This window comes from Carya illinoinensis, chromosome 13 (genome assembly GCF_018687715.1).
Source record: "Carya illinoinensis cultivar Pawnee chromosome 13, C.illinoinensisPawnee_v1, whole genome shotgun sequence".
Taxonomy (NCBI): domain Eukaryota; kingdom Viridiplantae; phylum Streptophyta; class Magnoliopsida; order Fagales; family Juglandaceae; genus Carya; species Carya illinoinensis.
Window position 1 is genome coordinate 22,759,525 of NC_056764.1, and position 72,089 is coordinate 22,831,613.

At 36.7% G+C, this 72,089-nt stretch overlaps 2 protein-coding genes across 4 annotated transcripts; one reads left to right on the top strand and one right to left on the bottom strand.

The window, feature by feature from the left end:
- Window positions 1-2,028: 2,028 nt before the first annotated feature.
- LOC122291856 (molybdopterin biosynthesis protein CNX1) lies at window positions 2,029-34,675 on the bottom strand. 2 transcript variants are annotated; one of them, XM_043099875.1, is made up of 14 exons: window positions 34,439-34,675; window positions 33,210-33,416; window positions 32,987-33,113; window positions 31,104-31,234; window positions 22,032-22,133; window positions 21,807-21,890; window positions 21,303-21,530; window positions 20,930-21,120; window positions 20,727-20,831; window positions 20,254-20,562; window positions 7,016-7,173; window positions 6,792-6,898; window positions 3,217-3,273; window positions 2,029-2,460 (listed from the first exon to the last, which is right to left on the bottom strand). In XM_043099875.1, exons 2-14 carry the CDS (start codon window positions 33,402-33,404, stop codon window positions 2,245-2,247), a joined length of 2,010 nt encoding a protein of 669 aa, XP_042955809.1. In that variant the 5' UTR covers window positions 33,405-33,416; window positions 34,439-34,675; the 3' UTR covers window positions 2,029-2,244. The 2 variants fall into 2 exon arrangements, with proteins under 2 accessions (XP_042955809.1, XP_042955810.1); XM_043099876.1 differs by having other exon boundaries at window positions 33,210-33,419.
- A 15,420-nt stretch (window positions 34,676-50,095) lies between these two features.
- Window positions 50,096-55,324, top strand: LOC122292851. 2 transcript variants are annotated; one of them, XM_043101394.1, is made up of 5 exons: window positions 50,101-50,432; window positions 51,773-51,837; window positions 51,906-51,966; window positions 52,389-52,535; window positions 55,050-55,324. In XM_043101394.1, exons 1-5 carry the CDS (start codon window positions 50,159-50,161, stop codon window positions 55,172-55,174), a joined length of 672 nt encoding a protein of 223 aa, XP_042957328.1. In that variant the 5' UTR covers window positions 50,101-50,158; the 3' UTR covers window positions 55,175-55,324. The 2 variants fall into 2 exon arrangements, with proteins under 2 accessions (XP_042957329.1, XP_042957328.1); XM_043101395.1 differs by lacking the exon at window positions 51,906-51,966 and having other exon boundaries at window positions 50,096-50,432; window positions 52,415-52,535.
- Window positions 55,325-72,089: the final 16,765 nt, after the last annotated feature.

Consider the following 72,089-nt stretch of genomic DNA (forward strand, 5'->3'; position numbering starts at 1 on the left):
GTTGATATGGCATTTAGTATGAAAAATTTTCTCTCTGCTACTTTGTGTCTTTTATCTTAATTTATGTATTGAGAGCATGCCTGATAATAAGAGACTCACTATACTCTTCATTTTTATACTCATGTTCAATACTAGGCTCACGTCTCTTCCTATCTCTCACACTTTGTAGATTTCTAATCACTGCACTTCGTTAATTCATCCTATCTATCATTTCCCCTAACACCAAATTTAACCTTTCAAACTTTTGTTATATGGACTGCAACACAAAAAATGAATTGTCTGCCACCCCCTTTGGTGTTGAGTTATTATTATGAGACATTGTAATGTGCTACATAAAAAGAATATTTGTAGTATAAATCTCACACACTCCCTTACGTGTTTACGCTCGAATAATGATACTCCACTCATGTTTCACTCTTAATTGATTTTTTCCCGATAATGATCTCATACTCTCTTGCATTTTACCTCGAGTTTTCTCATTCAAGTTTTTTAAGAACTAATAGAATCAGACCTGATTGGAAACTTTGTTTTGAATATCAAATGATATGAACCTCAATCGACTCGCTTTGAGACCCAACAACAATATTGAAAAAGCAAATCCAAGAAAGCCAAACTCAAGTCTATGGGTGGAGAATCTAGACCGGTTGACAATTCGTTTCAAAAACCTAGATTATATTAAAATCTAGACCAATTAAAAAACTCGTCTCGAGAACCTGGATTATAAGGAGGAACGCCACAAAAGTTGTGATTTACTTTTGATAAATTCAAAAGTTCAATTAAGAACAAGAGGAGTAAATTCAACTCACCAATAAAATTCAATAATGTCTAACCTCAAATGAGACTACAAGTGGTTTAAATAAACAATCCCCAAAAATTCTAAGTGAATAGTGCCGCTGGTACTGTAGCGTGAACAGTGCCCCCTACAGTACTTCTAAAACCCTAGTTGACATAAAATAATAACTTTTCAAATATACCCTTGGCCAAAATACAAGACCTCCCAAAAACCCTAGTTCATTAGAAATAAGACATATGTGAGCTAAGTATCCTCAAGCCCACTTATTCTAAACTAATAAAATAAGTTATTTTAATAAAATAAATAAGTCCAAGACCTTAAATACTAATAGGCCCAATTTGTGTCTTCTATAGCGTATCATATAGATGAAAACTGGATTTCCTCCTCTCAAGCCCATCTTGAATGTTAGGCCCTTGCTAAACACGTCTCAAGTGAATTTCACCCATCATTACATAGCTTTCTTAATCTTGTAATTGTCCCATTTGAAACTTGCAAAGAATCTTTACAACTTGGTCCACATTGGGGCCCATCAATAAATGGATAATTTAATGTGGAGATTGAATTTAAACGGAATAGATAAATGCAAAGAATGATCTTCCTAACTCTTGATCTTGTAATTGCCAAATTTGAAATTTGCAAAGGATCTTTACGACTTAATACACATTGGGGCCCATCAGTAAATGGATAATTTAATGTGGAGATTGAATTTAAATAGAATAGATAAATGCAAAGAAGTGTGATATTGACTAAATTTTGAAGATGTATTTGACGAAGAAAAATTCTAAACATAAGTCCATTCATACACCACACTTTTTTTTTTTTCTCTTTCTTTTACCAAATGTTTGGTATATGGATAATAAGTAGAATAATTTAATTAGTTTAAGAAGAATAAACTCAAACAAAAAAAATTAAAAAATCTATATATATATATATATTTATATGGTGTGTGTTGTGTGGTGTGTGGATTATGTGTAACAAAACTCTTCGACGAAACCAATGAGAATGCCATAAAAGGAGACTGAGGACAGAAACAACCCAATAAAAAGAGACCGTACAAGTTTCCTCTACCCCTACTAGCTCACACATCTACGAGTTTTATTTGATTGATTGGGGGCAATCTCTCGACCATAGTATGATAAAACAATAGAGGAAATTACTTCTAATTTGCATGCCTCAAGAAATATTTTTATTATAAATTAAGAATGTAAATAGAAAAATTGTACCACAGCAAGTAATTGAACAACGTGCAGTTAGATAGATAGGAAAATGCAAAAGTAGATAGTTTAAGCAAATCACAGTGCTTGTAAACCATATGAAGCTTTACATTTGTAATGACTCGGATTTTGTAGGCATTTCATTTCTTATTATTCCGTGTTTAACAGACCAGCACAACCAGGTTTCTGCTCCTTTACTATACTTACAAATTATAATTGGAACAAGTACAACCATGTTCAGCAAGAACAACCATGTTCTTTGCCTCCTCCTCCAGAGGCTAACTTATAACTGTTCTCCCACAAATCAGCAGGTGCAGCTTGTGCATGAGGGACATGACGGGGATGCTTCTCTCTCTTGTCCCCCTTTATCTGCTTTAATGCGTGCTTAAGGACAGGCAACAAAGCCGCCATGCATTCAGCAACAGCATTTGGATTCCCAGGCATGTTAATGATCTGAACACAACAATCCCATATCAAGGGAATTGAACAACCATAGATTGACTGAAATATGGTGAAGGCATAATCATATATGGATTCAGGTGGTACTCATGTGGACCCCCAACTTAGGAAATCTGACCCACCAACCAGAAATCAAGAATTTTTTGATAGGCAAATAATTGTTTTTGATAAGTAATAGGCAAATATAAATAACACATTAAACCCCGTAACTTCACTTTCCACCCCTTGTATCGGGAGATGGGAAATAGCATTTACCCAGAGATCATTGGGGAAACAATAAATTTTAGCTGAAGATATCGATTAGGTTTGAAATGAATTGTCAAATACAAATCCTATTAAGAATATTGGGGACAATTACGAGTCCTCATATAAAATTATTCGCATTTTGAGATTACTGTCATAAAACAGTAAACATTTCTTTATTTGGGATAATTTATAGTAAACTTATCTTCCACTTGTTATAGGAAGAAAGAACTGAAACTTTTCATTCTATGAAAGGTTCAAAAGTGCCTTCTGAAGGCTTTCATGACATGGCTCCTTCTGATCTCTCTAATAAACTTAATTTTCTCTTTATTTGCTCGTTCACGTTACCGCTAAAGTTGATCTTATCATCAACAAGAAATTTAAAATTTGTAATTCCTTCCTATGTTAATATATCTATATAATTTTAACAGCAAAGAACCTAACTTGATGACAAAAAGCACCAATGACAATGAACCAGGAAAATAGTTAAATGAATTGTGGCCTTACCAATGATGAACCCCGTATTCCAGCGGCAGAGCGTGAAAGCATACCAAATGGTGTCACCTGTTTTAGAAAAGGAAAGGGGAATTGCAAAACAGAGATAAATTAACCTGCAGTTTTGGTGCCAGAGAATGGGGAAGTGGTAAAGGTAACAGCTGGTAAAAGAAGGATAAAACCAATCCTAACATCTTAGACCACAGGCTTGATTAATAGGAAGCCTAACTGCAGCTATTTGAACTACCACATATATTCATACTTCCCAGTAAAATTAACAACTTATAGATTACTAGACAAAGTAATCTTGAGCCCTCGGTATTAATCTCTCTCCTGCACCATGTGTCTTGCATGGTATATTTAGGCTAGGTTTAGATAGCAAGAGCCTCTCATCCCCATCTCATTTCAATATCCAAACATCACAAATACAAACACTTTTCAGTTTTAAATTTTCAACTTTTTCATCTAATTATTACCTAATCATTACAACTTTTTTGAGAAAAGTAAGAAATGTAATCATTACAACTTTTCCAAACTTCCAAACAAAACACAAAAAACAATTCAATTTTTTCAAATCTCAAGACAAAAATTATATTCTAACAATATTTTAACTTTAAAATATTTTTATTCAACTTTTTCTCTCTCCTTTCCCAAAACTCCATAAAACTTATTAACTCAAATTATTTTACTACTATTTACAAACTATTTCACTACTATTCACAGATAATCTCATCTCATCTCATTATCCAAACAAGGGGCCTTAGTCAAAAGTTACTGCACGTGTTGTGATATGGGATATGGGGATTATCTGTAGGATGTGTTTTTTTAGTAAGCGGCTTGGTCAAAAGGGTTATTGGTATTATTGTGTCTAAAAATGGGTGGGTTGGTTAGTTACAATCATGTTACACGTGAGTCATGGGCTATGCTAATTTTTGAGGATTAACATGTGCACATGACGGGTCATGGTTATGGTTGAAGGGTCAATACAGGTCTTAGCTAATAAGAATAAGAAAATCACATAATGCGTGGTAATCAAAATTTGGGTTTACATATCTTTGGTTTTGATAGAGATGTTGCGGAGAAATCTTTTTAGGGATTGATTATTTTATGATGATCTGTTTGATGATAAACTGAGAGAATTAGATTTTTTGGGTGTAGTAATATTTTAGTGTTTACCCGTATAATGATTTGGAGAAGTTATGCGGATATTAATTAGTTGGGTGAAATGGTATTTCGGGTGACACGTGGATATTAGATTTTAAGGAAAAAATAAATGTTATCTATGGATTTTTTCCAAACTTGTTGGGAAGTGACCAAAGATATTTCTCGCATAAATTTCATGAAAATGGAAGGTTTGCAAAAAACCTCAAAGCAACATTTAGTGCACTTATTCCAAAAAAACCCAGCATTGGGGAGGTATAAAAGACATCCCATTAGCTTGGAGAGTGGGATGTACTAGACCCTCTCAAAAGTTTTGGTGAATAGATTGAGCATGGTGATGAAATTAATATCAAAGCCCCAAATGCCATTTGTCAAAGGTAGGCAAAGTCTTGACTTAATGCTTATTGCCAATGGAATGCTTGGATAGTAGATTCAAGTCAGGAGAGCTAGGACTTTTGTGCAAGCTTGATATGGAAAAGGCCTATGACCGAGTCAATTAGAGATTCTTGCTTTACATGCTTGAGAGATGTGGCTTTGGTACAAAATGGTGTTCATGGATCAAACATTCTATCTCTACTGTTTGTTCCTCTATCTTGGTGAATGGCACGCCAAGGGCTCCTTTAAAACCTCACAAGGCTTGAGACAGGGTAATCCTCTATCTCCACTTTTGTTTTGTAATGGAAGCTGTTAGCAAGATGATTTTAGGTGTTGTGTAGAGTGGGTTTGTATTTGGATTCTTAGTTGGGGAGACAAATACAAGATCACTTAACATATCCCATCTATTATTTACCACTAATACCTAATATTTTGTGGGGCTAGCTATCATCAAATTCAAGCTATGAGGGCTCTCCTTCTATGCTTTGAAGCAACTTCAGGGCTGTAGGTGAACTTGGCTAAATCAAAGTAATCCAGTAGGAAAAATGTGGAGAGTATGGTTTCCATTTTGGGATGTAAGGTATCTTAACAGCCTATGAAGTATCTTGGCCTCCTTTTGGGTTCCCCGTTCAAATTGAAATCGATTTGGGATAATGTACTAGAAAAAATGGAGAGGAAATTGGTTAGTTGGAAGTGAATGTATTTATCCAAGGGTGATAGGGTCAACTTAATCAAAAGTACCCTTCCCAACTTACTTCCTATCACTATTTCTGCTCCTTATCAAGGTGGCTCATCGCATGGAGAAACTTCAAAGAGATTTTTTATTGGGGGATGAATGACCAGTTTGAATTTCACTTGGTAAAATGGGCCACAGTATACTCCCCTATTTCAGAAGGAGGATTGGGTAATTAGAACTTGCAGCCTTTTAACAAAGCCTTGTTTGGCAAATGGCTTTGGAGATACCACAATGAACAGGAACCTTCTGGAGAATCGTCATAGAATTGGAGCACAGTGAACCATGGGGAGGATAGTGTTTGAATGAGGTGAATGGGGCATATGGGGTGGGGCTATGGAAGCACATAAGAAGAGGATGGGACACATTTTAAGAAATATCCGTGTTGAGGTGGGTGATGGACCTAAAATATACTAAATCGCTACGGTACCACAGTAACACCTACAGTACCAATGAACAATCTTTTCTTCCTACAGATATTGTCCTTCCACCTTGTACGGGTTCACTCATTTTGTAGATTTAATAGATTCCAAAGTATACATTTTAATTCTTCAAGGGAAACTTTTGTTGTAGTGAGACTTTGCTTGAGATCTTGTGAGCTTAGCTTATAAATATGGGGATCAAAATTTCAATGTAGGGGAGCATGTAGTTAATAGAACTGAATGCCATGCCCTTAAAAAGGACGGTTGTGTTGGGAGAATAGGTAGACCTTGTTAGCATCAAATAATCAGGAATGGATTCAATCAACAAATTTCCATTTGACTCTAGGATCCATTGGACAGGTGGAAGATATTGAGATAGTCTTGTGGCTTGGTTTCACAAACATTTCTACAGCACCCACAGGAATGTGTATCCAACAAAAATGTGAGCGTATCCAACCAATGTAGCACAATGACACCATGAACATGAGCAATTTTACCTAGGATTAATGAGTAGAAAGACACTACAATCTAATTGGTATGATTGGCCCGGCTCAGTTCATCAGCATTGAAACCTCACAATAGGAAAGCTCTACTCTACCTCTTAGCCAAGAAAGGCCAGCAATCTAGAAAAGAAACATCTCCAGTTGACCATGTTTCAAGGCGCAATTACTAGTTCAATAACTACCAAGTCCATGACTACCCAAACGACAATAAAGGTTTAACATGGACAGCAACAATTCAGCTCTCCAATTAGCACAATCTCCTCATAAAATTTTAAATTCCTTTCAGATAGTAAAAGTACAATAAAGAAACAGAAAGTAGACAAGTACTTATTTGTTTTGTACACAAACAGATAACTTACTGTATGAGTACTAATGCATGTAAACCAGTCGTACCTTTAAGCTCTCTTGCATCATTACATGCAGAAGACCAGGTGTTTCTTTCTCCAGCAACCCTTTTGTTGCTTCAGGGGTTACATCTCTTGGGGTGAAGCCAGTGCCACCTTCATTGAGAATATTTATCACAAAAAGGAAGAAGAAATTTCGAGGAAAAGACACGTAGATACTATGTCATATTCATCCATATAAATGACAAGAAGGATTGTAAGAAGAAATCATACCAAGGGTAAGAATCAGATCCATTTTGTCAATGTCACTCCATCTCTTTAGAACATCCTTAATTTTGCTCACATCATCTTCGACTACAGCCGTTGCGACTACCCTTGCTCCTCCTAACCTTTCTGACGAAGAATTTACAACAGAAACTGCCCTGGGACCACTGTCAATAAACTATCTACATTACCCACATAACTACAACCATAGTTTCAGTGTAATTTGTGCTTCCAAAGAGGCCTCACATACTGGAGTTGACAGCCTAAGTCATCAAGTAGCGAGTGAGGGTACTAACAAATTGCCAATTGGCCATATAAACATACAAATACTTACATCCTAAGTTGTGACATATACTTTTTGGGAAGGGGATGCAGGACATTTTGTCAAGAACATATTACGCTGAACTGTTGAGCTATTTCAAACATATTGTTGCAAAGAATGTACTTTCAATACTCCACTTCTAGCAAGCAGTATCAACTTTGCTCTTTCTTTGGCATCAATTCAGTGACCTTTCTGAAACAATCATTCAAAAAGGAGTATCTGGATGCAGTTAAAGTTTTGATACTCGCCTTCCTATTTCAAGCAGGGCATCATTAGAAAGCAGGGCATCAGTTTTTGGTACCAGCTGCTTAGCAGTGTTTAGATTTCATGATTTGAGTCTGAGACTCATGGCATTCATATTTTCATAACTGCTATTTGTTCTGTATAAAACAACTATCAGAAGATTATTCTTTGATCAACTGATAGCATGATTTTGGCAACTTTTATTTGAACCAAGGCTCGAAAAATCAAAATTGGGTAAAGACCGACTCAATGAATTAGGTGATTCAACAAATAGAATCGGACGATTCATAACAATCTTGAATTGGTTATTTCAGTGTTAATAAAAATTATTAAAAATCATATATAATGCAATTCAAGCATTTAATATAATGTATAAAATAGTATAAAATATAAATTCATTGACTAGTTTCAATAAAAATATGATATGAATACAAATACAAATGTAGTATTTTATGCACAACCACAATATAATACAAAATACTCATTCATCTCCTAATTTTTTTGTTTGATTAAAGAAAATAAAGAACTACATGTTTTGTCTTTCACTTTTTCTGCGATTCTTATTGAATACAATAATGAAAAAAAAAAAAAAATCAGTTGTTACTTAAAAATAAATACAGTTTTGAATCGGTTGGAATCAATCGATTGAAACAGTTCAGTGAACGATTCAACAAGTTCACTAAAATTGGTTCCTTTTCTAACCAATTCAGTTTGAATTGGCTTGAATTGAATCATTTTTTCGAGCCTTGATTTAAACCCAAACAATGGAGGCTGAAGAGAGGAGGTTGCACATTATGGTTTACAAGCAGTGCTTTGTATGTAAAACAGAAAGCCTATAGTCTAACTTGTAGCACTTGACCTACTCATGGTGAGAACTAAAGTTTATGGCAAATCTTACACTAACATTTTTCACCGTCACCTTCTTCACCAAATTTAGATGTTGTGCCTCATACCAAGGATGTAGAATCTGAGGTGCCAATAATTCAGGAATGGCCGGAATCACTGATACCGTTATAGTCACTTGAATGGCTGGAATTATCTATACCATGAGTCACTGGTATAATTGCCCCTTTGTTTCTTTTCGCTCTCAATTTCAGGTTGTTCCTGGTATTTCACAAACTTTGGCAATTCCAGGTCGGTATTTTCATTTGAGTCTGGAATGTGTTCTAGCACAGATTGTCTTCATTTGCAAGTATTTATTCGCAAATCACATCTATGGTAATCTAGATTACTAAAAGTAACATCACCCAACTACAAAATGTTTTTATACCTCATTTTTTGTTAACAACACCAACAATTCTATTGATTGATTCAAAACCGTACAACAAATTATATCGAAAACCAAGTCGGATTTGAAATGAAGTTTATTAGAGTTCAAAAAAGAAGAAGATATAATTCCATAAAATTGCGAGTTCTATGTAACTTATTTTTTTGATTTCATTAGGATAAACAATTTTACTCCGTAGATGAGGTGGATTCTTCTGTGGGGACACCGCCACTGAGTCCTGTTTTAATTTTCTTACTATTATGCATTGATACATTACATTGAAAAAAATTTAGACTTATGGTGTATTGCTTTAATTAGTCGTAGTAAAGTATATTTTGTTTGAGACTAGGAAGTATCATAGAAGATTTACATTTTCTCATTTTTTATCAAAACATGTGAGAAAATGAGATTGTATAAGGCATGATTTTCATATATTTATTTAATGGTGAGTTATGAAGTATGAACTTATATAGATTGTATAAGGCATGATTTTCATATATTTATTTTCATCACACACTACAGATCTGGAAGCTAGTTGCTACCATGCATCCACTTTCCACCCCATCTTTCAGTCCAGTCACACCCCCATTTTTGTCACTAAGAACCAATTTCTCATTTTATCTCTACCTATTCATCATCTCCTTTCAACACTTTAGATCCCAACTTTCTGTCATCTCTATTCCCAAGACAGTTTAACAATGCCCCATCTAACCAAGGTTGAAGGAAAGCAATGCAAATGGCAAATGCTGCTACATCATAATGATCCTTGGGATCTTGTCCCATTTTCTCTTGAGAAGCAAATGGTTAGTTGCAAGTGTGTTGTTAAATTAATCCAGATAGACCTATTGAACATTGGGAAGACACGATTGGATGTTAAGGGTTATACATAGACCTACCCTATTGATTATGAAGAGACTTTCTCTGGTTGCCAAGATCTTTTCTATTTGGTTCCTTTGCTGCTAACTGTAATTGGTATTTGTTTCAGTTGGAATGTGACTTATCGGAGGAGGTTAACATGGAGTAATTACCTGGGTTTGTCGCTCAACGGTAGCATTGCGGTTGGTTTGTGTACAAAGAGATATGACAAAAATTAACTTTATTCACTGTGTACAAAAATATATATATATACCCTAAATACAAGGGACCCATGTACCCCCATACACTTCTGCTAATTACAAACATATATTCTAACACTCCCCCTCAAGTTGGGGCATATATATCATATAAACCCAACTTGAAACAAATAGGTTTTAATTGACTCCAACACAAAGATTTAGTGAACACATCTGCGAGTTGATTGGCAAACTTCACAAAAGGTGTAACAATGTCACCACTTAGTATCTTATCTCGAATGAAGTGACAATCAATCTCTATATGTTTAGTCCTCTCATGAAACACAAGGTTAGAGGCAATATGCAGTGCAGCTTGATTATCACAAAATAGCTGGAGAGAGATAGGAGCTGGAAACCCAATCTCTTGGCAACCATGTCAGCTCACTAGTAGTATGAGCCATTGCCCTGTATTCAGCTTCCGCACTAGACCGAGCTACAACTGTTTGTTTCTTACTCTTCCATGTAACCAAGTTACCTCCTACAAAGGTACAATATCCAGTAGTAGATCCTCTATCTGAAGGGAATCCTGCCCAATCAGAATCTGAAAAGGCTTCAATCCTAAGATGTCCATTTGGTCGATATAGTACTCCAAGGCCAGGTGCTTACTTGAGATAACGAAGAATATGAATTAAAGCATCCCAATGTGAGATCCTAGGTGTTTGTAAAAACTGACTTAGTACACTCACTGCATAAGAGATGTCTGGTCTAGTGATAGTGAGATAGTTTAATTTCCCAACAAATCTTTAATACATACCTGGATCTTCAAACAACTCCCATTCCTCTTTCAAGAATTTACGATTTGGATCCATAGGGGTGTTGATAGGTTGTGCATCCAACATGCCGGTTTCTTATAGAAGATCAAATACATATTTCCTTTGAGATATGTTGATGCCCTCTTTAGATCTACTGACTTCAATTCCAAGGAAATATCTAAGCTTGCCCAAGTCTTTCGTTTGAAACTGATCATGTAAAAATTATTTTAGTCTAGTAATTCCAGCAGAATCACTCCTAGTAATTACAATATCATCCACATAGACAACCAACAAAATTTGACCTACATCACTATGTAAGTGAAATACCGAGTGATCTGTTTGGCATCTGTGAAGACCAAACGTCAATACAATACCTTGCATACAGTACCTCGATACTCCCCCTGAGCAACAAACTCAGGTGGTTGCTCCATATAAACTTCCTCATGCAAGTCGCCATGTAGGAATGCATTTTTAACATCCCACTGAAATAAGGGTCAGTCTAAATTAGCAGCAAGAGAGATTAACACTCGAACAGAAGAGATTTTGGCAACTGGGGAGAATGTCTCTTCATAGTCAATGCCATAGATTTGAGTGTAACCCATTGCAACCAAGCGGGTTTTCAGATGTTCCATAGAACCATCAGGATGAAATTTGATAGTATATACTCATTTCAAGCCAACAACTTGTTTACCAGGTGGTAGTGGAACAAGATCCTATGTGCCGTTATGGTGAATGGCATCCATTTCATTTTCCATAGATGTCCTCCATCTCGGATCAGATACTGCATCTTGAAGTAAATGCCGTAGATTTGAGTGTAACCCATTGCAACCAAGTGGGCTTTCAGACTTTCCATAGAACCATCAGGATGAAATTTGATAGTATATACCCATTTCCAGCCAACAACTTGTTTACTAGGTGGTAGTGGAACAAGATCCTATGTGCCGTTATGGTGAATGGCATCCATTTCATTTTCTATAGCTGTCCTCCATTTCGGATCAGATAATGCATCCTGAAGTGTCTTAGGAATAGAAAGTTTTGAAAGTTGAGATGTAAAACATGAGAATGAAGGGGATAAGGCGTGATATGAAACAAATTGACTAATATGATATTGAGTAACACAAGAAAGATTATCTTTGCGAAGAGCAATAGGTAGAGAGTCTGAAGTACTGGGCAACTAAGGATCTGAAGATGGAGACATGACTGGTTGGGGCATGGGAGCTGGTGGCTGCAAGCGATGTGAGTAAACCTGTAAAGGAAGTAGGGAAGGGGGTGAGGAGGGTTGGGTAAGGTTGGGTGAGTGTGAGGGAGATAGTGTAAGAGTAGGTAATGGTAGAGGATCACACTCAACACTTGAAAATGTATTCGAAAAATAGGGTATGGACTCAAAAAAGGTAACATCAGCACTCGTGAAGTACAGTCTAAGAACAAGACTATAGCAACAATATCCTTTTTGAGTCCAGGAATAATCAACAAAGAGACACTTGGTAGAACAGGGGTCAAGTTTATCAAAGCCTGAACCAAGGTTATGAACAAAGCAAACACACCCAAAGATGGAGGCATACAATTAATAAGATGACAAAGCAGTAAGAAGACCATCACTCCATAAATGTTGGAACATGCATATGTAGCAACAGTGCTTGGGTTACATCTAATAAATGCCGATTTTTGCGTTCAACCATCCCATTCTGTTGGGGTGTGTATGAACATGATGTTTGATGAACAATTCCTTTATCACTTAAGTAGCAAAGGCACTAGATGGATATTCTCTAGCATTATTAGAACGCAAAACTCGAACCTTTTTGTTAAATTGAGTTTTAATTTCTTTCCAGAACACTTGGAATATGGAAAGAAATTCAGATTTGGCCTTCATAAAAAACAACCATGTCACACGAGAGTAGTCATCAACAAATGTAACAAATATTGAAACTTGTTTGATTTTATTAGAATATATGTTTGTAATTAGCTTGTATGAGGATCTATGGATAATTTGTGTTTAAGGTATATCTATGTGTGTACACAGTGAATAAAGTAAGAATTTTTCCTCATCTATTTGTACTTAGTATCAGAGCGTGATTCTCACGAATCTGAGTTTTGTATGGTTTGAAAATGTTTTTCGGTGTAGTTTTTGAGCTGACCATCATCCTTCGTGTGGTTTCCGTGTGTTTTTGTTGCTCGTCGGCTGCCCGTGGTGGGTTGAAGCTTTTTTCCGGTGTCATCTCCGGTACTGGACACCAGGGGTGAACTCGCCGGAAATTTCTGTGGGTATTGAGGCTGTTTGCTGTAGTCATCAGCCACCGGAAGGTGTCTCTGTCGTCAGTCTAGAGATGTTTGGTTGTAGGTATAACCTTATTCCAATATTGAGTAGGGATAACCCAATTGGAATAAAACTTGTTTGGTAACATGGATAAGCTTAATCATATCCTGGGTTAGGATAAGCTTATCCGCATTCTGAAGGGGGTTAGAACCCGATTCCGAGACAGACCTGATTTCGGTCGATACCGACCCAATTTTAGCCAACACAGGTTGGTTCCGGCCAATTCCAAGCTGATAGGTACCGATTCCGAATCGGTACATCCTTTTTTTGACCAATACAGACCCATTTTGTCCGATATAGAGCCGAAATTGGGGTTTTCAAGGCTCTTCAGGTACTTGGGTTGGGTTCTCTTATTGTGTGTGAATTTTCTATTTCCAAGTGGAATTGTAATATTTTGCTGCACATATGGCAACTAAGTTTGAGTCAACGCTTACATCAAACTTTAATATGCCTATGACTTCAATAAAATTGGATGGGAAGAACTATATGTTATGGTCAAGATCTGTTACAATATTTTTAAAAGGTAAGGGACTTTCTAGCCACCTGGTTAATCCAAAACCCGACTCAAATAACCCTACATTTGCTCAATGGGAGCAAGAGGATGCTCAAATCTTGTCCTTGATGTTGACCAGTATTGAGTCTAACATTTGCATTAATTTGATTCATTTTGACACTGCCCAAGAAGTGTGGATCCATCTCAAGCATATGTATTCGGGTGATGGGAACACAACCCGCATTTATGAGCTATGCAAGCAGTTTTTTGCATTGGAACAGGGTACTTTGAGTTTGGAAGAATATTATTCTTAAGTGATGAGCATATGTGAAGAACTCAAGATGTATCAACCTATCACTTTTGATGTTTTACGTATGCTACAACAATGTGAAAAGTTTAAGGTTGTTTGGTTTCTTGTTGGTTTAAAACCTGAATACGAGTCGGTGAGGTCTCAAATTTTGGCAAGTCCACAACTCCCTTCATTTCCTAATGTGTTCTCCCGACTTCAGCGTGCCATGTTATCTGGGCACGGATCTCAGTTGTCTTCTGATCTAATTAGTGAGAGATCCACTCTGGTTGCCTCTTATGTTGCTCCTGGTGGGCGTGGAGGCTGAGGTGGTAGAAGTGCACATGGAGGACCTGATGCCAAAGGTAATCGAAATCGAGAGCCTTGTAAGTGCACCCATTGTGGTCGCACTAACCATTTAGTGGACTCTTGTTGGGACCTACATGGTAGGCCATCTGAGACTGCTAATCAGGCCATTTGCCAAGATGCTACATCACAGTCAACGAGCTCCAACCCACCTTCAGATATGATTAGTATATCGAAAGATGAGTATGAGCGGTTTTTGGGTCGCACAGGGGCCTCATCTTCCACAGCTACTCTTACCCACTCAGGTATAGCATCCTCATGTCTTGTCTCATCCACTCAAGGTCCATGGATCATTGATTTAGGAGCTAATGAACATCTGACCGGTTTGTCTTCTGCCTTGTCTAAGTTAAGTACTGTACCATCTTTAAAAAGTGTCACTCTTGCTAATGGTTTTCTTTATAAAGTTACAGGTATTGGATCTACTAAGCTCACTTACTCCATATCCTTATCATTTGTCCTATATGCTCCTAGTTTTCCTTTTAGTTTGTTGTCTATTAGTAAGATTACTCAAAATCTACAATGTTTAGTGACTTTTTATCCCTCTTCATATATTTTTCAGGATCTCAAGATGGGGAACAAAATTGATATGTGGCATGAAGCTGGTGGTCTGTATTACCTTAATGTTCAACAGTCAACCACTCGAGCCCTTACATCCCCCTCATCGTCTGCTTTTGAATGGTACTATCGCCTTGGTCACCCCCCCTTTCACTTTTGAAGTGTCAAATTAGGAATTTGGAAAGTGTCTCCCTTCTCTTGTGAAGCGTGTCAACTTAGTAAACACCATCGTGTGTCTTTTGTTCCTCGTATTGATAAACAAGCATTGAGTCCTTTTGAATTGGTTCACTCTGATATTTGGAGACCAATCAACATTGAATCAAACAAGTTTCAATATTTTGTTACATTTGTTGATGACTACTCTCGTGTGACATGATTGTTTTTTATGAAGGCCAGATTTGAACTTCTTTCCATATTCCAAGTGTTCTGGAAAGAAATTAAAACTCAGTTTAACAAAAAGGTTCAATTTTTGCATTCTGATAATGCTAGAGAATATCTATCTAGTGTCTTTGCTATTTACTTAAGTGACAAAGAAATTGTTCATCAAACATATATTCTAACAGATTCAATGTTGATTGGTCCCCATATATTAGAGTGAACCAATTCAAAAGGACTCGATGCTCGTTTATTAATATGAGGAACAAAAGACACACGATGGTGTTTACTAATTTGACAAGCTTCACAAGAGAAGGGAGATACATTTTCCAAATTCCTAATTTGATACTTAAAAAGATAAAGGGGGGGTGACTAAGGCGATAGTGCCATTCAAAAGTAGACGATAAGGAAGATGTAAGGGATCGAGTGGGTGATTGTTAAACATCAAGGTAATATAAACCACCAGCTTCATGCCCTGTACCAATCTTGTTCCCCGTCTTGAGATCCTAAAAAAACATGAAGAAGGATAAAAAGTCACTGAACATTGTAGATTTTGAGTAATCTTATTAATAGACAACAAACTAAAAGGAAAACTAAGAGCATATAGGACAAATGACAAGGATATGGTATCAGTGAGCTTAATGGATCCAATGCCTGTAACTTTAGCAAGAGAACCCTTAGCAAGAGTGACACTTTTTAAAAATGGTACAACATTTAACTTAGACAAGGTAGAAGACAAACCGGTCAGATGTTCATTAGCTCTTGAATCAATAATCCAAAGACCTTGAGTGGATGGGACAAGACATGCGGATGCTATACCTGAGTGGATAAGAGTAGCTATCGAAGATGAAGCCCCTGTGCGACCCAAAAATCACTCATACTCATCCTTCGATAAACTAATCATATCTGAAGGTGGGTTGGAGCTCATTGACTATGATGTAGTATATTGGAAAATGGCCTGATTAGCAGACCCAGATGGCCTACCGTGTAGGTCCTAACAATAGTCCACTGAATGGTTAGTACGTCCACAATAGGTGTACTTACGAGGCTCTTGACTTCAATTGTGATTACCTTTGGCATCACGTCCCCCATGTGCACTTCTACCACCTCAGCCTCCACGCCCACCGAGAGCAACATAAGAGGCAACCAAAGCGGATCTCTCACTAATTGGATCAGAAGACAATTGAGATCCATGCCCAGATAACATGGCACGCTAAAGTCTGGAGAACACATTAGGAAATGAAGGGAGTTGTGGACTCGCCAAAATTTGAGACCTCACCGACTCATTCAGGTTTTAAACCAACAAGAAACCGAACAATATTAAACTCTTCACGTTGTTGTAGCATACGTGAAACATCAGAAGTGATAGGTTGATACATCTTGAGTTCTTCACATATGCTCATCACTTGAGAATAATACTCTTCCAAACCCAAAGTACCTTGTTCTAATACAAAAAACTGCTTGCATAGCTCATAAATGTGGGTTGTGTTCCCATCACCCGAATACATATGCTTGATTTAGATCCACACTTCTTGGGTAGTGTCAAAATGAATCAAACTAGAGCAAATGTTAGACTCAATACTGGTCATAATCAAGGACAAGATTTGAGCATCCTCTTGCTCCCATTGAGAAAATGTAGGGTTATTTGAGTCGGGTTTTGGATTAACCAGGTGGCTAGAAAGTCCCTTACCTTTCAAAAATATTGTAACAGATCTTGACCATAACATAGAGTGCTTCCCAATCCAATTTTACTAAAGTCATAGGCATATTAAAGTTTGACATAAGCGGTGACTCAAACTTAGTTGCCATATGTGTAGCAAAACATCACAATTCCACTTGGAAATAGAAAATTCATACACAATATGAGAACCCAACCCACGTACCTGAAAAAAGACGCCTTAAAAACCCCAATTTCAGCTCTGTATCGGATTAAATGGGTCTGTATCAGACAAAATAAGCATGTACCGGTTCAGAACTGGTATGTCTTGGCCTAGAATTGGCTGAAACCTGCCTGTATCGGCCGAAATTGAGTCTGTATCGGCCGAAATTGAGTCTGTATCGGCCAAAATCAGGTCTGTATCGGCCGGTATCGACCTGTATCGGGTCTATCTTAGTATCAGGTTCCAACTATTCAGAATACGGATTAGGTATCCTAACCCAGAACATTTTTAAGCTTATCCGTGTTACCAAACAGGTTTTATGCCAGATTGGAATAAAATCCTATCCAGGTTTTTGGTTATCCCCACTCAAGATTGGAATAAGCTTATACCTGCAACCAAATGTCCCTAAACTAACAACGGAAACACTTTCCGACCGCTGATGACGACGGAAATCAGGCCCGATACCCACAGAAACTTCCGGTGAGTTCACCCCTGGTGTCCAGTACAGAAGATGATGTCGGAAACAAGACGGAAAATGCTTCAACCCACCAAAGGCTGCCAACGAGCAACAGAAATGCACGAAAGAACACGGTGAGCTCGAATTCTACACCAAAAAAACTCCCAAACAATAGAGATCTCAGATTTGTGAGGATCACGCTCTGATACCATGTACAAAGAGAGATGACAAAAATTAACCTTTATTCACTGTGTACAAACATATATATATATACACCCTAAATACAAGTGACCCATATACCCTCATACACTTTTGCTAATTACAAACATATATTCTAATAGTTTGTACGCTTGAGATGGCAATGAAGGACAAGAATAAAGATAAGGGAAGTTTTCTGATGCAAAAGTTGATCCCCACAAATTCAAAAGAAGTAAAAAATAAATAAAAATAAAAACTCAGCAAATGTTGGGCAGATCATTCAATATTTCGGTTACATACTTGTGTATGGATTACATTCTTCTCATAATGTATGCACTATGCAGATGATATTGTTATTATAAGAAATGAGTCTGAAGTTATAATCAGATTGGAAGACTTTTTGCAGTACTGATTTCGAACTAAAGACTTGCACAAACTACATACTTTCATCGTATTGAAGTTGCTAAGTTGAAAAAGGTACAAGTTTGTCTCAGAGGAACTATACACTTGATTTGTGCAAAGAAACTAGTTCGTGGGTTGAATGACCATTGATGTCCTTACAGATTCAATCACACTATTGCAGGATGAGGGACAGTTATTTGGACATTCTTTTTTTTTTTTTTTTTTCTTCTTTTTTGATTGGCACCAGGTGTCCAGGAGTTATTTGGACATTCTTTTAGGTATCATTTCTTGGTCGGAAGATCAAAGTATCCTAACATCATTAGACCAAATATCTCAGATGCTATTGGAGTAGTGAGTCAGTCTTTTGGACCTCCTAAATTCCACTTTGGGATGTTTCTTTTTCATATTTATGTGATTACACATTGGGATGGTATCACTCGTATTATTCATTATTTGAAAAAAGCTCCAGGTTTCGGATTGCTTTATAATTCAAATGAGTGTCCTAGACTAGAAAGCTTCACTGATGTTGATTGGACAGGTACTCCATCAACATTAGAGATCTGTTACAGGGTGTTGAACCTATTTTGGAGGTAATTTGCTAACATAGAAGTGAGTGAAACAGATGGTGACTGTTGGATCCAATGCACATTTTCTTGAAGTGATTGGGTTTCCAGCCCTAACTACTATTGAACTATATTGTGATAACTAAGCCACACTTCGTATTAGGTTGACCGTAACTACATTAGAGAGAAGATAATGAGTGTAGTTATTCTATAACATTTTTTTTTTTAATAAGTAAACAAGATTTTATTGATCAAAAGAATAGGTAAAAGCCCAAGTATATGGGACATATACAAGAGCAACGCCTAGGCATGCTTAGTTTGGAGATAGAAGGAATTCATGAAATGACAAGCCATGAAAATCAATTACAATCGACCAATGGAGTGAATTATTGAAAAGTAGACTTCTAAGCTCATCCATTGACCATGCTTGATCTTCAAAACTTCTTTCATTCCTCTCCCTCCAAATACACCACCATAAACATATTGGAACCATCTTCCAAATAGAGGCAATTTGAGAATTACCCTGAATGGCTTTCCAAGAAGCTAGGAGGTCCACTACCGATCTCGGTATCACCCAAGCTAATCCCACCTAAGCAAAAACTTCATTCCACAATGTCTTGGCAATCTCACAATGTAGTAGATGGTCAACCGACTCTCCACTCTTTTTACACATTCAACACCAATCCATGACTATGATCCAATGTTTCCTTAGATTGTGTAGAGTGAAGATCTTCCCCAAGGAAGCCATTCATACAAAAACTTTTGCCTTTAGGGGCACATTTGTCTTCCAAACACTCTTCCATGGGAATGAAATTGTACTGTGCATTGTCATGGTTTTGTAGAAGGAGCAGATTGAGAACTTCCCAAAGTCTTTTGAAGTCTGAAGATCAACTTGCATATATGTTTACAAAGTCTTTGGGTCGTAATCGGTTGAAATTTACTTGTTCAAACCTGAGCTTATATGATATATGCGTTCCAACTTGAGGGTGAGTGTTAGATAGTATTCTTGTAGTCACATTCTGTTGATCTGACTTTGTACCATTCAGCAACTTGATCGGTGGGGGAGGTAGAGGATGGTTGGAGTTCTCTACCCTCTCATTTTGTTGACTCTAATGCTTGACAGTAATGAAGGGAATTCTGAATGGGAGAACATACTTTGTATTCCACAGTTCTCTTATATATGATTTTCAATGTCACAATTTGAAAGAAGAGTGGAATGTGCTGTGCACATAGAAAGGAGCTGTATGTATAAGATAGTGATTTAAGCTTTTAATTTCTTTCTTTTATTTCATTTTATTTAAGCTAATCCAGAAAGAAAAATATTACAATAGGCGGAAAGACAGTTGAGAAAGTTGCAAAATCTAAGAGGGACTGGTGCGCATTGAAATTCACATGAAAGTTGATAGGAGAAAAAAAGGCAGTACTTTAATGGGGTCTTGTCACAAACTGATGCTCATGGCGTAAGAGTTTCAGGCTCAATCAACCAGCATGGGGGAGTTATGAGAGTGACAAAGAGAGAGGCAAAGAGAAATATCTTTAAGATTCAACAATTGAAATTATGAATATAAGGTTCTACGTTCAAGAAGTTACAGATTATTGCAGATGAATCAAGAATCAAACACAGCAAAGGTTTTGACATAGAAAAAACATGTAGAACAGTACCTTCGATCAGGCCCAGCACATAATGCAACGGTATCACTCACTGTAAGAACAGCTACTCTGATCTCAGCACTCTGAGAGTCATCTGCAGTTATTTCTTTTGATGTACTTCCCTTGAAAGCCAAAGTCGAATCTGACAATAGCGAACTACTGAGAATGGCAGTACTTCTTAAGTCAGAAATGATGATGGCTGGAACAGCAGTCCCAGTAGATATGACACTGCCTGTTGCTGGCAATTCCAACAAAGCATTGGCTGACTTCATACTTAATAGTCTGCTGCTCTGCAGATGACCAGTGCTCTCTGCTACAAAACTGACAAACAAAAAAGTGATCCATTATCTTGATGCAATTAGAAGTAAACAAATCGAACAAGTTTGGTAGGAAATCATGCCCAGCAGAGGATCAATGGGGAACCTCATTCCTAAAAACCCGTAGTCACGTTTAACCTAAAAGGACAACATATCTAGAGAACTTACCCAGGATTGCCTGACCCATCATTGACCTCCCACCTAATAATGGCATGATGGAATTCTGGTCGAATGGGATCTGTTTTTATGGGATGGTGAAGACGAGCCTGTACTCTGCTCATGTTATTAAAAAAATGCAAACAATCACTTTACAGTACTAACAAACATGGAAGATGAGAGAGAGACAGCAGTCTTTTTGAAGCTTTATCAACCTGAAAAGATGTGGGTTTGCCCATCCAGCAAGATGACGAATGGTTGGGACCACAAAAAGATTGAAAGTGACTAAACAGCTCACTGGATTTCCGGGCAATCCAAATGCAAGAATTTTGTTCTGCCTTGTACTTTCAACTGATTTTAAATTGATCACGGCAAATGTCAAAGGCTTTCCCGGTTTCATAAAAACCTGAAACAGCAATCAAATTTTAAACGGAGATAATATAATTCTTTTTCATCAAACTCCCCATATTTTGATTGTCTGAAACCTCATCATGCTCGGTAGTTTGTTCCAACTACAAACATGAATTTGCATCAAACAACTTCCTGAAAGAAATCGTTAATGTGATAAAGAATGGGTCATTGATAGACCTTGCTAAAATACACCGTCCCTCTGTTTGCAAGCAATGGCTTGACAAAATCCTTATCTCCCATTGAAACCCCTCCAGAAGTCAAAAGAATATTAATCCCAGAACATAAAGCAGCATCCAAGATCCTCTCAAGTTCTTCTTCATCATCTCTAGCAATACCAAGGTCAACAACTTTGCACTCCTGCTGTGCAGCTGCGGCTAGTATCATAGCACGGTTAGAGTCCCTAATCTGCAGTAAAGAAATCCGCTTCTTTTCCCAGATTAAACTTATAAAGCACATGGATGATATAAGCTAATCTTGATGAAAACACAATGCATGTTTAGACAACCTCCAAATAAATTATAGTATTTTGGACAGTGAAAATGAAATGATGAGAAAAATACTGCTATTTTAATTAGCAAAGAAGATATTCTGATCCTTTATGAATAAAAGGGGCTGATAAAATATGAGAGAGAGAGAGAGCCCAAATTATGCAGTTCATAGTTTTCCAATAGAATATATTACCTGGCCACGACCTAGAAGCTTGGTAGTTGGCTCTGATAGTTCATCACCTGTAGAAAGCACACCAATCTTTGGCGTAGGATATACCTACATGACAATATCAGGCCTTAGTGTTTTGAAACTTTTCCATCTGACTGAACAAATAAACAAGTACGCAGGGGATGTTCCCTATTTCCTCCCCAGGGTCAGAGTTAGACGACATTTTTAAGCACATGGTAAGTTATACACCTTCACCATCATTACACCCATGGTAGCAAGTAAGCCAATTTCTGCAGTACCAACTCTTTCTCCAGACTTCAATACTACAGCATCTTTCTCAATGTCACATCCCTGGCAAACATGTGCTTGAGTGAGCTAAAAGATCCAATAGCTCAAAAGAAAGTGACACCATGAAACAGGCAAATTAAGTTTTTATTAGAGTACATTATATAAAGACAAATTCCAAGTGGAAGACTCAATTGTACCACTGCATTAGACTTCATAAAGCAAGCACTTTGAATACAACCTTTCCTACTCAAAAGTGGGTTTTAAGTAATGTAACTGACGTGACACTTGCATGGAGGTGATGGATTAAATGGTGAATAGTGATGCGGTGCAACTTTAAAAGTTCTCTGTGCCACACAATAATTTTTGCATGATGGTACTCAAAATTTATTTACTATCACTGATCCATCAAGTTGGAGTTTCCTTGAGCAAATAAACACAAGTAATTATTAAAGTTTACATTCATCATTGCCTTTTATATATTTTTAATCAAAATGACTTTTCAAAAAATCAATCATGACTAGTTGAAATCTGCATGTATACAAAGTGATCGGAATGATTTGCAAAGCCAGATTCAAATTCATTTTTGCTTCATGTTTGAATGGCCATGAAGGGAATAAGTTAAATGGGTGAATAAAATTAACGTCCACCAGCCAGGAGGGTATATTTTGGCTGGTGGACGTTAATTTTATTTTTCTCTATCACAAGGGAAAAAAGTGAAATATATAGATTTGGGTGTGTTCACATTATGGACATGCACGCCAAATTCTGAATTCAACCGATGCACTGAAGTGAGTCAGCCAAAGAATATTAGCAGTTTTCATTCAATATTATGTGACCCAAGTTAAACATAAGTTTGAAGATCATAAATCTTGGTTGAACATTTTTTTATGAACAAGAAATGAGACAAGTAGCAAGGCAAAGCCAGGTACACATGAAGTATACAAAAACTGAACCTAGTTATAAGTTAGGAACTAGAAAAAACAAGGAAACCATGAACACTAGTTCCATTAAACACAATAGCCGAAGCCCATTGAAATAAGGTATTAAAGAAAAAAAATCTAAGTTCATCCACTAAGCGTTCCTTATCTTCAAAGTATCGACCATTCCTCTCATCCCAAATACACCACACAAGGCATAAACTATAAAGGGATCATATTCCAAACATCAGCAATTTATAAGTTACCCCTTAAACCTCTCCAGCAAACAAAAAGATCCACCACCCTCCTAGGCATCACCCAAGTCATTCCACTTCTATTAAACACTTCATACCATAACACCCCAATCATCTCACAATGTAATAATAAATGATCCACCGACTCATCAGTTTTCTTACATAAGAAGCACCACTCCAAAACAATTAATCCAAGCTTCCTTAGATTGTCCAATGTCAAAATCTTCCCCAAAGCAGTAGACCAGCCAAAGAACGCTACCTTTGAAGGCACCTTACTCTTCAAAACACTTGCAAGAAAAGGAGTGTACCCATTTGGCCTAGACAGCAACTTGTACAAAGAACGGACTGAAAACTTCTTATTACCAGTGTGCCTCCAGACCATCTTATCACTTGCATCCCGCCCAAGCTGTGTAGCATACAGTAAGCCAAACAATTCAGAAACAGCCTCTATTTCCCAGTCGTTAACTGCTCCTGAAAATATAACATTCCAAAGGGAAGAACCACTAGAAGAGTCCAAAATCTCAGCCACTGAAGCATCCGGATATTGAGAAATATGAAAGAGATCAGGAAAAACAGCGCTAAGAACTACCACCACACCTTGGATCATGCCAAAAACAAATTCTGGAAACATCACCGACCACAAAAAAAAAAAAAAAAAAAAAAAAAAACGGTTTTCCAAAATCATCCCAACCACTCCTAATACACTTCCACACCCCCACACTATGAGTACCTTTTACCTCATTAGAACTCCATACCCCCAGGCACTCCCATATTTTGAGTCAATCACGGCCCTCCACAAGGATTTGCAATCTTGATGATACCTCCATAACCACTTCCCAAGTAATGCTTTATTGAAGATGCCCAGTTTTCTAAACCCCAAACCACCACACCGCAAAGGAGTACAAATCTTATCCTAGCCAACCAAATGAAATTTAGCTTCCTCTCCTAAACCTCCCTACAAGAAGTCTCAAAATAACTTCTCCAACCTATTTGCCACACCAACAGGAGGAATAGAAAATTAAGATAGAAAATAAGTAGGAAGATTAGACAAAGTAATTTTAAACAGAGTCATTCTATCCCCTTTTGACAAATAGAACCTCTTCCACCTTGCCAACCTTCTCTCTACTTTCTCCAACACTCCATCCCATACCGTATTGGCTTAAATGTAGCCCTCAAAGGAAGTTTGAGGTATCTAATCGGCCATGAGGAAACCTGACAATCCAAAATACTTGCCAATCTTCACATATTTCTCACCTAGCCCATCGGTACCATCTCATACTTACCCAAATTAACCTTAATGCTAAACACAGCCTCAAGACAAAGCAAAAATGCTCTCAAAGATTGCATATGACCAAGATTCACATCACAAAACAACAAAGTATCATCTACAAATAAAAGATGAGAAACTGTAGTCAAACCATCTTGATGCCCACCCACTGTAAAACATAATGTTTTATCCATCCACACCACCTCCCCCCAAATCCACATCTCCCCAAAAGATCAAACAAAAAATTCCAATTAACATGATCATAAGCCTTCTCCATATCAAGCTTACATAAAATACCCAGCTCACCCAATTTCATTCTACTATCCAAGCATTCATTTGCTATTAACATAGAATCCAAAATTTGTCTCCCTTTAACAATCGCATTCTGAGATTTCAGAAAAATCATCTCCATAACATTACTCAAATGATTGGCCAAGACTTTAGAAATGATTTATAGACCCCCATTAACTAGACTAATGGGACAAAAACCCTTCACATCAAAAGCTCCTGCCCTTTTTGGGATAAGTGCAATAGAAGTTGAGTATCAAAAGCTCCCGCCCTTTTTGGGATAAGTGCAGTAGAAGTTGAGCTTAGACTCTTTTCAAACTTACCAAAAGAGTACAATTCATGAAACACATTCATCACATCCTCCCTCACAATGTCCCAACAATACTGGAAAAAAGCCATGGTAAAACCATCCAGACTAGAAGCCTTATCTTTGATCATACCTCTTACCACATAACGAACTTCATTATCTTCAAAAGGACGTTCAAGCCATTGAGAACTCAAAGATCAATGACATTGAATGTTAAGCCATCCAGTTTAGGTCTCCAACCATGATGGTCCTTGATAAGCTTCTCATAGAAAAGGCAAATGCTCCTTAATATCGGACAGATTAGATAAAACAGCACCATGAACCTCAATACACTCAATAGCATTTTTTCTCTGATGAGAGTTCAGCCCCAACATTTCTTTTTCTCAAAATCTCGTCCTCCGAAAGAATACTACCCTCAGCCTGGCTCTCCAATCCCTCCAATTCCTCAATAAGAGTCTCCTTATGTCTATCCACGTTCCCAATACTTGCTCATTCCATTGCTTCAAATCCTTTTCAAAGTTTTTAAATTTCCAGCCATAATGAAACTAGGGGCACCAAACAATTGATAGGAAGACCAACACTGTTTGACCATATCTTTGAAACCACCAGCCTTCATGTTTTCAAACTTAAAATATCTACCACAGTCCAAGAAAATAGGAAAATGATTCGGGCAAATACAAGACAAACACTTCTGACACCTAAGGAAAGTGAGAATCCCAAGAAGGAGAAACCAAAAACTTATCCAAAATCAACAAAATGGTAAAGCTAGAATCCGTCCACTTCTCACTCGGAAATCGAATGACATTAAAATCCCTACCAACACACCAAGGCACATCCCGCCAACTAATTAAATCAGAAAGCTCATCCCACAACAAACTTCTACTGCTGTCCACATTAGGGTTATAAATTCCAGCAAAGGCCCACTTGAAACCTTCGGCTACACTTCTAAAATGACAAGCCATTGAAAATTCTCCCATACAATCCTCCAAATTCTCCACTACCCTCCTATTTCACATTACCAACACACCAACCAAAGTCCCATTAGAAGGGAGAAAAGTCCATCCCGCATAGGAACAACCCCATAAACTTTTGATAAGGCTTATATCCACCCAACACAGCTTGGTTTCCTCCATAGATCTTTCTCGAAAGCATGACATTCACAACAAACACCCAAGAGAAACAGCAGAATGGTGAAGAATCCAATTGCAACTTGGAATATCCTAGATCCAGAGAAAGCTGGGTATGACTGAACATGGTAAGCCTTGGGCCCATTAAGTGTGAAAGTAGTAAGAAACCTTTTTCAACAATTCTGCATAATCAACCGATAGCAGATCTATAAAGGATGGACTTCCAAATGGCATCCATTAAAGAATGTGCAGATTTCAGTCAAGGTCCTTGCAACCACCAAGTCCACGCACTTTATTTTGGGTCAAATCGCATCTTGCTCCTCCAAGTTAAGGCTTGTTATCAATTTGGTCATTAAATCTCTAAATTAAACAATTACATACGTGGAATAATTATATTTCCTCCTACATCACTCCAGTGTCACTTTTTCTTAATCTTTGAGTTGGGACAACTTGAACCCTAGATTGAATTCTCATTATTAGTTACCCACATAAATTAAAAATCACTGTTAACTTTGAAATATATATAAAGACAAAGATACCCTTGATACTATCCTTTCACTGAAATGGAGGGTAATTTCGTATTTAATATATATTTCATCCTCTAAATGTGATGATAAATTGACAATGAAACTTCAAATTAAGTTTCGAGCTGCACTGAGGTTAAGTCTAGGGAGGCATGTGACAATGAGGTAGTAGTTCATAGTTTTGTTTTTTGTTAGGTAAAAGTAAATATTATTGATATAAGAGGCATAGCCTGAGTACACAAGTGGTATACAAAGAACATACCGGATTATAACTAAGTGCTAGAAAGAGTTACAAGCAAAGTATAAAGGTTATCTGTGTTACAAATAATGGCTGAAGCCCAATAAAGAAGTGTACTGTAGAAAACTCGTTTCAGTTCAGCCATGGAATGCCCCATATCTTCAAAGCACCTCCTGTTTCGCTCCAACCACATGCACCACATAATGCAGTGAGGGATCATTCTCCACACAGCAGCGATTTGGGCATTTTTCTGGATACCTTTCCAGCAGCACGTATGATCCCAAACACTTCTAGGCATGACCCATGCCACTCCTATCCTATTAAAGACCTCATTCCGTAAACACCAGGCCACTTTGCAGTGTAATAAGAGATGATCAACTGATACCCCATCACTCTTACATATATAACACCAATTTGAAATAATGAACCCACGTTTTCTCAGATTATCAAAGTGAGAATCTGCCCAAAAGATGCTGTCCAGACAAAGAAAGCAATTCTGGAGGTACCTTGCACTTCCAAATAGCCTTCCAAGGATAGTTATGAACGTTAGAAAATCCCAAGAGAGCCGAATAAAAAGAGGGCACTGAGAATTTTTTATTACCACTTGGATTCCACAACAGCCTATCCCTCGTCTCATTGCCAATTGACACAGCATATAACTAATCAAAGAAACTAGAAAACATGTCCAACTCCCAATCTTGAGCCGCTGTTGAAAATTTCACATTCCAATGGACAGCACCATTTGAATGTACCAACAAATCAGATACAACAGCCTCTTTATCACAAGCGATTTGGTAAAGCAGAGGAAACACCTGCTTAAGAGCCATGTACCCCCACACCACACATCGTGCCAAAAGTAAACATTGTTGCCACTTCCAATTGCGACTCTGAAAAATTGAGAACATCTGTCCCAACCAGCTCCTTTGTTTTTCCACAATCCCACTCCATGTGCCCCCTAACTTTGTTAGAACACCAACCCCCCCAAATGCTCCCATACTTAGACTCTATCACTTCTCTCCACAATCCCTCTCCTTCACTATGATACCTCCACAACCATTTCCCCACTGTTGAAAACCTTACATTATGCACCCCCAACCCTCCACATCTGATTGGGAAGCAAACGTTATCCCAACCCACAAGATGGACTTTAGCTTCATTCCCCATTCCTCCCCAAAGAAATTTACAGAAAGTTTTCTCAATACAAGAAGCCACACTTGCGGGTATCCGAAATAATGATAGGAAATAAGTGGGGAGATTAGATAAAGTGCTCTTAATGAGAGTCCATCTACCACCCTTGGACAGATATAACTGTTTCCATCCGGCCAATTTTCTTTCAATTTTTTCTACCACTCCATCCCAAATAAATTTTGTCTTGAACGCTGCCCCCAATGGAAGACCGAGATATTGTGAAGGCAATGAAGTAGTCTTGCAGCCCAAGATAGATGCCAAGCCTTGATTATTGTTCAATCCACCCACAGGAACCATTTCAGATTTCGAGAGATTTACTTTCAGCCCTGAAACCACTTCAAAACAAAGCAAAACAGCTCTAAGATACTGCATATGAACACTGTTTGGCTCACAAAACAGCAATGTGTCTCAGCAAATAAAAAGTGAGAAATAGAAATCCCTCCCACCGAAAATCCAGCAATAAAACCTCTACTAACAGCTGCGCTCAACATGCGACTCAATGCATTCATAACAATGACAAACAACAAAGGGGAGAGGGGATCCCCTTGTCTTAATCCCCTAGAGCTGTTAAAAAATCCTTCCGGTGCTCCATTCACCAAAACCGAGTAATGAACCATAGTCATACAATGCCGAATCCATGAAATCCATCTCTCTCCACAGCCACATCTCTCGAGTAGATAGCACAAAAAATCCCATATGGTCATAAGCCTTCTCCATATCCAACTTACACAAAAGACCAGGTTTACCCTCCTTGAGTCTACAATCCAAGCATTCATTGGCAATCAACACCAAATCCAAAAATTGTCTCCCCTTCACAAACGCATTTTGGGATTTAGATATAATACTACTCAAAACCTTACTCATGCGATTGGCAAGCACCTTTGAAATAATCTTGTACACCCCATTAATGAGGCTTATAGGCCGAAGATCTTTCACCTCCACTGCCCCAACTTTCTTGGGGATGAGAGCAATGAATGACGCGTTAAGACTTTTTTCAAATTTACCAAAATTGTATAGCTCCTGGAAAACCTTCATAGTTATCATGTAATTGCCCTATATCCAATATTGTTGCCAATGTTTCTATTCAGTTCCATTAAATAACTGGTGTACAGTGCACATGAGTTGCATGTGACACTAAAACGATGTAGTTTTGATGAAAAATGTTAAAGAACAAATAAACTCACTAGAAACGGAAAAAAAAAAAAAAAAATGTTTTCTAAGTAAGGTGAAAAGAAGAAAGTGGCAGAAAATGAATAGAAGAAAAGGAAAAATTCATAAAAAGTTTGATGAAACATAAAGAGATGTTAGAAAAATATCCAATCAATTGTGATGAATGTTCTAGATGGCTTGAATACGATTTTGGAGTTTGCTTGCTTATGGAATGTGTGCCACGAGGATGGAATCTTTGCTTTAGGTGGAAAGGAAGAAGTTTTTTTTTTTTTTTTTGGAGGGGGGGGGGGGGGGGGGGGGGGGGTTGTTGTAGGGAAGGCAAAAGGCATATGTTAGTTGTCCCTCATCATGAGAAAACCAACAATACAAAGGTTTTTGATACACATCTTCATTATTGTTCTTCATTCGATTTCCTTTTTTTGTTTAATTTGCACTGGGTGTCCTAAAAAAGTCCCAACTAATCCCAAGAGTTCAAATGACCTCGGCAAAGAGTTTCCCGCTAGTGCACATCAAACCAGGGGTGGCAATTCGTGTTCATGTCGTGTCAAGCCATGGGTATTTAGACTACATGGATCAACCCAAACTTGACCCGTTTAATGAAACGGGTCAGACCTAAAACCCAAACCTGACCCATTTAATTAACGAGTGACACGATATGACCCATTTAACTCACTTCAACCCGTTTCATAAAAATGGGTTGAGCTAAACCGTATGTTTATTTTTTAACCCAATTAATATAATTTCATATATAATACAATGATAACTATATAAATAATTCACAATTACAACTGGATTCATTATAAAATACTTTATTATCAATATCCAAATCAATACCATATAAGAAAACTAGTATTTTCATAAAATATGATCCCATCCACAGCTGAGTTCACAATTTGACCAAGCCTTTTGAAGATTTTAAGTATGAACCATTATTTTCCTTTGTATTTTGTGCATCCTGGCACATTTTGGTTACCATGTCTTTTTATTGGAAAACAAATCCTGCTACTTTATTTATATATAACAAAATCAACCAAGGTGCAATGCAGGTGGCCAAGAAACTACCAACCTAACAACCACATACATGAGAACTTCTGGTTAGCAAAAGGCCAAAAGCTATTGTTGTAGTATGTGACTCATATCGACTGGAACACATGTACAGAGAAAGCAAGTTGATGTAACTCTACTTTTATATGGTGAAATTCAGCCGTTGCTCACTCCTGTGGACGTAGGCATACTGCCGAACCGCGTTAAATCTATGTGTTTCTATTGCTTTCTCTTTTTCTTTGTTTTTCATACTATTCATCATAATTGCTGCACGTTTCACAACAGCTATGAATCTTAGGTACTGTTTGGCCACAAAGAATTTTCATCTCAAATACAAAATTCTCATCTCATCATTACAACTTTCCCAAATCCCTATACAAAATATAATAAACAATTTAACTTTTTTCCTACTTTTTCAAATCCCAAAATAATAATAATATTAAAATATAATATTTTAATATTTAATCTTAAAACTCAAAATTCTCATCTGAGAAATCTCAGTGGCCAAGCAGAACCTTAATGTGTCTTTGGAGTTGGCATTGTGGCAAAGATCAACATACACTTAGAAAAAATTACTCATGTTACAATTACATCGTTGACAAAGTTATGTTCCAATGTAAGAATAAGAATATTCATGTCACATACATGTCCTGAACAATTAATATCAATAAATCCATTAGCATAATTCTAAAGAAGTAATAAATCATACCACTGGGCGAATATCAACACCTTTGCTAGTTTGTACCAAAATTTTGACTCGCTTTGATTCACCTGAAGTGTTTTCAATTCCCTCGGTGTCCTCAACTTGAACAACTGCATCAGCACCATCAGGTATTGGACCTAAGAGAGGAAAAGCAATACAAAAGGTGAGGGAGGGATCAAATATCAAATTGAAAAATGAAATTCAACTTTGCAAACAAACACTTGGACATTTCTGAAACTTAAACAGGTCTGCATAGCTATATCAATTTTCTTTGACAACTTAAATTTTCTTTTTATATCCAAATTTTGTTTTTTTGAGCGAACTCAACTGACAAATTTGAAACATATTTTCAATTTTCCCATACCCCATGTGGCAGCAATAAGCCACAGTTAAAATTCAATGCAGTACATCTCAACAATAAAAGTTCAAGTTGATTCACCTCCCAGATTTTACCTTCGGAGTTTGTCTTATTACTTATAAAAATAAAAATAAAACTTTGAGTAAATTTTTTTTTGTACATGCAGAAGTAGAAAGAGAAGGTGACTGTCAAAATTTCAGCATTCTAGCATGTGGGGCCCTGCATGCAACATCCAACAGACACAAATCTTGAATAGTTTCAAATATCACATTATAAGTTGTTTTGATTTTAAGAGACTTGAGTGATTCTCATGATAGTTATGGTCCTTTTAACTAAGCTTGAAAACTTCATGCAGAAATTTAACTCAAGCCAGAACACGAATACTTTTGTAATTGCGTTATGTTGGGAATTTCCCAAAAGAAACTTGCATTCCAATGTCTTCCTTCATTCTGATCCAGTCCGGTGGATAGTTGCTAGAAAGCTTCCATCTTGGTGAAACATTTTGACCTTTCTCGCTAATGTCCCAAGTAATGTCATTCTCGAGTGGATTAGTGAGTTCAAGACCTTAGACGGTGTTTATTGGCTAGCAGTCATACGCAAGAATCCCAAATGCCCTAATTAATTGCATATTGATATCCGACTGCTGTTTGATATTCTCTTCTTTGGTATCAATTGGTCTTTGTTTAAATGCTGAATGGTTTTATTTATCCAAAATTGTAACACCCAAATGGAAGGCTCAAACCACATGGCCTATACTCTAAAAAGACTAATCAATGATACAATTGAAGCTCCATTGGAATCTTATAAAGAGCAAGAACTTCTTATTTTCAAGCATTGTAGAATCTCATACACCACCTACCCTTATTCTTATCATATAGGGTATCACAAAACTCGACCCAAATAAACAAACAAGTCAAACAGGTTGTGCCGGGTCAACTTGTGAAATGGGCATATCGGGTTCAGATTGAGGTATTTGACCCGTTTAATATTCGTATCGGGTTTGGGATTGACTAAAAAATGACCCAAATCAACTCGATTGACAACCCTAGCGCACGCCGACAAGGCCAGCTCGAACTCACACACGTAGCCCAGCTTCACCTCCACCACAAAGACACGCTGACCAGTCATCCCTGATCACCAACCTCGCTTTGCTGAAGCCCACAATCATCTCGCTCTCATGTTCAATTCACTGCACCACCGAGAACCAACTCACGGTCCACCCTCTGTCACACGTCTGTTGCCTCTACACTGCTAATGACAATAGCAAGCTTAAACACGTTGTCTCTTCCTCTATCTCTCTAAGTTTTCTCTCGATTATCCTCTATCACTACTTTGTTAATGATATTTTTAATGATATTTGAAGTAATTACAACTTGCAGTTGCTATGTCGACAAACATCAAGTTTTTTTTTCCATCAGGAATCCCATGAGATGCCCAAACACAACTAACAGCTGCTTCAGAGGAGGGGGGGGGGGGGGGGGGGGTGGGGAAGATCATGCATTATGAATTCAATATAATCAAAGGAACCAACCTCCAGTTGTAACATATGCAACTGCTCCAGAAGTCAAAGTCACTCCAGCTCCATCGTTCCCAGCTCTTACTTCAGCAATTACAGGATATTCACCAGGCCCATCTGAAGCAATTACAGCATAACCATCCTACCCATGAAATTATCAATACCATGAGTGTCTCCAAAATTAAAGCCTAAAATGGACAATATGGCAACCAATTTCTCTTCAATTATTAACAATTACCTTAATAGAAGCTCGGTATGGGGGCAAAGGGTCAGGAGCATGAATATCCTCAGCCAAGACCTTGCCAAGAGCATCATATAGTGGAACAGTGACAGATTGCAGTCGCTGAGCCACACTCAGTATTGTTTGGAGAGCCTCATTTGCTGAAATCATCAATGCTTGGGTTCTACCATTGCTAATATTGTGTGTGTCCATTCTGATTCTCCCCTACTTGACGACAATCAATAAGAGAAAAATGAGAGTTAGAAAGGCCATTGTAGCAGGGAGCAAAAATTTATAGATCAAAAGGGAAACCATCAAGACAAGTACATAAAGTCACATAACACTGCCCGCGCCCTTGGGGCCATATCTTATTTTTCTCCGCAAAATTGTAATCAGAAATTAAAGTACAGGAAAACTGTTAAGACCCAACCATTGCTCCAAAAGCCCTAAAATTGTTAGATATTAATTTGGTTAAACCTTCAAGATCATAACATTCCATTACATTTCTAAATCCAACGTCCACGATAGCTCACTCTATCAACAATGACCTGGTGGTAGCCTTTCCCTTTTGGCGGATTCACTCATCTATCAATATTCAATGACTTAACACTATGCAGCTATGCTCATACACAGTACCAAGCATTTTAATCCGGCCTATAGATCACTCCCTCCGCAACTTGATACCAATTGTTAAAGAACCAGTCATTACTCTAAAAGCCTTAAAGATTATTAGATACTAATTTGGTTAAACATTTAATCATTAGGATTATAACAAAAACTTGGGACTTTCATTTTTTTTTTTCATATGTTTAACTCCATACGAATGGCCTACTTAGCCTCTGTTCTCCAAGGATGAGGTGTCGTGGTTAGGTCACGCCATGAGAAGGTAGGAAGAAACCACGAATCTCCAGCAAGATTGACATTCTACCAAGTAGACAAAGGCAATGAAATGTCCAGTTAATTATTTTTTTTTAATGGACAGAGGTCATTACCGTTAAGATTCATCCCAGTCGAATCATACAAACATGATCAGTTTTCCGATTTATTGACTCGAAAGAAAAATACTCTTTTCTTGTTATTAACTCGACCATGTTGACTTGTCCATTTCTGAACACTTCAGGGTTTGTGTTCTTTTTGTTTTTTACAACGTTCGCATGAAAATCAAATTTCAGCAACTTTCACATCCACCCAAAAATCAACGCATCCGATCAAACTAAAAAGTATTCGAGTGACTTGAATAGCTTTACCCCAAAACTTCAATCAGTCGTCGCAGTGGCGCTGGGTTCGTAGCTGACAGCGTTTACCGGTATGGAAAGGCGGTGCAGCGACGTTTTACAGTAGATGGATAGATATGGTCGCTGAACCTATGGGATGATTCGGTGGCGGAGGTGACGGAGACTTCTTGTCATATGTCTAAAAGGGTGGAAACGCAAGGTCGAATTTGTGGGCTCGTCAGTTATTCGACAAGACGTTCGTTTTATAAATGCCGACAGTAAGGCCATTCTTAGAAGGAATAACGTCAGATACTGAATAGTTTCTGCAGGTACAGCCTCTTTCTTTTTTGTCTTTTTTTTTTTTTTAGAGATTATTTTTAAAAAATTAATTTTTTATATAAATCTTATATTTATTTTATTTTTAAAAGATAAATATCTTATAACTGTAAATATTTCTTTTTTGTTTTTTGAAAAAATGTGAACATTTTATTTCATTTCAATATTTCTTCTAATTTTTTTTAAATATTAATTAAATACAAAATAATTTTAAATTTCTCTATCTAATCATTAACTAATTATTAAAATTTTCTAAACTTAAAGAAAGCCATTCAAGGTTTTTAAATTTTAAGATAAAAATTATATTCAAATAATAAACAATTTTTTAATTTTTTAATATTTTTAATCAATTTTTTCTCTTTTATTTTTTAAAACTCAATAAAATATCTTAACTCAAATTATTTCATTATTATTTATAAATCATTTTACTATTATTCACAAAATTTTCATCTCACTTCTCAAACATGCTCTTAAATTTTGTTTTAAAAAATAAATTCATTTAGAAGGTTAATACAAAATAGACTCTTGATTTTTTCTCCTCTAAGGTCTTCTTTCAATCTGGCCAAATCTCATACATTTCTCAGAGCATTGGCATTGGCTTCATCAAAGCCAATGCCAAATGCAAAATTAGATGATTTTACAAAAAATATGCTGCATTGGATTAGTCAAACCCAGAAATGGGTAACTTTGATCTACAGTAAATGTATCGGGTCTTTCATATATGAAGTGATACTGTGCACTCATCTTCACATTATTTTAGTGTATTTTATTTATCTACCGGTCACTTTTCGTTTCCCTCTCTCCCCGTTTCCTCCCCGCGTTTTCTCTCCCCATTTCTCTCATTTTCATTTCTCCCAATCACTTCGGCTCTACACTTCGAATCTTCGCAGCCATTCGATTCTTCAACGGCAAGAACAAAGTGGCTCTACATGATCTTCTTCTCCAAGGGAAGCCGGTTTGTTTTCTCTCCCACTTTCTCTCTTTCTCTCGTTTTTAAGGTTTTTTTTATTCTTCCTTGGATTCTTGGTGCAGAATCATTGGGGGGTTTCTTCTACCGGTTTCAAGTAGATCAGATTCGTGCGGAAGGCATCCGATTTCAGGTTCAGCCGATTGCTTTTCTTTTTGAACCCTAATCTTGGATCTGTTTTTTATTTCCATTCAGCCCCGATTGGGGCTTTTGCTTTCGGTTGTTTGGGTGGAAAAAATAAATGGTTACTGAGCATTCGACTGAAGTTGGGTCATTGATTTTGTGAATTTCTTGTAGATTTTCTTCACCAGTCAGTCCCTTCGGCTCAAGCAACCACACTCATTCTGGTATTGTAGTTACTAAAACTGTAATGTATTGTTGCCTATAGGAAGATTTGTGTGGCTGTGTGTGAATTGGTTTTGTATGCACTCGGTTATATGGAGTTCTTCCCTAGCAATTGATGAATATCGTTATGTGTATGGTGGTATATTTGCTTCGGGATGATGAGCAAGTGATACTGTTGAGCCTGTTGTTCATAAATTTTTATTTTTCCCATTGATGAATATTTTGGAGTCTGTTGTTCTTGTGTGTGAGTGGGTAGATTTGACTATCATCTTTAGTTTGTTACTATTGGAAACTACATCCAACATGCAGATCAATTGGATGTAACTGATTTGAATTGGATCATCCCAGATTTGATAAAAATAAGGATGACATGCTTGTGTTCTTGTTTGTTTTTGTTTGGAAGAATTTGGTTTGTTCTTGTTTGTGTTTGGAGTTTTTCCTCATGAACAATCCAACAGCAAGCATCTATTTTTAAAACTTGGTGAGGTTGGTAATGTAAAGGATGCCATGATGCATGATTAGTAAATATGTTAGTTCAAAGAGGTCGATTAAATTGTGGGGACCCATTTGGAAAAGTGCTTGTGGATCTACTGTTTTTGTAAGGACCCATTTGGTTTTATTGCTTGTGGATCTACTGTTTTAGAACTTAGAGGTTCCTAATAAGATCGTGTCAATATTGTGTGAAAGCACTTCGCCTAATAAGCTTTTAGAAGTTGTGCTTCCTCAACTGATTCTTCCATTAAAAAATTGAAAGAGTCTTCCAATTGTTTTGGTTTTAGGTGGACTATTCGATCTTGGAAGTTCTTGTGTGAGGTTTTTCTCTCCCAAAGAGTGTTCTTCAGTCTAAACTCGCGGCTCTAGAGTGAAAAATGACTTTTATATGGTCCCACGGCTGAAAACCTGTCAAAATACGATGTTCGCTCGAGCGGGGTGTCGAGCGCGCGTCGAGCGCTCGACTCTGCCTGATTTCGCTCGAGCGTCCTATCGAGCGCACATCGAGCGTTCGACTCTGCCTGATTTCGCTCGAGCGTCCTATCGAGCGCACATCGAGCGTTCGACTCTGCCTGATTTCGCTCGAGCGGCCAATGTCTCTGCTCGAGCGATCTTCGTTTTTCAGCAACCCGCTCGAGCTCCCTGTCGAGCGGCAGTCGAGCGTTTGAATCTGCCTGAATTCGCTCGAGCGGCCAAAAGCCTCCGCTCGAGCGAACTTGTAAAATCTGCAATATGAAATTTTACAAGTCATCACTGGTTTTATACGAGATGTGTAGTTTTTAATCCACTGAATTTGTATTTTTATTTAAGAAGATGTTGCAGCTGTATGTCATTTTCCTTTATATCCAAAAGTTGTATGTCATTGAGCATTATATCCAAAAGAGCATATTGTGCAACTGCCTTGTTTAGTATAAATATTTTCCTATCCATTACAGTTAATAAAAGGCACAATTTATATACTGCCTTGACTATAAATATATATATATATATATATATATCCAAAAAGAAGTTAATTATACTCACTAATATACACGTTCGACGTTCAATATAAATATGGATATATATATATATCCAAAAAAAGTTACTAAAATATATAATATATACTGCCTTCAATATAAATATATATATATATATATATATCCATATAAGTTAATACGATGAACAAAGGAATTTCTGTGTTTGACCAAGGATAGAATTGTAGATGTAAAAGTTTAGGTAGAGAAGAAGGGTGGTTTGTAGTTAGTTTCAAACATAATATTTTATTTTGGATGAACAAATTGTATATGTGTTTGTTGTTCCTTAAATTATTATATATTTGATTGTTAGGTAGAAGAAGGATTGACAAAATGTGTTTGTTGGTAATTAGGTTGAGAAAAAAAATTAGTGCTTGTAAATCAATAATTTAAATATCAAATTAAATTATTAATGTACATATAGTAGGTTTAATTGTAAAATATGAAAAAAATTATTATTATTAAAAAAATAATATTATATTATTATTTTGATGAATCTAATGACTAATCCAATGTGGGATTATGGATAGGAAGATTTTATGATTCAACAAAATATGTACTTTTCATCAAAATTTGGCATTGGCTTTGATGAAGCCAATGCCAATGCTCTCACATTTTTCATTCATCCAATCACATTTCATCGAGTGTGTTAATATTGGCATCAAATAATTCAATAATAGCTCATTTGAGTAAAGACAAAAAATTCAATAAAAATATTATAAAATTAAAATATTATTATAATATAAATTTTTAAAATTATTTTTTTTAAAAGTATTATTTTTTATATTTTATTTAGAAATTTGGAAAAGTTGTAATGAGTAGTAGATAATAATTATATGAAAAAATTAAAATTTAGAAATTGAAAAATGTTTGTATTTAAGTGATATTTAAGAATAAAATTATGAAAAGTTTTGAGATGAGATTAGATCATCTCACTTTCCAAACAAGCCCTAAGACTTGCAAGAAATCCTTGCATAGATGAATAAAATCATGGAACTAATAGATCCAATGCAGCAAAACCACAAAGTCTTCCAATAGTAATTAAATGACTTTGCAAACAACTTTAAAGAAAATTTAAGTCAATAAAAGTATAGGTGAAAATTGAAGGTATCGGTGCAGTTTCGATCCAATACCAAAATTGCACCGATACCTTGAAATGGTGTAAATCTCGACTGAAACCGACTTGTGAAATGGGAGAAAACTGTCGACATCGATTTCGGCGTAACTTTGGTCGGTTCATTGGCGTCTTCGGTGGTGAAGGAGGTGGCCCTGCTTGCAATGATGCCGCTGCATGCGATGATGTCACGATGAGAGAGAGAGAGAGAGAGAGAGAGAGAGAGAGAGAGAGAGAGAGAGAGAGAGAGAGAGAGAGAGAGAGAGGTGTTTCTAAGTCCAAGGAGAAATGAGAAGTGAAACAAAAAAGAAGAATACGGGTGTTTAAACCCTAAGGTGAAACAACGCTGGACACAATTTCCTTTATATTTTTTTCAAACACTAAGCGACGTCAATTTTGACAAAATATTACTACTGGTTGATCGGTTCTACACTGGTTTCGGCCGATTTCGAGCCAGCAGTCGGTCTGAGTTGGTTCAGGTCAGTTTGATTGATTCTTGTACAGCCAAGTTAGAGGATCAAATTTGTGCAATACATGACCAAGAATAACAAGTAGCAATAGTTTACGAAAGGGGAAATGTACCAGAAAAGAAAATGAGAACTGTCGCATATACAAAAAGTTAAACAAAAATAAATTCACAAACTGATGTGGTTTCATGAGATCCGTTAGATTTATTTTATAATAAAAATAATTTTACAACATGACATACCAGATCAAGTCACATAAATTTGTAGTTTTACTTTTATATAATCATTTTGTAGCTATAAAGTATTTTTTTTAAAAAAAAAATATAAGTCATAGCGAGTTTTGTTCAACCAGAAACAATAATAGAGAAACAAAGAAAGAAAAAAGATGCACACGAAAGTAAAAAGCAAATAATATAAAAGAAACAAGAGGCCTAGCTAAAGAAAAACTAGACTTGTTCATGTTGGTTATTTTACTGGTGTTGCGGAACAAATGCAAGAGAAGAAACTAATTATGGAGATAAAAGGCAAGTGCCAAGCAAGGATAGATAAGAGATGTCAAGGGAATGCCTTAGGTCATGTGAAAAGTATTACAGTTATAAAGAGATTCGATAATTTTTTTTAAAAAAAAAAATTAAACTTATAAACTGATATAATTTTATATTATACGTTAGATCTACTTTATTATAAAAGTAGCTTTATAATATAACGTACTGCATCAAGCTACGTCAATTTGTGACTTTTTATTTTTATAAGATCTCTTTATAACTAAAACATTTATCTATGTGTTACCATGTTATTTCATTTATTTACCTTAGAGGCTCGATTATATTTTTATAATTAATATAATACTTGGGGAATTAATCACCCACTTTGTAGTTTAAGTAATATTCTACAAAACTATGAAGTGTGGTAGTTTATTATTTATTATCATACAATAGCTAAAATTAGTCTATGTTACTTTTGTTGCATGTGGTCAAGTTGTTGTCAATTAATGTTTTATTTTTCTTTTACTTATAATAGAAAAATGAATCCTGATTTTATTAATCTAAGTTTTTTTATTTTATTTATATGGTGCTATATATTTTATTTAAAGAAAAGAAAATGGTTAAAATTAGTTTATACCATACCTTGATTGCAAGGGCCTTTTTAGTGTCTATACAAAAATGACTTGATATTATCTCAAGTCAATCTTATTCTTCTTTTGTTTTATAATATTATCTTTATATTTAACTTAATTAAATTTAATTATATATATATATATATATAAAAGAAGAAGGGTAACTTCTGCTGTTTAAGCTACTATGTCAAGTGACACAGTAAACTGTCAAACTGCAGGGAATATACTTTTGCAGTTTGACAGTTTACCATGTCAAAGTTTGTGATAGCAAAAATAATATTCTGTATAGTCAAAATTTGATTAAAAAATAAAAAAAAAATAATACTTACGGTGGTGAAGGTGGTTAAACCTACCTATACATAGAATATATTAGTTGTATGAACAAAGGAAGAGTGGGAGAGGAAACCATGGTATGTGAGGATATAGTATATGGTATAGAGCAAGTAAGCAATGGTGAACAGAGAGGAGAGAAGAAAGACATAAAAAAGTGGTAGAAAGAAAGTGGCATACAAGAGAAAAGAGAGTTAACATACAAAAAACAAGGAGAAGATTAGAGGTGGGAGTTGCTAGGTCGAATATCCCCTTAAGAGAATCAAGCCAAATTTCAACAACCAGAGACATGAAATTCTTTGACACACGTATTCTTGCCTTGTCATTTTTTTCAAACCTCTTAGCCACATGAACATCTATCTTTTTAAAACATTTGAAATGTCTTGCCTTCCCCGAACTACATACATGTGTGTGTTCTAAAATTACACTAAACAAGGTATATCCGTCGTCCTTATTTAAAACCACATTAACTTTTGCTTTACACCTTATCCTCTTTGTTTGTCTTGGCTTGAGAACATTGGTAGCCTGATTCATTGTTGTGCCTTGCTGCTCACATACCAATATAAATAATCTAATCTTCCCATCGTCTCCATGTCTAGAATTCCTTCTACGCACCCCCAACCCCTTATGCTTAGCATACTTCATCTAGCAAGACCAAGCTTTTTCCTCACTAGAAAATGATATTCCAACCTTAGGTTCTTCGATGAGTTCATCGTTATCTGGCTCATCATCAACTCTTACTTCATCATACTCATTATTTGATAACGCTATATTGGAATCCATTGGAACTCAGCCTTGGAGAACCTACAATCACTATCCAATAACTTAATTAAAATATTGCAAACATAAGCCCACAATCTCAGCAAAAATAGAGCACTATCCATCCAAAATCCTAGAAAAAATAGTGCAATATCCACCCAAAATCCTAGAAAAAATAGAGAAATATCCACCCAAAATCCCAGCTAAGTGCATTATCCACCTACAATCCCAACAAAAACCTAGAACCATCCACCCAACTAAAATCAATTCACTAGTCATACAAATTACACCAAGTTTGTAACGACCTGGCCTAATAGTTCCAATGTCGGAATATTGATCATTTTTATTGGGCCTAAATTGCATTTATTATTTATGGAACGAGTTAGATTTCTTTTAGAATTTAAAAATCGGCCATTAGAAATTTATTTCAATTTAAAATTATCACTGATTGAAGTCCCTATGCAGTCTTAGTCACTGCAAATCTTACATTGAATGAACTAGTAGTCATGTTTTTAAATTCAAACTCTCTTCTTGAATGATCGTAACTAAGTCCAACTTGAACTAGAACTCGTCAGCACCATTTTCCAAATCTCTCTATAAATATCACCCATCTGTGTGTTATATGGAAAAAACCATAAACTTCCATAAGTGCAGCGATCGAACCCAAGATATCCAGATTAACGTCACGAGATAAGTAGCTTGATCATAAATTAAGATTAACATACGTTAGCTAGTTATATTTATTATTATTAAAGCTAGTTCTTTGGAAGCCAATGTTTATGTACCATGCATGTCATGATATTTGCAAGCCCATCATTCATCATGTTTCATATTATAGTTATGTATGTATTATGCATCTCACGTTGTATAAAATAAATAAGCTTTTATAAGATCAAGTATAAGATAAGATCAGAACAGTTAATCATATGGACATTCAGATGCATAGTATCAATGCAATTTATGAGTAGATGTATAAGCCACGAAGCAAAGCATGGTCCACCATAGTATGTTAGAATACTATTAGGAGCTCCCCTTATGGCAGCAGGATGTGGGGTCAGTGCACAATCTTATACACATGATTAAGTATGTGAGCCATTATGATAAGTAAGATAAGTAAGACAAGCCAAGATAAGTTATGGTCTTTACTTTTGGGCCGACTTAAGATGCTTAGTCTAATTTGATAAATGGTGAATCCAGTATTTGTTTAAGTCCAGTGGGCCGAGAGCCTAGTTCTTTTATTTCAGTCGTGACTCTATTGATGAGAAGATGTTCTACAAGGGAATCAAGTTGGTTATTCCTTAGTGTCAGACCCTACTAGAGGGCAACATTCTGTGCACGTCCATTATGCTTAATCTTAATGAAAGTTGTTATTTCTTATTATACTTCCTGCTCTCTATTTTCTTCCCTCTATAGGTATTTAGCCTCTAAGTGAGCAAATCCCTTACAATCATCCACAGAAAACCCTAACCATTTACATTACAATTTCTAGTGTGTAACAGTTGGTATTAGAGAGTGATCCTTAGTGACCACCTCTTAAGCAACCTTCAATTTTCAACCTTCAACTTCCCGCCATGGCAAAGGGTACATGCCTCAATCAGTTTCAGGATGGGCTAACCTCATTGAAAGAAGTCTATTGACTCCCAGCTCAAGAACTTGAAAATAGAAATTTTGGCTTTAAAAAGACAATCAGACCTTCATGATGCAACAACTGGCTAATATCACATTAGAGCTGCAAAAAAGGAACAACAACACCTCATACGGAGAGTCCTTCAATAATCAGGGCCATCAATTTGTACATGGACATCGAGGGTTGGAGACCCATCATCGACAGGTAAGGATTGACCTCCATACTCTTCATGGAGAGGATTCAAATGGTTGGTTGTATAAAACTAACTATTACTTTGCATATCACAATACACTATCCCAATGCAAGGTGAGATTGGCTTCATTTCATATGGAGGGTCAAGCTCTAGTATGGTTCTAAGATTTGGAAGAATCTGGAGTCATTCAAGATTAAGAGGGGTTCACTCAAGCCCTATTAGTGAGATTTGGACCATCTTCCTATGATGATCCCATGGAATCTCTAACAAGGATGAAATAAACTAGCTTAGTAGATGAGTACAAGGCCAGTTTCAAAGGGTTGTCTAATAGGTTGAGAGGTCTATCAGAGGGGTATAAGCTTAGTTGTTTTTTAAGTGGGCTAAGAGATGAGATTAGTATGCCAGTTTGTATGTTTAATCCCTGACTCGCTCCAAATCGAGCAGTACAAAGGCTATCCCAAGTGTAGGAGGATGTCATATAATAATTAGGAATAATATTCCTAAATTGTCTCCACAAGGAAAGTGTGCTTAAATCAAACTCATACAATGGTAGATGATATTTACAAAAAGAAAATAAAAGGATGACATGTACAATGAATGGAATATAAAATTATTGAGGTGAAAATTTTTAAAGTAACATAATACAACTAAAATGATAAAATAAAGAGATATGAAAAATGACTTCGGTTTCAAGGAACGACTAAGGTTTCGAGGATCGGTATAATAATTTCGAATATTGTCTCCAATCAATCTACTTCAATTAAACTAGAATAATGATTCTGTTCAATTGGAAGATTTGCATTTAAGGTCAAGAAAATTAATCACTAAAGATTAAGTATAAACAATTGATGATTAAAAAATTCACAAATCCATTTGTATACCACAGGGATTCTTCAAGCATCCAATGTATCCAGAAATCACAATTGAACAAAATGCTTAGTCTTTAGTGATTAATTTTCTTAATCTTAAATGCTAAATCTTCCAATTGAACAGAATCATTATTCTAGTTTAATTGAAGTAGATTGATTGGAGACAATATTTGAAATTATTATATCGATCCTCAAAACCTTAGTCATTCCTTGAAACCGAAGTCATTTTTCATATCTCTTTATTTTATCATTTTAGTTGTATTATGTTATTTTAAAAATCTTCACTTCAGTAATTTTATCTTCCATTCATTGTACATACAATCAGTTTTTTTCTTTTTGTAAATATCATCCACCATTGTATAAGTTTGATTTAAGCACACTTTCCTTGTGGAGACAATTTAGAAATTTTATTCCTAATTATTACGTGACATCCTCCTGCACTTAGGATAGCCTTTGTACTGCTCAATTTGGAGCGAGTTAGGGATTAAACATACGAACTGGCATACTAATCTCATCTCTTGGCCCACTTAAAAAACAACTAAGCTTATACCCCTCTGATAGCCCTCTCAACCTATTAGACAACCCTTTGAAACTAGCCTTGTACTCATCTATTGAGCTAGTTTATTTCATCCTTGTTAGAGATTCCATGGGATCATCATAGGAAGATGGTCCAAATCTCACTAATAGGGCTTAAGTGAACCCCTCTCAATCTTGAATGGCTCCAGATTCTTCCAAATCTTGGAACCACACTAGATGTATCCATTTGTATACCACAAAGATTTTTCAAGCATCCAATGTATTCAGAAATCACAATAGATCAAGAAAAATATATAGATAGTCAAAGTTTCTAATAATAAAACCATTCAATCGATCAAACTTACAATATAAACTCTATTGTTAGTTGGATATAATATCTAAATCATTAAATTTCACTTCTAACCTTAGTAAAATGCAAGAAAAATAAATGACATAAGTTAAATAAGTAAATTGAAATTAACAAGAGTTGGAGAGGAGGCTACAAGCAGATGAGGTATGGGAGATCATGATAGTGGTGTCACTCCATTGTGTTGTCTCCTTCTTCCTGCCTGAGCTCTCTCAAAAATAAAAGAAAGTTAAGAGAAAACTAATTTCACCAAGAAAAAAAAAAGAGATCCCATAAGACCCTACTTTTGTTCCTTTTATAGACGTGCATCTCAGCAAAAGTGCTGCAACTTGCACTGAGAAAGCTGTTGAAAAATGTGCTGAAAGTGGGCACTTGCACCTCACCTCCTTTTCCGTATCTGTAGCATCAAGCTCGAGGCCTTCATTCGTCTCAGTGTAGCGTCCCACGTTTCCAAGCATTCGTGTGCTCTTTCAATTTTTTTTGTCTGTAGCTTTAGGCCGTGCATTACAGGTTTTTAACCAATGAATATTTGCTTTGCCGAAGAGCCAAGCAAAAAGCACCTCTGTATGTTCCTTTCATGCTTTCCACATAAATCATTTCATGCTTTTTTTTCTTTTTTGTCCATATGTGCTTCATTTCCCAAGAGCTTCTGTGGGTGTTTACGTAATGTAGCCATGTGCTCATCTATTTTCCACTCAACATTTGCAATTAATTTCCATAATTTGTGTGTCCTCTTGCCATTCACTTTGACTTGCTTTTATTTCTTTGCAGCATTGGGACTCCCATAGAAGCAGCTCACCACGAGAATGTTATTTATTTAAAAACCTGAAAATAATACATAATAAAAAAATAAAATAAATAAAAAGGAAAGAAATATCATAAATGTGTTGTGCATATGAAGAAATATTACTCAATTAAATCTTAGGTCATAAAAATAAACAGAAATCATAATATTAATCAATTTAAATCACAACTCGGATTTATATCTATTAACAAATTTTTCATCTAAAATCAATAATAATATCATGAAATAATTAAAATACATTGGTTTTAGATATATAAAATATATAATATTTCAGCTCAAACAATCCCCAAGAGTTTATTAACACCCTATAGCTTGGCCAAAATTAAGGACGAAAATGTGGGAGTAAGTAGGAAGAACACTAGGGGTTTTCATCACCCTCATGAACTTGGAATCCTTAAACAGCCTCCTGTGAACCATACAAATAGCTCGCACAACCAATCAAAGGCCATTATCTCAGTCCATAAAATTAAACCCCAACAGATGAAAGAAAGGAGGGACAAAGGTCTCTACTATTACTATAATTCTAAGTGGAATCCTGGCCATTGATGCTGGTAGCCTAAGTTGTTTTTAATGGAAGAAGTAGAGGAAGAACTCACTAAGTCTGTGAAAATAGAAGAGGTAGCTAATGGTGGTAAGGTTTTGGATTTTGTTACAAGTCTAGACCAACCAGAAATATCTCTTCATGCATTGATTAGATCCCTAATCCTAAAACTATGAGAGTGAAGGGGAAGGTGGGAAACCAGGAGATCATTGCATTAATAGACTTGGGAAGCACACATAATTATATAGATCCCTTAGTTGTTTAAAACTGGTGTATTCCAGTAAATTCTAAAGAGAAAGCTAGGTTGAGAGTGGTCAATGGGAAACAAGTGGTGAGTGAGGAAAGTTGTGCAGGCCTAAGAGTGAAGTTACAAGGGATTGTTTTCACCATAGATACCTTTGTGTTCGTATTGGCTAGGTGTGATATGGTATTGAGGGTATAGTGGTTGCATGAGTTGGGATCTATTATATGGAATTTCAGGAAGCTATCCATGCAGTTTCAATATAAAAACCAGCTAGTAGAACTGCACGGGTTGTGCCCAGCCAAACCAATTGAGGAATGAAATGTTAATCAAAATAATAAACTAGAACAAGGGGTTTGTTGTTGCAAATTGTGGAGATGAATGAGGATTCCCTAACCTCATAAATACCCCCACCCATCTAATAACTACTTGACCAATACCCATCTATTTTTTGTGACCCCAAAGGGCTACCTCCTATAAGGTCCCGGGACTATGACATTACCCTACAACCAAACACTCAACCAGTTTTAGTAAGACCCCACTCATACCTGTATTTCTAAAAGATGAGATTGAAAAAAATTGTAAAAGAATTGCTCAGTTCAGGAGTAATTAGACCTAGCTAAAGTCCCTACTCCTCTCTGGTATTGTTAGTAAGGAAGGCGGATGGAACTTGGAGAATGTGTGTGGATTATGATACTTTGAATAAGGTGACAGTCCATTCCAATGGTGGAGGAGTTGTTAGATGAATTGAGTGGGGCTAGATTGTTTTCTAAGCTGGATCTACATTCATGCTATCACCAAATAAGGCTCAAACTTGAGGATGTGCATAAGACAGCCTTTAGAACTCATGATAGGTATTATGAATTTCTATTAATGTCCTTTGGGCTTACTAATGCACCCTCTACTTTTCAAAGTTTGATAAATGAAATATCTAGGCCTTATTTGAGGAAGTTTATACTAGTATTTTGTTTTTATGACATATTGGTTTATACCACCTGCATGGAAGAGCATCTGAAACACTTGCAGCTGACCCTAGACGTTCTAAAAGAGCATAACTTACTAGCTAAGCTATCCAAGTGTAGATTTGCAGTGCAGGAAGTAGCTTATTTGGGATATTTGATCACTGTTGATGGGGGTGAAAGCTGACCTAGATAAGCTAGCAGCAATGAAGGACTAACGTTTTCTCACTACATTAAAATCCTTGAAAGGGTTTTTAGGCTTAATAGGATATTATACACGATTTATTAAAGGACATGGGAGTATTGTAGCCCCTCTCACTTGGCTAATGAAGAAGAATCAGTTTCAATGGAATAAAGAGGCTAGAGAGGCATTCCAAAATTTAAAGAGAGCAGTAACTTAGTCCTCTGTGTTAGTCTTGCTTGATTTTTTCCTCCATTTTGTGATAAAGTGTGATGCTTTGGGAGGGGCTCTTAGAGTTGTTGATGAACACAAAAAAAAAAGGCAATAGCTTTCTATAGTCAAGCTTTGAAGGAAATAATTTTAAATCTATTGACCTATGAGAAGGAGCTTTATGCACTCGTGATGGAAGTGCATAAATGAAGATCCTATTTGCTGGACCCCCCATTTATGGTCAGAACTAACCATCAAAGTTTGAAGTGTCTGCTGGAATAAAAGGCAGGAAATCTTATATATGGAGTAGAAATGGACCTCTAAATTATTGGGTTATGATATGTTGGTAGAATACAAAAAGGGACTTGAGAACAAGGTAGTAGATGCCTTATCCAGGAGAACTGAAGAGGAAGATAAAAAAGTAGAAGCTATGTTGGCAGTTATTTCACCCCTACCTTGGACTGTATGGAGGAAATAAAAGGAGGGTACAACAAAGACCCTAAGATGCAAGATTTGTTTATGAAGTTTGAAAAGGAGGAGCTGCCCCAACCTACACGATGAGAAATGGGCTTATTTTCTACAAGTAGAGATTGTTGGCGACTGCTAACATTGTTTTCAAATAGAAGTTGTTGTGCTTACTACACACCGGCTCCATGGAGGGACACTTAGGTACGATAAAACCCTTCAGAGACTCATGAGTGACTTTTATTAGGAGGGGATGAAAGCTAAGGTGAAACATTTCATTTGAAATTGTGAGGTATGTCAAAGTGTTAAACCTGATCAAACCAGACCCAATAGCTTGCTGTAGCCACTCTCCATACCATTACAACTTTGGATTTAGATTTCAATGGACTTATATAGAAGGTTTGCCCCCTTCCCATGGCTTTAATAGTTTGTGGGTAGTCATAGACATGTTGACTAAGTATGGGCACTTATTCCTATGACCCATTCATATGCTACTAAGACCATAGCGCAGTTGTTTACTAAACATGCCCTAAAATTACATGGGTTACCTAACTCTATGAATATTATTAGAATATTATTTTTTAATATTATTATTATTTTAAAATTTGAAAAAGTTAAATTATTTATTATATTTTGTGTGAAAATTTGAAAATATTGTAATGATTAGATGAGATGAGATAAGTTTAGATGAATCTTCATGAAGACTTTTGTATCCAAATTGAGCCTAAATGAGCTAATCCCTTATAGTCATTCACAGAAAATGCTAACCATTTACATTACAATTTCTAGTGTCTTACAAACCAACTTTGGAATCTCTTCGAAGGGTAAAAATTCAAAGTGTTGGTGAGTTCATTATGTGATAGAAGCTCAATACACCACCAATCGTAAGTGAATAGAAATTTTTTTATGCTAATAGAAGCTCAATATACATCAATTTAGTAACAGCTACCTAGCAGAAATGAAGAAGTTTTTCCAAAAGTGAAAGCATAATAACAACTTGGTGGGGAGTCCCGAGTGGAGTGACTTATGAGGGAGGAAGGGCAGGTGTGAGATGGAGGCTAGGGTTCACAACTAAGTTCCCAATTTGTCAAGATGTTCTTTTGTTTTTGTTTGCAAATTTTTCAATTTTTTTTTAAAAGTGATGACGTGGTGCATGCCACTCTGGTCAGTAAGTTAGAGTAGTCACCCACTGGCTAGCATTATTCATGTTTAAATTCTGTTAAATTTGGCATGCCCGTGATTTATAGATATGATATTTTCTCGTTAAATTTGGTGTGTCCGTGATTTATAGATATGATATTTTCTTCGAGAAAGCAACTTAAGGATTATTATAATTTTTTCAAATTAATCATTATAATTTTTTCAAATTTTCAAATAAAAAATAAAAAATAATTTAAATTTTTTCAATATTTCAAATAAAAATAATATTTTAATTTTATAATATTTTTTATTTAATTTTTTTCTCTCATTTCTCAAAACTCACAAAATATTTAACTAAAACTATCTTACACTATTTATAAATTATTTTATTATTATTTATAAAATTTTCATTCCACCCCACCCTGAACTGCACTAAAATTGGACTCTCAAATAAAACATAACCAGTAAACATCGAAAATTATCGGGATTACACGGAGGTAAAGTAAACAAATTGTCTCTGGAACTTGGAGGGAGTCGAGGTGTTGTTATCCAAATCCTTGTCACAGCATTTAATGGTTGCCACATATTCCACCACACGTGTGCCCAGAAAGCCTTTCATCCAGTATCTGGCATCCTTAAATGAGCAAACAGCAAGTTTAAAGTGTCACAGGCAGGGCAGGTAAACTGAAGTTTGCATAAATGGAAATAAGTTCTGCCCATCCTCTTCTCCATTCCAAATTTCTAAAGCCTCTGATAAGTTTTCCCGCACCTCCATCACTTCCCATCTTTCAATGTAAAGCTTCTTTTCTTGCTTCTAATTCAGCACTGTCTCAATCCTCTAAGAGCTTTCTCACACAGTTACAAGGAGTTGGAATCAAAACAAGGCAACAGTGGAGTGTTGGAGCCATACACGCTTCCAAGGCTGAAAACCCTCCAACAGATGTTTCAGAAAGATGGCTTCTTGTACCTGTTGGTTAGTAAGCTCACCCTTTTCTCTGTTGCTTACAAAAAGGTTATATATACAGCTTTCACAAAAGATGAGGGATGTAGGAGAAAATTATTATTCTGGGAAAATGTTGTAGAAATCTGATTATAAGTGCATTTAGTTTTGCACTCCAATATAAGCTTTAGTTGACCATTTTTGTGATCTCAATTCATGATTCTTTTAGATAACTAGGACTTACTGAATAGTGTCCTGAAATTCAATGTCTATATTTTTTTTTTTTCCTAGCATTCTTGTTTTTAAACAACCTCTTGGATTTCTCATTTCCTTTGTTAATTTTTTTCGGGTATTTAATTGTGAAGCAAAACCACTACAGAGAATTTTGGTCTTAAATTAGCTTTATGTTTGGCTATTTTGTTAGATAGAAAATAATTGATGAGACGAGAATCTTGTAGTGCTTTTCTAAAGAAGTGAAGAGAAAAGAAGTGTTAGAAAATGGGCATCCTCTGTCATTTAATTTTTTTTATGAGCAGGGTCCTCTGACATTCTGTTAATAAGTTTGTACAAAATGCTTTGGATGTCGTGCTTGCACACTTCCTTCCCTCCCCATTGAAGTAGAGGGCGGTATTGAACTTGGACTGGAAACACAATAAGACGTCTTATCTTTGCCTTGTGCATGTCTTTCCCAACAACACTCAAATCACTTAAAAATCTGTTTCAGGATAGGGAGTTGCTTTTAAATGGGAGTATGCTAGTCCATATTCTGATTTTAATTGAGGTAGTCACAACGAACAAAAGAAACAGTGACATTTTTTAATCAAAGACTTTCATGGAAAGCTTTCTCAATGTGCCAACAAATCTAGGCTATGAAACCATTGAACGCTCATAATGATGCTCCAACTCCTGCCATCAAGTGAAGCGGCAGAAGGAACTAAGCATGGGAGATCAGGCGCGCCCCCCCCCCCCCCCCCCCCCCCCCCCCCCCCCCCCCCCCCCGCCAAACAAAAACACACACTCACACCCCCCGGAGCTCTCTCAAATTTCAAGCTCTAATGTTAGAGAGGTATAAAGAAAAACTTTCTTTTCTCTTGAGACGGTAGTGCTGCTGTTGGATAAGCAACCTGCATTTAAGCCCCAATATCCCAAATGCTTCTCCAGGAATTAGGAGACTCATCTGTGCTTTCATTCAAAACTTATAGGAACTTCTGTTCTGCTGTGACTGATATACTTTAAAATATAATCTGAACTTTATTTGGATTTGGTTGTAATCTTCTCATGGTGCTACATTAGATTGACACTTTTTATATTACATTGATGATGTATTCTTGCTTAAGAAATAACAAGTCGTCTGCATTTTTGCTGCTTCGTAGGTGATGGAGATACAAGACACATAGGTTACAATGTCAAAATGCCAGATGCATTTGAAATTGCTTCTGTAAGTACTCTTAGCATCTTTTCTAATAATAATTATTCCATGTATAACTTAATTAATCTAATAACTAGGGTGAGGTGACTGTTGGTCGACTTCCTGAGAAAGCTGATGTAGTGATTCCAGTTGCAACAGGTATTTCCACCTAAATCCCTTGAGAAAACATTGATGTTATCTCATACTCCACAGTCAAAATGAAGGAGTTCTTATGTAATTTCATTATAGATTTTCAAGCTATTTTTTTTTTAGAGTAAAGAAACATGGAAGTGATCACAAAGATTTATCATACTTAAAATGTCTTAATATGCTTTCAATAATAAACATTTTAATGTGCTCGACACATACCTCTTACAGAGGAAGCTGTGGATTGCATAAATTCAATAGGTTCTTTTCTGAAAAAAGATTCCTTCCTTTTTATTTGTTAGTTTGGATCATTTCATCATCAGGAAATCATGTTTGGATTTCAGCCAACAGTTTTTATATTAATTCGAATAATTTTTTTTTTTTTTTCAAGATCAAGATTTATGAATTTTGAAACATTTCTTCCTACCTAACAGTATCCGGTCTGCATGCTCGCATTCAGAAGAAACAAGGGAATCTCTTGGTCACGGATTTGGACAGCACCAATGGGACATTTATTGATGAAAAGCGGTTGAGACCTGGAGTTGTTTCCACTGCATCAACTGGGAGCCGCATTATATTTGGTATCACTTTCTTAACTAAATCATATTTACTTATTATCCATATTTCTTTGGGGAAAACATTCTCATGTAGTTCGTTTTTCTGAATTGACAAGCTGTAACTTTTAACTTCTAAACCTAAAATTAAGTCAGTCTCCGTTACCTTCTGTATGCTTATGGATATGGTTTTATAAACTCAACGTTATATGTTATTTTTCATTCCTTCGCCTGTGTAAAAGTGGGAGACTTGTTGTCTTTCACCTAAGGTAATCGGGAACCCAAGGATGATGATTGTTGTTATACAACTAAGTATTAATGGGCAGTGCCATGGGTTGACCATACTTCAACTCAAGTCCCATGAAGATTTTAATTTGTTTCAAACTCCTCAGAATAATTTTGGTTACTAATTACACCTTTCTAAATTACATCTGAACTCAAGGCTGTCCCAAATGTGTCACTAAGGTACCATTTCTTCTTCCTTGAGTCTTTTTTGTCATTGACTTTGATTCAAGGTGGTTCCAGAGGTGCCACTTTTTTCTTTTTTTGTAATTGCCTTCAATTTTGCGGTATACACGGTTCTAGTCTTCCACCAGCTAATTTTAGTTCAAGCAGAAGTTTAGACACAGCATGCCTCTAATTCATCAAGGAACATGGAGCCTATTGTTATGAAAATATCAGTTGGGCGGGTAAAATCCCCATGGATGGCTACTTTCAATCCAATCAGTCCTTTAACTCTGTTTAAACTTCAGAAGCTTAAGTTGGAGGGATAATCAAAGGACAGTGATAACCATAGAAAAAAGAAGTTGCTGACTGCACTTTGTTGACTTTCTTTTTCTGTGCTTCCATTAACTTTAATAGTGAATTTTTATGAAGTAGTTATCACTTAAGACTAAATTTGAAATATCCATCAACAAAAGGACTTTCAAGGGATTGGTGTGGAAAATATTAAAGGGGATACAATTAAATTGCATAAAAGATAATCACTTATAACGGAAACAGAGCTCAACAATTAATAATCAAGATCTTTAGTTCAACAAGCTCAATTATGCTACAAGTTGTGATTGCACATGCCATAAGCACCGTACATATGAGTTAGTTTTAAACTAACTCATCATGTGAAGGTTACTTGGTACGTGTGATGTGAATGTATGGCTGAGCAGTAAGCTCTTATAGGCTTGTGACAAATTTTCTATTGAAGTGTTTTAATTACAGAGCACCTTTAATAATTCTGTGTATGTGAGTGTCAAAAGTGATGACAATTCTAGGAGACTTACTTTGTCTTTAGAGCACTTTTAAACCAAAAACCAGAATATATACGTAGGGTCAATCCACGTATTGACTTCTAAAACTACCTGAAGTGAAGAAAACTTGTCCGTGAGATATGTTTGACCAATCATATAGGGATCACTAGTTCAAACTTTTGTCTACAACACAATCCTAGTTAACTTTGACATGCTATCACAATGTAAAGGCATAGTCCCCAAACACCTTTAGTTGTGTATACATTTTCCTGATACTTCGTCAACTATATTTTTAGTATTGCAAATAGTGGGAAAGTGTAAAAAAAAAAAAAAAATCCAAAATTAAGAATACATACACGTTGTATCTATAAGTAATTTTTGGATGGTTATTCTTATGAACAATTATGAAATGCCTTGAAAAGAGAATTCCACATGGAAAAGAGATGAAAATACACATCTTGTTGAAAATGTGTCTTTTTTATGGAATGCCACATCTTCAGAAGAATCACAATGGTTGATGAAAACATACCATAAAATCTATGAATAGTACATTTTATCCGTAGAATTAATGAGATAAAATTTATTAGAACTCTCTCTCTCTCTCTCTCTCTCTCTCATCTTGGCAATGACATTATCCCTCTTCTTTTACCATCTTTACCACAAACTTGCTGTGACATTAACTATTTAGATTTCTAGTTAAAAACTGGCCTTATAGTTGGATTGATTGGCATTAATTCCATGTAATAAAAAACTTTTGGTTCTCAAGAAATAAATTAGAACCCAGACCTTCAATGTTGAATGCCTTGTACACTCTTCCCTCCAGCCAGATCAAACTTTGAGACTCAAAATCTTAATCTCCAAGTGAAAACCTAATATTGATGACCAAAATGATGACATAATAAATGCTTACGAATTTCTTATCCACCCACTAGATTTTCCATTACTAGTCTAGGACATTGAACTCCTTAGTATATATTTGCATAAGCAGTGGATATTGAGCCGATCCAGTGTTTTGTATATCATGTGAAAACAGGTAATGTGTAATGTGGAAAATGAAATATATATATATATATATATAAAGAAATATTGTTTTATATAAAGATCATGGAAATATCTTCCGGGTTTCAGTACATAGATATCTCATTGTTAATGGATTTGATAAATCATAGGTTGTTTTACAAGTGCTTTAGTGTGAAGTTCTTAAAATTGCATTCTTGAGTTGGTGAACATTGTTTATTCAACTAGCTTCAGAAGGTCCATCTCTAGCTGCTTAACTTCAGATCTTTTTTATTGCTAGGGGATATTCATTTGGCAATGTTTCGTGTTTCCAAGCTTAACACGGTGGAAGTTGCAAGCAAAGCAGAAGAATATGAAGATAAACAAGAGACTGATAAGCCAACCGAGACTACTGAAACAGGTTGAAGCTGAGGACATGACATCTTAGTAAACTATAGGTGTGAATGAATAAATTTGTTTACTCAGATATTTGAACCTCTTCAAAATGTTACTGAATTTTGTTGAGGTAATAACAAAATAAATGAAAATATATGTGGTACATCACTCATTTCTCAATCTATAGTTTTCAATTTTTATTTTTATTATATTTTGGGTGCCAAAGCAATTTCTTTCTTGCTGGACATGCTATAATTTTGAAAAGGAATATATATATATATATATATATTCACACACACTATATCAAGTGCTATCTCTAGTAGCATATTCATACGAGGTTAATTCGAATTACCTCAAGCGAAATAGAATTCACCCAAGCTCATATCTTTACTTGTCTTATGTCTCACGTCAAATTGTTGCAATTGCACCTCTATGCCATTTAGAAAGCTACTAGAATCTTCCAAATAATTTCACACTTAAAATCAAAAGCATAACATGGTTGATATAGGAAATTGTAAAGAAAGAGTAGAGGCTTTTTTGTTTGTACGTTCACTGCTCTAAAAACTAATGTATTTAAGACTCTTTTAAGTAACTGCAAGGGAGATATTTAATTCACGGGGGAGTTACCAAAGTAATTTCTCCATCCATGCTATTAACCCATGTAGACAACACGTGGGTCATGGGTTTCAAGCCCTTTACCAACATCTCTTACTTGTCCACAATGGGCATCATGTTTATATATCGTGTCCTTCTAATCTCTCAACTAATTATCTCTCATATAGAAATGGAAACGTGCGACTTGACTAGAAGACAAAGGATATGACTATTATATTTAGTCACCATCTAAATAACATAGTAGATCACTCATAATGTCTTGTTCATGCCCCCAAACTATTTGGTTTCACTAGGTCAAAAACCCTTAATCTCTCATGAGTTTATAATTCAAAGCAATTCTTAACCTCATATTAATATGCTTATGATTATATTGAGTCAAAACTACATAATCTCCTAAGCTATGAGTCATAAAATAAAATGTAAGAATTCAAATAATCTTCCCTCGGCAGTCATATCAATTCAATCAAAGTTTAGTGCTTTTCTAGACATGCTTCCTGAGACCATATAAATCGTGTCCTTGAAATAATAAGCTCAAGTGTTTATCTCATAACGTAGTTATAAGATTTTCTGATTTCATTTTTTACCTAGGATTAAATTTACACAAGGAATAGAAATCTTGATAGAATTTGAAATTTTTATGTGAAATCCTTAATTTAGGGGCAAAATAATCATTTCTCACGAATAGGGCTAAAATGACAAATTTTGCCATGTGTTAGTGAGTTTTGGATTTTAAGTGTTTAAAGGGATATTTTGACCTTTAAAATTATTTTATTTTAGTCCATGCTATTTCACGCCTTTTTACGTGCATTGCGCTATAGTCACTATAAGTTAGCCTCTAACTTACTTTCCAATGTATTTTTGCATGTACGGTGGTAAGCAATAATTGGCACATTCTTTTCACGTATAATTATTATAAATTATTTAATATGTCATACCATGTTAATTATTTCAAGTACATGCTCATATTTTACATGCCACATTATGTCATGTCATTTGTCACACATTCATTGTACATATCATGCTATGTCCTATGCCTAGAGTGTCATGAAAAATAGTATTTTCAAATTAGTGGAGTCCTTTATTTTTATCACTACCCCACGTATTAGGACGAGGGTTTTATTCTAGTGGAACTCTATTATCCACTCTGGAGTCTTTTACTGGTGTGGAATCCCTAGGTTGAGAAGGTAAGAATCAACAAGTTTCAAATGTGACCTAAATAATTGGTTTCTAAAGCAAAGTCAGGCACCAATGCCTGTGGTCCCAACCAGTTTTAATTCAATATAATGACGTACTTACAGCTGGTGTAGATACCTATGATGTGATGAGGTACAGCAGGAGCACATAGCTCAATGGGACTTGTGTTGTATCCATATTTCACTTTTAATCAAACATGTATATGTTCATGTCAATTTCAGTTCATGTCATTTTTTAGTCCATGTTAGTTTTCAAGTTATGTCAGCATATGTCATGCTATTTTCCAAGTTATGTCAAGCTCATTCATATTAACATCAGCATTCATGTCATTTTACTGTCATGCATGCATATGTATACTGCTAGTTTAGTTGGTTGTTAGCTTATTGAAATTTGTAATCAAATCTTACTTAGTACTCCAAACTATCATTCCATCCGAAATGGTAGATCATAGGTTAAGACGTGGATAGCCAGCTGAGGACCAACTGGATGAGGTCAACTAGGCCTTGACACAACGATGAGGAGCTTGTTGCTTTAGTCCTCTAATTTTTAGATAGGATTATGGCTATCTTGGCTAAGTTGCGCGAGCCGCTCAATGAGTTAGCTCAGTAGTTATGCTTTTTCGTATTGAAATTATAGAGCTATGACTCCAGTACTTATGTCGTTAAAAATCTTTTGGACAAATACTGTAACTTTTGGATTATTGTTATCATTTGAATATGAAGTATGTTTATGTTATTTTGGGATATATTTAGTACATAGTATTGCTCAAAGAAAAAAGAATTATCCATTGTGTGTATTGTAACTGTTAGATATATGTTAGGTGCATTGCATCTTTAGCTGTCATGAACAGGAATAGGTAACCTTGTGTTTTATATCCTGACGTTTCAAAGTATGTCCGATCCTAAGTAGAATCTAAGGCGTCACATGATTTGCATCTGTGTCTTGCATTATGACATGTGTAACCACCTTGCCACTCTCAGTATTTATCAGTGAGATTTTAATTTATTCCTCTTCAAATATAATATCCTTGGGTTGTGTACTCCCATTATCTTGAATATCTTCAATGAATTTGACATTATCCATTTGAATTATGATATTACTTGAAGGGTAATAACATTTGAAATCCTTCGATCTTTCCAAGTATCCAAACAATAAGGAACTAAATGTTCTTAAGTCTTGGGCTTGTGATTTTTCATGTATCAAATATAAATACCCATAAAATGAATAATATTTTATAAAAGTGATAAAATATAGTTGATCATTCCAGAGTATCGTAAAGCAAAAATCACAATTGTGAATATGTATCACTTCTAAGATGCCTAGACTCATGTTGGCACTTATTTTCCGTATATTTCTTTGCTTACCTTTTATACATTCAACATAGATTTTAAAATTTGAAAAATCAAAAGGACCAAGAATTCCAATTGACACAAGCTCTTTAATTATCTCTTTTAAGATATGTCCCAAACGCTTTTGCCACAATACAGAGGAATTCACATTAATTAATATTCACTTTGTACCACAACTATTCATATGCAAGGTTTCATTTGTCTTTAAGCGAGAGACATGCAAGTCTAACAAATAAATATTATCAATTTGAATTTTGGAATAGACTGAATTTATTGTCACCTAATGCACAAGAACAACCAAATTAACCAAATAAGAAACATAAATTAAATTCCATCTAAATGACGGTACATAAAAAGTCTCATCCAAATCTAAAGAAAAAACCAGACTCTAATTTTAATCTATAGACTCAAATTGCCTCCACACGAACTTTACTATCATCTCCCAAGTAAATGAATTTTTTCGATATCACTAGGTGTTCGACACTTTAGGTAACCTACATAGTAACACTTATATAAATAGTAGCTCATGAATCTATCCATGAAGTGTTAGGTGGCACAATAATCAAATTAATTTCAGGGCAAATAAAAAAAAGATAATTACATTTCTGTACAAGCCACTTTTGAAATTGGAAACAATCATTTTTCACATGACTAGCCTTCTTTCAAAAGTAATAGTAGAAACCTTATCATGTCTCTATTGGACAATTGTCTATGAAGTCTCGACATCCGCAGTTATTTTAGCTTTGTTATTTTTCTTTCTTGTCTTGGTGTCTGAATTTCTACGAAGAAAAGTTGCCAAGTGAACACTTGTTGTCCTTTCTTGTTTCAATCTCTCTTCCTCTTGCACACACTGAGCAATGAGCTCATTAAGAATCCATTTCTCCATTTGAGTATTATAATTAGAATAATTCTACTTAGTATCCCACACACTACATACCACATATCTTTTGATTTTTTTTCTATTTTTCCCATAATAAGTATGTTGTGTATGGATAATAACTAAAACAACTCAATTAGTTTAGTAAGAATAAAATAAATAAATAAAATAAAAAAGAGAATTATAAATATATAAAGTGTGTGATATGGAATGATGAGTACCATCCCTCTTATAATTAATCATAAAGGGACTGTGTAAAAAGATTATCCATTATGTTCACTTTTAAACATTATATATCTTTGAGATAAGTTTGTTAAGAAGTATACTTGTTCTACCTTTTCTGATGCAACAAATCGGTCTACTATTATATTCAAGTACTTCTCAGCATTTTCCTCTTCATGCATTACACCTCGAATAGATACAGGAATACAATATTTCACTATCATAGGACTCATGCAATTAGAGTGCTCCCATTTCTCATAAGCTGATATTTGGTTAGCAAAACTTTGATTAGTAGGCTTGCGAGACTTATTAACCTAGAGTGCATAGTCCAAATCCATATACCCAATAACAATAGTAGCATACTCTTTCCATTTTGCAAAACTGAATCTATTAAGGATTGGAATGTTATTCACATTGGCAAATATTGAAGATGCGTTCACTATAAGCAAAACAAAATAAATTCACAATAAATAAATGTCCCATCAATTATAATGTATTGACAGTGATAAACAAACCATAATTATCATCATGCAAGCTTTAATCTAATTGGACAACAAAATCAATTAGACAACATGACATAAAATTAAAGAAAATTCAATTATTTTTATAAAAGTGGGCCCTTATGAGATACGTAGTGCATCATTGTAATCAAATCTTTAAACAGTAATTACAACATGCAAGTAACTTTCTCTCAATACCGCTAGTTAATGTAAATTATATAATCTTGGGGCCTGGCCAAACAATAGTCTTCCTTTGACCTGACTATTTGAGTGCATATGTTGATCTTGAAATTAAACAATTTCATTTAACTACCTTTTACTATTTATGACCCAACCAAATAACAACATTCTCTTGGGCCGATTGTCATTTAGATGAATATAAATGTCACTAGATGCAATTCATTAAGTATTTACATTTTTCAGCCAAAGAGAAAATCTTCAAAACAGAGGTCACTTAGGTGATGTATCACTTTAATTTCTTTACGCCTTAGATATGAATTTTCAATAAATATATCAAAAAATAATTAATTATGTATATATATAAGACAATATTAAATAACATGTCTATAATAGAGATATTCAGAGAAGGAAAGAAGTGCTTTTAAAAAAATATTATATTTTAATTTGTCGAACCACGTCAGGATCTAGATCTGAGTCAAACTGGGTGACCCAATCAACCAGTTGGTCAAACCATAATTTTTTTTAAATATTATTAAAATAATTATTTCAATTTGTGAGACCGAGTTAGGATTTGGATTGGGGTCAAACCAGCGGTCAACTCAATTACTTGACCAACTTGAATACCAAATGGGTGGGTCAAATGAGTCAGGGTCAACCCATGTAGTGGGTGTGGGTATAAGGTTTGATTCGGCCCATAAAGTTAAATCCAAAGGGATTAAAGGTTGGATCCAAAAATTGGGTCACACCATTTATACAAGCCAAAGTATCATATAACCTAACTCAGCAAACAAAGGAAACCCTATCTAAATGAAAGACCTATAACTTAGTTTGAGAAATGATACAACTCGACTTCCTATAGCATAAAACAAGTCGCTGCCACCACTATTCCAACCAACCAAGACACTGCTTCAAGTGGATCTTGAGAAGGGGACACTAGTAAGAACATTTTTGGTGCCTCTGGCGGCCTTTTCTTATTTATTAAAAATAGTTTTGTGCCACCATATGCTACGGTTTTGGAGAAATGCAATGAACTACACTCCTGCGACCACCACAACAGACCAATAAACAATTTTTCGATCACCCCAGTTACTCAAAAATTGAATAAACAAATCATTTGAATGGTAAAGAACAACAAAAATACGAAATTGTATTTAACATATAATAGAATATTTGTTTTATAAATATGAAACCATATTTTCACAACAATCTAACAATGAGGCTCTAATACCATTTGTTGGACTCGGAGAATTCAAATATGCCAAGAACTCATGTCAAACGGTTGTAAAAATTTGGTAAAGAGAGTGTACTTATAGATATTGGAGAGAAGAGCGCAGCGATTTGGTCTTTCATATGCAATATTCACTCTCTGAAAAAACTTACAACAATGAAATGCATAGAGTCAAGAATGTATATGGAGTGGGGACCATAACCTATAGATAATACTCGAATTCTAGTTTTGCCCATCATAAAATAATTGAGTTCCATGGGTCCTCAATTGCTCCTACACATGAGTTGGGTCCATACCACTTTAATGGTCATGATTTAATAAAATTATGGGCTTATAGAGATGTGTCATAGGTTAGTCATGTCATTTTGTTGATCACACATAATGGGTGTTTTAGACATTACCCAAACCGTATAGTGGTGAAGGCTCCTTCATCGTATAACGCCATACTAAGGCGGCCCACCCTCAATAACTTGAAGGCGGTAACTTCAACTTACTACCTAAAAGTGAAGTTCCCAACAACCATGAGAGTGGGGGAGATCCAAAGCGAGCACATGTTAGCACGTGAGTACTATGTGCAAGAGTTGAAGCCTGTGAAGAGGGAGGTCCACATGGTAGAAGTCCCGGGCGGCGACAACATTCCGCCACCTCCCCCTGGGCTCGCCACATGAGAAGAGAAGGTTAGGGATGAGCAAGCCCTCTGACAAGTGGAGCCAATTGAGTTGGCTCGCCTAGACCCATGTTGCCCCAAAGCCATGGTCAAAATCGACAGCATGATGGGACCTAACATGCAGCAAGCTATGAAGTAGCTCCTCACAAAGCATCGAGATGTGTTTGCCTAGGGCCACGAGGACACGCCCGGGATCGATACCGACATAATCCAACACCACCTATACGTGGACCTCAAGGCCAAGAAGGTCAGTTTGAAGTGCCAAAAAATGCACCGCCATCACCGAGGAAGTCGACCACTTCTTAGCAGCGGATTTCATTTGGGAGGCACACTACTCAGACTGGTTATCCAATGTCGTGCTGGTGAAGAAGGCTAATGAGAAATGGAATGTGTGTTGACTTCACCAATTTGAACAAGACTTGCCCAAAAGATAGTGTTCCTCTTCCCTAGATCAACTTGATAGTGGATCCACTGTAGGCCACCACACGCTAAGTTTCATGGTTATTCATGATATAATCAGATATGCATGAACCCCAACAAGGAGGAGAAAACATTGTTCATCACAAACAGAGGGTTGTATTGCTACATGGCCAAGCCTTTGAGATTTATTAAGAGATTTAATAAGAGATTTAACTTTACGTATTAAATTCTAAATTAATTTAAATGATTTTATTCTCTTTGAGTAATTAACGATAGTTCATCATTTTAAATAATGATGAAGAAATATTATTTTACAAACTTTAATTTATAAAATAATATTCTATCTTAATTCCTCTCAGTATTTTATTTTAAACTTTAATTTAAATAAAACACTTAAGCGTTTTCAAATCAGTGTTTAAACTCATCATTAGATCGTTTTGAGGATCCCAAAATGAAGGACTTTGATTAAATAACCATGCCTCTCCCTTTTCCTCCTCACTTTTCTCTTTTCCCTCTCTCTCTCTCTCTCTCTCTCTCTCTCTCTCTCTCTCTCTCTCTCTCTCTCCCATGCATGTCCAGCCCAACGGTATGCTCTTCATCACGGTGCCCAGCCTTCTCTCCAACAACCTAGCCACCACCAGCCACCATTGGCCTCACCTCCTATCGTCGATCACTCCCTCCATGCCGACCAATACTCCCCTCCAGCCGGCAAGCCACACGCTCTCCCTCTCTCCTCCCACGGTCTCCTTAATTGAAATGGGTAAAAACCCATTTCCACCTCCACGCCACCGTACACGGCAGCTTTGGCTTCACCACCGGTCACCAACTGACCACCATCCTTTGGCCAACATTCCCTCCCACCGGTGAGCCCCCACATTCCCTCCTCCTCCCTCTATGACATCATCCTTAAAATGGGTTTTACACCCATTTCCTCCACCTAGAGCTGCCATACATGGCCAAAATGGCCACCAAGCACCACCAATGGCTTCACCACATCATGGGCTTCCTCTCCATGTCCTCTTTTTCCTCTACCTCTGTCTCTTTCTCTGATGGGTCTCCACAACCATAGGTTCGGTTGCACCGCCATACACGGCTACCCATGGCGTTTTACCACCTCCATCTTGTTCCTCTCATCATCACGACCTTCTCCAATAATTTTCATGCCCAATCAAGTTTTGTACAGCTCTCACTCTCCAAGGCATGTATTGCACTTCTTGTAGCCGATCTGCAACCATGAGCCACCGCTCGGCCACCACCTTGCCACCACAGCTCCACCATAGTTCCATAGTCTTCCTCCACCTCAAGCAACCTCCCTCCCTTTTGGATGCACTGTTCACGGCATGATGCTGTTGTGCTCCGCCACCTTTGACCACCACGAGGCCACCTTGAGCCTTTCCAAGACCACGCCTAGCTATTCTCAAGCCCAAACCACCACTTTATGTGGTGGACAGCCACCGTACACGGTGTTACCGCTACGTACGACTCCTCCAACGCCTTGATCGTGATGGGAAAAGAGTGCGCATGGGTTATCCTGTTGATGGTATAACCCTCTATCTCTAGTTATTTATGTTTATATTAGTTGGTTGGTTGGACTGTAGACTGTGTAGTTAGTAATTGTGAAGTTCGTTGCGTAGTTGTGAAGTGAAGTGTAGTTGTGATGTGTTGGGCTTCATTGTTGTATTGTAGACTGTGCTGTATGGACGTGAGATGGATGCCATAGTTCTGATGCAGTGTGAAGTGTGAAGGGAGTACGCGTGGAGCGTACTCTGTGTAGTGCAGCGACGCACATTGTGACGTGCGCTATAGTGACGTGTGGCATAAAGTGAATAGAGTACACGTGGCGTGTGCTCTATGTTGTATGGCGATGCACCGTGAGGCGTGCATTATAGCGATGTATGTTGTAGTGTGGATGGAAGAGAGTTCACGTGAGTGTACTCTATGCTATGTCGTGATACACCAGACAACGTGTCACGAGGGGTTGGATGGCATAGCGGAGAAGCGTGGAGTGTATGGTGCAGTGTCGGGAACTGTGTAATAGTATCCTGAAGTAGTGGTGATGTAACCTGTAGTCCAAGGTGATGGGTGTCACATTATGGTTGACTTATGGCTAAGAGTATATGGAAGTGGTGAAAAAGTATCAAAGAGTACAGCGGAAGTATGACGGGCATCGTGTTGTAACTCGGGAGTTTGTCTTGAGCTACGTGAGGTGACAGAGGTGCATTTGTAAATGCAATCCTCTTGTTAAATATCGGGAACTGTGTAACGGTGTCTCGAAACAATGGTGATATGGCCTGCAGTCCGAGGTGATGGGTGTCACCTTGTGGTCGACTTATGCCTGAAAGTATATGGAAGTGGTGGAAATGTATCAGAGAGTGCAGTGAAAGCATGATGGGTGTCATGATGTGACTTGGGATTAGTCTTGAGCTACGTGACGTAACAGATGTGCATTTATGGATGCAGTCCTCTCCTAGCAAGTGTTGGGATGAATTTGTATAGGATCAGGAAGTAGAAAGAGTCCTATCAACCGAGTTTGAGCAAGTTGGTATTGGAGTGTGGAGCTTGTTTATACAAGCGGGCGTTCATTGGAATTATAAGTTGTTCTTAGGTGAAAAAAAAAAAAGAGATAAGATACAGGTGTCTCTGGCGAGACACGTGCACCAGACAGGTTTACCATATGTAATATGTAATTTGTTCTGAGAATGGTTACATAGTGTTTTAGCCCCAAAATTGGCTTGAATTCATGTAACCTGACTGGTTGGGAATGAGGATTTAGTATTGGTTAGGATACGTGAAGGTAGTGACGAGTATATCGTCTAAGGTCAGGACAGATGACTCTGTCGGTCGGAATCATGCATAGGAATGTAGAAATAGAAGAATGAGACGGAGGTCTTAGTGTTTTAACCCTAAGGTGAATTACAGAAGTTCACTTTAAGGAATAAGACCCCAAAAGTTTTAGCATAGTAAATGACATGTAAGAGCCTAGGGATAGATGGAGAGTGTTCCAAGTGAGACATAATTCTATTTTTAGAATAGTTACTTATGCATTAGATAGATGATAACGTAAGGTTATCATGTGTGTGCATGTAGGTTGCCATCTGACAAGCACACAAATGGAATACATGGAATGAGTATGACATGAAGTCCAGGTAAGTATTGTATTCATACTCTTATAGAGTTTTTCTTATATGAACGAAGATGAAAACGAAAGTTTTTTTCCTCTAAAAGGAAAACAAAATCTTTCTCCACGAAAATAGACACGCTTTACGAAAAAGAAAACTAAGCTTAAATTTTCAAGTATGTATCGGCCCTTCCTTGGCAGCTCCTTTTTACGCACCCAAAGTATGTACATGTATGCATGTGGATAGATGTTATATGTGGTACGTATTATATGTATGTCCACAAAAGGAAACGAAAGGAAGCTTTAAAAGATGCAAGAACAGACGCTTTTAAAATGAAAAGAAAACTACTTTTTCTAAAATGACTTTCACAAAAAAGAGAAACTACTTCTAAAACAACTTTTATGAAAGGAAAGAAAACTATTTTCTTTTAAAATGACTTTTTATGAACTGTAAGAAAGGATTGTAAGAACTGTAAAGGATTGAAGGACTGTAAAGGAAAGGAAAGGACTATAAAGGAATGAACGGACTGAATGGATGATGTATGAAAATACGTAACGGCCACATGGACTGGAATGGAAATGGTACCAAATGAATGGACTAGACTGGGCAGATTGCAATGCCGGGTAAGTAATACTGGTAGTGCACCCAGTGCTGCATCCTGATGGAATGGATTTCCAACCCGTGGCTAGGGCTGTTCATCCGGATTCCAACCCGGGTACACCCGGACCAAAACCTGGGTCTCAAATCCTGGCCAGAACCCGGGCCGGATTAAGCCGGGTGAGACCCGGTCCGAAACCCGGATGCATCCGGGTTTTTAAAAACCTGGATTCCGGGTTCGGGGTTGAACCCGGTTTTTTTTTTTTTTAAACCCAGTTTATAACTGGGATAGTAACAATGCCTTAAAAATGAAAAATTGGGAAGTTAAATCCTATTTCCCATCACTGTAAGAACATACAAAACTAAATGTTAAGCTCTACACTTCTAGTGTATATGCAGACAGATTAAAGGGGTAAATTTTAAACCCTCATTTCTAGAAAAAAAGAAAAAAAAAAGGCATCTAAAACTTAGCTATTAGCTCAAATCAAGTAGCTCAAATCAAGCCAAAAACATGTGCTTACTCCTTACAAGCATAAACTACCAAAAAAAGAAAAAAAAGGAAAGAAAAGGGACAGGCTATTAGCTCAAATCAATGCCACCACTGGCCCACAAAACTGCTGTTGTTGGAGCCAACACCTTCGAAGGTTCGTTGACATGCATTTTGATCTTGAAATTGATGTTCTCTGTCCATCAAGCTTGCCAGAACTCTTACGACTAGTTTCTTGACATGTTCAGAACAAACTAGCACATTTTGCAGTGTCCAGCGAGCATATGTTACTAAGTAAAAAACAGTAACCGTGAAGAGAAGAAAAAAATAAAGCTGGGATATGGAACACAACAACCAACCTTCATTTTTTTTTTTTCTCAAAGCAAAAACAAAAATAGAAAAGAAAGCTATCTTGTCTGTACAACCTGGTGGCAGAAATTACACATCTTCTCTTTATTTTTATTTTTTTGGATGTTCATCTTCGGGTGCTATTTTAAGTAAACACTAAGACATGTGAACGAAAACAAACTAGGACAGAGAGAATTTTTCACCATGTTCGTCAGACGAGGGCATCCTTGAGCCCTCTCTGAGAGCATCTACATCGAGTTCAAAGACTAAAGAAATATTTTCAAACTCTAGTTTCTTTGTATTCCTAGTCTTGCGAGGTCATAAGGGGCACTTTCTATCACAATAAGTTCTAAGGAATAATAGCAAGAGGATAGCAACAACAGAATGGTGAGTTTGGAGCTTAGAGGTCAGAACCAATACTATAAACACTTCTTGTGGGTTCAATCCCATATATAATCACAGCTAGCCCCCTCTCCCAAAAAACCTAATAGAAAAAGTTTAAGGTTCTGAATTAAATTCAGATAGAATAATGGTACATACACTAGCAATTACTATGTTTTCAGCACACCATGATTTCTTGACTTAGCCCATCAGGGTTGAACTTTAACCAAAACAAATATATGTGCTTGTAATCAGAACACTCAGTGCATATATAGTGAGTGACAAAGACATATAGACAAGATTAACAAGCATACAGATAAGATGGACACAGTTACAATCTCTCTTTCAAATTTATCCATCCAAATGCTTGGTTTATTATCACATTACATTCAGAGGCCAGAGCCCCCAGATGATCCACCCATCTGGTACCAAAGCCATTAAGGATGACCCAAGAACATGCAATGCAATGTTATGTAGCTCACCATAGCTTTTCAACTCCCAAAAAATACCCACTTCGGATTCCCAGAAAAGAAACCATTTTGCATCATATTAATTGAAACCATTCACAGATATTGATATGTAAGGCTCAAATCAACTACTAATTTCATGTATCATTAAACTAATATCTATATATCATGAGAATAACCAAATATAATCACAAAATTAAAAGACAACAAGTATTTTCACAGTTAGCTTTTTTCTTTTTTACGGAATATGTCTTTCACAGTGAACATTTTTCAAGAAACCCCACAAAAGAAACAGAGAAACAAAACAAATGTAACGACCCAGAAACAATGCTAGTCAGATTTGCATTATAACTCCAAAAATCCAAGGCTAAAGACTAGTGCTTGACAAGCTCAAGCTCTAAAACCCAAACTCTAAAACCCATCACAACCGAATGCTTCTCAAACATTCAAACATTCCCTTAAAAAAAAAAAAAAAAACTCAAAATCACCAAAGAGAGAACAAAAAAACAGAGAACAAGAAGATGGAGAGGGACGACAATTTCGACTGGAGAAGGGCAGCATTTACACACTTGATGAGAGAGAGAGAATGAGGCAAAGATGAAGTCTAGAGTGACGGCAGCTATGGTTTTCAAAATCTAAGATGAACGCGAGAGAGAGAGGGAGAGAGAGAGAGAGAGAGAGAGAGAATGAGGCAAAGAGAAGTCTGGAGCGGCGACAGGCTGCTAGGGTTTTCAAAATCGATGAGAGAGAGAGAGAGAGTGAGAGAGAGCAAGCGAGTGAGCGAGCGGAGAGATAAAAGGGGAGGGGGTAATGGAAACCGGGTACTGGGTTTTTAATCCGGTACCCAGATTTTAAATCCGTACCCAGACCGAATAGGTTCGGGTTTTGCAATTCGGGTTTCAGCCCGGATTAAATCCGGTCCGGAACCTAGAATCGGAATCCTGGCTGGACCAGATTTTATCCGGTCCGGATGAACAGTCCTACCAGTGGCCACGGGCGGAATTAGGTCCAAAAGACAGCTAACCCCAGCACACGGGGCATAACAGTGTGCTACAGTCAATGAAAGTAAAAAGAATGAACGGATGCATGCTAATAAAGAATGCATGTATGTATGTATGGACTGTATCCATGAATGTATGTAAGAAAATATGAATGCATGAATGTATGTAAAAGGACAAATGCATGAAAAGACTCTTTAAGAAATGAAGGTAGCGATGCGTGGGGAACTATTTTAAAGAAGAAAGCATGTTTTAAAGAAAAAACCTCACCTCGCAACGTTTTTAAAACGAACTGAAAGATATATGCATGATAAGTACGATATGTATGTATGGAATTAAAACTGCATGACTAAAAACCTATGTTGATATATTTTAATTGTATGAAGTAATGCTTATAAGTCATTGACTCATTTTAGTTTTATCTGTGCCCTTTCAGGGACAAGATAAGCATGACAGGTGAGGATGGGCACAGCCTAAAGGGAAGAGCACGAAGGCCTAGGCAAGATATTTTGTTCAAGAAACTTCAATTATAAAATTTAATGTTTTTCGTTGTAATCTTTTAATTAAAAAAATGAATTTTATTTATGATATGGAGTCTTTTGTATCCTGGTATAAAAGGAAAAGAAATTTTAAAAGGAACCATAATTCCCGTCGATTTTTATCAAAATCGTTTTGAAGAGGACCCACCACAAGGATGAGCGTTACAGCTGCAGAAGGTGCAGACTTGGAATAGTGAGTGCAACCAAGCGTTCAAGACCTTTAAGTAGTACCTTGCTAGTCCACCATTGCTTAGTCATGCTGAACTAGGAGAAGCCTTGAACTTGTATTTGTCTATTTCTTGCATGTGGTCTTTGCGGCCTTGGTATAGGATTTGAAGGGCTCCCAGAAGCCAATATATAACACCAACCGTGCTTTTCGAAGGAGCAGAGGCGAGATACCCTAGCATGGATCAACTTGCCTTCACCATCGTGATGACTGCCCGCTAGCTCAAACCATTCTTCTAGGCACACCCAATATGAGTTATGACCCAAGGCCCTCTGAAGAAGATCTTGTAGTGGCCAGATGTCTCAGGCCGGCTGATGAACTGGGCAATAGAGCTGAGCAAATTCAATATCAAAACATCCCTAGAAATGTTGTCAAAGGGCAAGTGCTAGCAAACTTTGTCGTAGAGTTCACCAGCTTCCCCAAAGATGTCTGAGATGCACATCCCATAAAGCCCTAGTAGGTCTTCATCGATAGCTCATCTTGCCTAGCTGAACCAGGAGTGATGGTGCATATCATTGCGGACGCCAAAGAAGAGCACAACTACGCTATCAGATTGGCATTTAAAACAACCAAAAACAAAGTAAAGTACAAAGCACTACTAGTTGGGTTAGCAATCATCAAGTCACTGGGCCCTAATGAAGTCCAAGTTAGGGCCAATTCCCAAGTGCTGACTGCCAAATGGTTGTCAACTAGGTATGGGAGGAGTTCACCAAGAAGAGCGAGAAGTCAAAAAAATATTTGGTGTTGGTGGGGGAAAGATGCAACCACTTTCAGTATTTCCAAATCTAGCAGGTGAGAAGAGCAGAGAACTAGAAGGCTGATAGGTTGGCACGAGCTGCATCTGGACAGAAAGATGCCCTCTGCCAAAGCATATAGTGATCAAAACAGTAGATGCACCCGCAGCAGGGACCGAGATCTCCGAGGTAAGGTTGGAAGCTCTAGAATGGGCCATAGAGATAATAATGCTTCACCCCCGTGGACAAAGTTTTGTACCGGTGGGGTTACCCCACACCTCTGCTGAGATATGCCCTTAACGACGATGAAGAGTTTGTCTAGAAATGCAAAAGTGTTAAGAGTGCACCCTAATACCTCATTACCCATTGGAGGGGTTGACGTCGATCATGCCTCCATGGCCCTTTGCACTGTGGGGAGTTGATTTGGTTGGATCCTACCTCCAAGCAAAGGAGGTGTGAAGTTTGTTGTCGTTGCTATTGACTATTTCACCAAATGGGTTGAGACTAAAGCTCTAGCAATGATAACAGTAAGCACCATCACTCGGTTCTTATGAAAGGCAGTAGTGTGCAGATTTGGCATCCCTTGCTACATAATCTCAAACAACGGGAGGGAGTTCAACTTGGATCACTACTGCGACTGGTGTAAAGACTTGGGAATCAAGTTTCGATATACGTCCCCGGGACACTCGCAGGCCAATGATCAAGTCGAGGCAACCAACAAAATGCTTCTCACGATATTGAAGAAAATGCTTGACAAGAGGATAGCTTTTACCCTCACCTATGGACATGAGGTGATAGTGTTGATCGAGATAAGGATGCCCACCTTCAGGATCCACCAGTTCAACCAAGACTCCAATGACTAGAGACTTGAAGAATAGCTCGACATGCTAGAGGAGAAAAGGTAAGAAGCTGAGATGAGGATGACGATCAACAAGAGGAAGACCAAGCAGTACTTCAACAAGAGAGTTAGGCAAAGATCCATCAAAGTTAGTGACTTAGTGCTAAGATAGACAGGGACAACTACCTGAGAAAAGGGAAAGCTAGGGCCGTGATGGGAAGCCCCGCAAGTTGACACCATCAAGAACCGCTTGGGCTCCTATTGACTATTAGATGCACAAGGGAAAGAGCTACCGCATCCATGGAATGCATAACACCTTCGAAAGTTCCTTTGTTAAAAATGTAAACGTATATACGAATGATGAATAAAGTTATGTTTTTTCTTAGAATTGTGTCTTGTCTCGCATGATTACTTACCTCCCCATAAGGCTTAAAGAGGCAAGTCTAGTCTCTAGGTTGCTTGACCTCTCTCATGCCGGAGTGTAGGTTCGGCCCTTACCTGCCTGACTACTTACCTTCAAGTGGTGAGTTAACAGGCTGGTCCAGCCCTAGACTGCCAAATTTCCCTCACAATGAAGTGTGGGTTTGGCCCCTTTGTTGCTCGACTACTTACCTACCTGTGAGGCTCAAAGAAGTGAGTGTAGTCTCTAGACTGCTCTACCTCTCTCACAGTAAAGCGTGGATCTAGCCCTTGGCTGCCTAACTACTTACCTTCTTGTGGAGAGTCAACAGGCAGTACTAGCCTTAGATTGACCAAGCTCCCACATGATGAAGCGTGAGTTTAGCCCTTTTGATATGAATCCATAGAACTGAAATCCCTTGAATCCACAATCAATTTGAAACTCACCCAAGAAACCCAAAATCAAGTCAATGGATGGAATAATCTAGACCCATTGAGAAACTCATTTCAAGAACTTAGATTATATTAAAATTTAGACTAGTTGAAGAACATGTCTTAAG

What these genes read in the sequence shown, in the direction of transcription:
- LOC122291856 (XM_043099875.1), bottom strand. Translation starts at nt 33,404, where the DNA reads ATGGACACACACAATATTAGCAATGGTAGAACCCAAGCATTGATGATT. An exon ending in CATACCGAGCTTCTATTAAG is followed by an intron (nt 33,114 to 33,209) that starts GTAATTGTTAAT and finishes TTTCATGGGTAG; the next exon opens with GATGGTTATGCTGTAATTGC. An exon ending in TGGGTGTAATGATGGTGAAG is followed by an intron (nt 21,891 to 22,031) that starts GTGTATAACTTA and finishes ATTGTCATGTAG; the next exon opens with GTATATCCTACGCCAAAGAT.
- LOC122292851 (XM_043101394.1), top strand. Translation starts at nt 50,159, where the DNA reads ATGGAAATAAGTTCTGCCCATCCTCTTCTCCATTCCAAATTTCTAAAG. An exon ending in ATGGCTTCTTGTACCTGTTG is followed by an intron (nt 50,433 to 51,772) that starts GTTAGTAAGCTC and finishes GCTGCTTCGTAG; the next exon opens with GTGATGGAGATACAAGACAC. An exon ending in TGGGAGCCGCATTATATTTG is followed by an intron (nt 52,536 to 55,049) that starts GTATCACTTTCT and finishes TTTTATTGCTAG; the next exon opens with GGGATATTCATTTGGCAATG.